The sequence below is a fragment of the Drosophila mauritiana genome, chromosome 2L (assembly GCF_004382145.1).
Source record: "Drosophila mauritiana strain mau12 chromosome 2L, ASM438214v1, whole genome shotgun sequence".
Lineage (NCBI taxonomy): Eukaryota > Metazoa > Arthropoda > Insecta > Diptera > Drosophilidae > Drosophila > Drosophila mauritiana.
This window is the reverse complement of record NC_046667.1, coordinates 24,151,316-24,223,404: the sequence shown is the minus strand read 5'-3', so window position 1 is coordinate 24,223,404 and position 72,089 is coordinate 24,151,316. Positions and strand designations below refer to the sequence as shown.

The 72,089-nt window shown below is 41.4% G+C and overlaps 3 protein-coding genes across 3 annotated transcripts; all 3 read left to right on the top strand.

Moving 5' to 3' along the window:
• Positions 1 to 45,992: 45,992 nt before the first annotated feature.
• LOC117150445 lies at positions 45,993 to 48,767 on the top strand. The gene is made up of 2 exons (XM_033317331.1): positions 45,993 to 48,619; positions 48,671 to 48,767. The coding sequence occupies exon 1, from the start codon at positions 46,043 to 46,045 to the stop codon at positions 48,482 to 48,484; it is 2,442 nt and encodes an 813-aa protein (XP_033173222.1). The 5' UTR covers positions 45,993 to 46,042; the 3' UTR covers positions 48,485 to 48,619; positions 48,671 to 48,767.
• Positions 48,768 to 57,135: 8,368 nt separating this feature from the next.
• Positions 57,136 to 59,173, top strand: LOC117150379. The gene is made up of 2 exons (XM_033317241.1): positions 57,136 to 57,295; positions 57,347 to 59,173. The coding sequence occupies exon 2, from the start codon at positions 57,848 to 57,850 to the stop codon at positions 59,162 to 59,164; it is 1,317 nt and encodes a 438-aa protein (XP_033173132.1). The 5' UTR covers positions 57,136 to 57,295; positions 57,347 to 57,847; the 3' UTR covers positions 59,165 to 59,173.
• On the top strand, positions 59,161 to 63,799 carry LOC117150378. The gene is made up of 2 exons (XM_033317239.1): positions 59,161 to 63,654; positions 63,706 to 63,799. The coding sequence occupies exon 1, from the start codon at positions 59,533 to 59,535 to the stop codon at positions 63,517 to 63,519; it is 3,987 nt and encodes a 1,328-aa protein (XP_033173130.1). The 5' UTR covers positions 59,161 to 59,532; the 3' UTR covers positions 63,520 to 63,654; positions 63,706 to 63,799.
• Positions 63,800 to 72,089: the final 8,290 nt, after the last annotated feature.

Below are 72,089 nucleotides of genomic sequence, written 5' to 3'. Positions count from 1 at the left end.
CGAACACATCACTATTATGGAATGGTGCTATTTGCAGGGGTGCTATTTTGTATGTTTAATAAAAGAAGAGCTTAGCTTCTGCTCTGTTCGAGGTTCTTTATTTGAATAATCAAAGTGTGCTGAAGTTGGGTTCAGCTAACCCGCACATACATTGCTTATATCTATGTATTCTTACTTATGTTTATACATATACATATGTATGCAGAAGGCATTGACCACTTGAGCTGCAAAGTGCATGCTCAGCATTCCCACGCTCCGCGATCGGCTTATGTATAAGCGTTAGATCGTATTACTGGGGCGCTGGAGTGCTTACGTAGTTTTTGGTGGTCTTTTTGTATATCTGTATATTTATATTTATTATGACAAAGTGTCACAATGTATTGACGCTAAGTTATACCCAATCATTTATTGTATTTTTAGGGTAGATTAGTCCAATATGCTACACCTCCCTTTTTAAAGAAATGACGTAATATATGTAGTCATTTAGTTATCAATATTAATATTGTGTTTAGAAAGGAAAAAATTTTTTTTTTTTAAATGATATTGATTTTTCTTATTAATTATTAGCAATGTTTTGTCTCAAAGCATTTTTGTATAATGACAGAATAATACAAAAAATGTATGTTGAATTATGATATTTTTGGATTTATGTTTAACTTTCTTAGAAGGAAAAATAATTAATTTTTTTTTTTTATTTTTTTTTTTATTTATTAATTTTTTTTTGTTTTAAGGTTGATCAGACCTTTTCTTAAGTGAAATGAAACGTTTCATTGATTATATATTTTTAGTCTATCCTTATGTACTTTTTGCTTCTTTTGTTTTGTATCTCTAATTACTATGTTATCTCTGTCTTCTATGGTTTCTACAGTATAAGGGCCTAGATATACTGGATCTAACTTATGACCCGATTCGTTCCTTAGTATAACTTTATCTCCTATTTTTAATTGAAAATCTGAAGTTTTCTTATCTTAAAGTTGTTTTCTATAAGACAGCTTTTTCTAACAAAAGTCTAGCTCTTTTATATGCTATTTCTAATCTAAATTTTATTTCCTTTGAGTAATCTTCTATATTATACAGTGGTTCTATTCTATCTGTTTTATTAAAATTTGCGAACTGCCTTGGTAATCTTCCAAAGACTAGTTCATATGGACAGTAATTATGCATGACTGATGGTGTTGTGTTGAAACAATATGTAAAGTATTGTATCCAAACGTCCCAATCAGTTTTATCTGCAGAGATGTATGAACGAATGTATTCATTGAATGTTCTATGACTTCGTTCGATTGTCCCTAAAGTCTGGTGGTGATATGCAGTGGATGTAAGATTTTCAATCTTCATATATTTACACATATCTTGAATTACATTGTTTTTATACTCGGTACCCATGTCCGAAATGAACGTCTTCATTGGACCGTACTTTAGTATAAAATTTTCGAATATAGCTTTTGCGACAGTATTTGCGCTCTTATTCGCAACAGGTATGGTTACTAGATACTTCGTCAAATCACATATTAGTGTGACGATGTATTCGTTGCCATATTCTGATTTCGGTAGTGGACCAACTGTGTCCACTATCACTATATCAAAAGCATTTGTTGGGGTTTCTGTGTGAGTCATTGGGGTCTTTGTATGTGTCGTTGTTTTTGACATTTGGCATTTATGACATCTACGTATGTACTCTTTTATATGACGTGTCATATTTTTCCAATAATAGTGTCTTTTTATTTTCGCTAGCGTTCTTGTAATGCCTGTATGACCTCCTTGAATTGGATCGTCATGATATGTAGACAGTATCGATTGTATCTCTTTTTCAGTTTTTATAATGGTCACCGGCTGGAGTAGCGCTACTCTTAATGATTTCAATTTTATATTGCCCATATTTTTGAAATTATCTATTGAAATGGTTTCAAAGATTTTTTCACTCGGTGCCAATTTGTGTTGGCTGATTTTTAGTATACCGGCTTGCATTTCAAGCCTTTGGAAGAACTGACCTAAATCAAAAATTCCATTGGTATATAAATCGTCAACATCAATTCTTGCAATAACTTTATTTCCTCGTTTTAGTAAACAAATAGATTCAGTTATTCGCAAGGTCACTACTTTTCGTACTTCATCATTTGTTATGACTTCGTGTACGTTGGGCTTAGATACATTTTGGATACTTTGCCTAGGCAATAGTTCCTTATTTGTTACTGTACAGTTTTCTTGTCTACTTTGTTGCCTGGTAGTGACTTTCAGGACTTTATGTTGCATGTCTTTGAGTTCCTTTATATTTATACGTGAGAGTGCGTCTGCTACAAAATTATCTTTCACCCTTAGGTATTCTACTGTGAAGTCGAATTCTTCAAGCTCTAGCCGCATGCGAGTTAATTTTGAACTGGGATTAGTCATAGAAAATAGGTACGTTAATGGTCTGTGGTCCGTTTTAATGGTGAAATGTTTGCCATAAATGTATGGTCTAAAATGGGTAATTGCCCAATGAATTGCCGCTAGCTCTTGTTCCGTTGTACTCTTATTGCTTTCTCCTTTTGTAAATGAACGTGATGCATAAGCTATTGGGAGCTGAAACCCGTTACGGTTCTGAGTTAGAACCGCTCCGCAAGCTTGTTTACTAGCATCCGTTATAATGCAAAATTCTTTGCGAAAATCAGGATATTGTAATAGTGTGGGGTGCATAAGATTTTCTTTAAGGTATTCGAATGCGTTCTGGCATTCGCTTGACCATTCAAAAGGGACATTCTTTTTACATAATCTAGTTATGTGCCGTGAATAGTCGGCGAAGTTCCTTATAAATCGACGATAATAGTTGCAGAATGCTACAAATCGTCTTGCACTGTCCGCATCATGAGGGACAGGATAATTTTTGATGACGTCATATTTCTTGTCATCTGGCAATACTCCTTTGTCTGTGCATTTGTGACCTAGGAATGTCACTTCGTGCATGAAAAATGAACATTTTTCTGGATGCAACTTTAGGTTATATTTCCTACATACATTAAAAACGTCAGTTAAGTTTTTAATCATGTGTTTTTCGGAACATCCTATCACCATTAAGTCATCCATGTAAAGGAATGCCTGAGAGGGTTCTAATCCCGAGAATGATATAGTCATCATCCTCTGAAATGAATTTGGTGCTATTTTAAGACCAAATGGTAATCGCGTGAAGCGATATGAGCCATTGCTCGTTGAAAAGGATGTTATATTCCTGCAGTTTTCCTCAAGTTCTATTTGGTGGAAACCTGACATCAAGTCAAGGCATGAAAAGTATTTAGCTCGACCTAGTTGATCTAAAATGTCATCAATTCTAGGGAGTGGAAATTTGTCAGAAAGAAGTTTTTTGTTTATTTGACGATAGTCAATTACTAATCGCCATTTTTCCTCTTGTGAATTTGGTAATGATTTTTTTGGAACTAGCAAGATTGGGCTGTTATACTCAGATACAGAGGGTTCAACGATTTTGTCGCTTATTAATTTCCCTACTTGTTTTTGAATGTCCTCAATATGGCTATGCGGGCTTCTATAGTTTTTTATATAAATGGGTTCATCATCTTTAAGTCTTAATGTTTGTTTATAAAAATTATTTGTTGATATTGGTTCGGTTTCCACTCCGAACACAACACTATACTGTGTGCATATTTCTGTTAATTGATTTTTAAATTGGTCTGGAAAATTTTTCTTTAGTTTTGAAAGTATTTGTTCGCTTCTAATTCCAGTGTCGGTATTATGAATGTCATAATCTTTTAGATTTTCATATTGTATTTTATTTACTTTGACCACTTGGTCGAAATTAGTTGTATTTAGAAGTCGAACGTATACATGTTTGGATGCTGCTATTGTATTTGCAACATAAATCCCATTGTGTATTTCTTGATTAGGAACAAATATGAAATCATTTACAACATTAATGTCTATTTTCCGAATAACTTGTGATCTGGCTGGCAGAAGAACTGTATTGTTGCCAGCGCTATGTTATCGGAACATATATTGGATAATTTAAATTTTGGGATCTGATTATAAACCAGTCTTCACTTGGTTTGAAATCTAGTTGACAATTGAATTTCTTTATAAAATCAATGCCTATTATTCCATCACATGGTATTGCAAAATTTGGGTTTACCTAATGAAATTCATGTGGAATAATATATTTTGTTGATTGGAGTTCTATTAAGGTTGTTCCTTGAGACTTTATCACACCTTGGCCTATGCCTTCGATGTTTATTATTTTTTCATTTTGAATTATCAAGTTATCAGAATTTACTTTCAAAAGTGAGATATCTGCACCAGTATCTATGAGAAATGTTAGTTTATTTTCAGTTGAATGATTATAGAAGGTTACGAATATATTAAGACTATAATTGATGGAATGAACTTTTACATTTATTGGTTGTTTCCTAAAGGGTTCTGTTAGTTTTCCGACGTATTTGCGCGATTCTCACACTGCTATTATTATTATTACCATGGTTGTAGTTTCCGCGGCCTCTCCCTTGGTTTTGGCCTCGCCTACCTCCACGGTTATTATAGTTATTATTATTGTTGTTATTGCTGCCTCGGTTGTAATTGTTGTGGTAGTTATTTCTTCCACGATTATAACCCCGGGCGCCTCTATTATAATTATTTGCACCTCGTCGATAATAGAGTACAGTGTTACTTTGACCTGTTATCTCTGTGCAACTGTTTACAAATTTGGAGATGGCATCATTCATGTTTGTGAATGTGCCTGCTTGCATGATAAGTTTTACCTTATCAATGGAGCAATTCTGTGTCATTGCTTTTACAGCTGTTGTAGTGCTGTATTTATTCGCTAAGGATTGGCTGAGACCTTCACTGATATAGGCACCTTCAAGGGCCTTTGTCAGTTTCTCCACCTCTTGGGTGTATTGGTTAGCCGTTTTATTTCTCTGTTGTAGATTCAGAAGCTTGGCAGATATCACTTCTACCGATTCTCCTTTTACTGCACTTGACAGTTGGGTAATGATTGCAGCAATCGTCTGCTCATTACTTATAAGGTTTCTTACATGGCCTTTAAGTTTAGTTTTTATTAGGCTTATTGCTGTCGTTTCATGTGTGCTCTTTAAGCTATCTAGTAGACCTAGAGCATCCAAAAAACTTTGTAGATTTTCTGGTTTACCATCAAACTCGGTATCAGAGATGTGGCTAACCTGATAAATTCTATCACTGTCTGTGCCATTTCAGAAATTGTTTTTGGTTCAAATTTAAATTCAATTCGGTCGCTTCCTTCTAGCGTTTCAATGTCACTATCGGACTCAGCGCTGCTTGATTGAACAGATTCGTCTAGTTCTTTGAACTGGTCTGTGTTGAATTCAACCAATTGACTTAGACTTTCTGGTACATCTAGCAGAATATGCCTTCTTTTTCTGATGTTATTTAATCTTATTTAATCATCAATCGTATGGTCGCTGACGTGTGAAGACGTGTTTTCATCGAGCTCCGCATAAAATCGGTTGTTTTTTAGTGAAGTGAATATATAAACATAATACAAACAAATAAATCGAAAGCGAAAGAGACGCTCTGTGCGATGCACCATCGCTCGAATACATATTCTGTGTTTGAAATAGTATAAGCAAGTAGTTTTACACTATGAGCCAAAACGACACTCGAGTTCAGCGACAACGCGAGCAAGACGACCGCCGGCTCTCATTGCAACGAAACAACGCGTACTTCTCTTACGTCTCCGCGACTTCTGCAAACAGCGAGCGGTCAATCACCCCTAACCCGACAAAGTTTACCATTGCCAACAACTCAAGAAAGAGCGCGTTCTTGCTCTCCCTCACTACTGTCACAAAACCCCCAATCTCCAAACACTTGCGAAATTTCTTTACGCTTACCTACGGTGACTAGTACTGTGACAACAACAACCACTGCAACTGCAATCACAACAACAACTGGAACGGTATCGTCAGCTCGCTCAATTTCGTCGACGCAAGCATTTGCTCCTACTGAACCAGCGATCAAAACAAAAACACAACTTAAGGGTTCTGCTGCGCTACCAGCAAGCCAAAACGTAAACAAGAATGCCGGGTCCACCATACAGACTGGAATGGATCGCTACATAACAATAAAAAGAAAACTCAGCCCTCAAAATTACAAAAGCCAACAAACAGAAAACAAACCAAAAATTTCACGCGACAATGCTAACATGCTCACTAACAAAACGCCAGAAAACACCAACAGATTTGAGCTGCTGGCAAATTCTACTGATGAAAGTATACAACCGGCAAAGTCACCTAAGAAGGTCAAGCCTCCTCCAATATACATTCGCGAAAAAAGCTCAAGTGCACTAGTGAACAAAATTGCCACACTTATAGGAGAAAACTCATTTTATGTAATACCCTTAAGAAAAGGGAACATAAATGAAACAAAGGTTGAAACTGAAACCGAGGATAGCCATCGTCTACTAACCAAATTCTTGGATGAAGCAGGAAAAAACTTTTATACGTACCAACTAAAAAGCGCAAAGGGCCTACAGGTTGTTCTCAAAGGGATTGAGGCAACTGTTTCGACCACTGAAATCGTAGAAGCGCTCAAGGAAAAGAACTTTAGTGCGAAAATGGTCATGAACATATTAAACAAAAATAAGGAACCACAACCAATGTTCAAAATCGAGTTGGAGCCAGAACGCCAGACACTGAAAAAAAATGAAGTTCATCCAATCTATGATCTCACTCCAGCAAACCCTAAAAGAGTTTATGACATTCATGCAAACCACAATGCAAGAGCTTATGCGAAACCAAAATATGCTGATACAGCATCTTCTGTCATTCAAATCAATATAATGTCTCCACTTCAAATATCTATGTGGAACGCGAATGGCGTTTCACGGCATAAAAACGAACTTGCCCAGTTCTTATTCGATAAAAATATTGACGTCATGCTCCTCTCCGAGACACATCTAACAGACAAGCACAACTTCCATATCCCAGGATACTTATTCTACGCCACAAACCATCCGGACGGCAAAGCCCATGGGGGCACTGGTATACTTATCAGAGGTAGCATCAAACACCACCTTTATAACAGAACTGAAATGGACTACCTGCAATCCACTTCCATAAGCATGCAATCCAGCAGCGGCCCCGTCACTCTGGCCGCAGTCTACTGCCCACCTCGTTTTGTAGTTTCTGAGGACCAATTCACGGAATTTTTCAACTCACTCGGTGAGCGATTCATAGCGGCCGGTGACTACAATGCCAAGCATACGCACTGGGGATCACGTCTTCTGACCCCAAAGGGCAAACAACTTTATAACGCGCTCATTAAGCCGCGAAACAAGCTCGATCATGTGACTCCGGGTAGGCCTACATACTGGCCAGCAGATCCAAATAAGCTACCGGATCTCATTGACTTCGCAATAACAAGAAAGATTCCAAGAAATAATATTACGGCCGAGTCACTTGCAGAACTATCATCTGATCACTCTCCAGTTCTACTTACTCTCTGGCACCGACCACATATAACTGAGCGGCCCTACAGGCTGACAGGCAACAGGACCAACTGGGCAAGGTACGCGAAATATGTTTGTACTCACATGGAACCGACTCAAACAGTATTCACCGACGAGGATGTTGATCGCCTGGTCAAATCGATAGAGGAAACACTTGTTGCTGCAGCCAAGGCCTCTACACCTCCAGACACACACAAAATGACAAACCATAGCAAGACAAATCGTGAAATCGAACAGCTAGTACTTGAAAAACGAAGACTAAGAAGAGAATGGCAGAATCATAGATCCCCAACGGCTAAGGAACATCTAAAAATAGCAACACGTAAACTAACCAGGGCACTTAAGCTTGAGGAAGCCAACGCTCAGCATCTATATATCAAACAACTATCGCCCACCAGTAAAAGGAACCCTTTGTGGAAAGCACACAAAAGCATACAGCCACCGGCAGAAACAGTCGTTCCACTGCGAGGTCCCTCTGGAAGCTGGATACGCAGCGACGAAGATAGAGCTAATGCGTTCGCCGATCACCTTCAGAAAGTATTCCAACCAAATCCTGCTAGCAACTCATTTGTACTCCCTGTAGTAACTAAAAGCTTGCCCCCTGTAAATCCAGTTACATTCAGCCAAAGTGAGATAGCATCTATCATAAAAGGTCTTAATCCCAAAAAATCACCTGGACATGACTTGGTGGCACCAAAAATGATCATAGAACTCCCACCGTGTGCGGTTCTGACCTTATGCCATCTCTTCAACGCTATTACGAAACTTGGATACTATCCCCAAAGGTGGAAAAAGGCGGTTATAGTAATGATTCCCAAGCCAGGCAAAGACAAAACGCAACCCTCATCCTACAGACCAATCAGTCTCCTAACGTGTCTCTCGAAACTGTTTGAAAAGGCATTTTTAAATCAACTAACTCCCTACTTAAGAAGGCGAAATACAATACCATCGCATCAGTTTGGCTTTCGCAAAAATCACGGAACGATCGAACAGGTCAATCGCATCACAAACGAAATTCGTACCGCTTTTGAGCACCGGGAATACTGTTCAGCTATATTCTTAGATGTTGCACAAGCATTTGACCGAGTCTGGCTGGAAGGACTAATGTACAAGATAACAAAACTGCTTCCCCAGAACACGCACAAAGTGTTCGAATCGTATCTCTTCAAAAGAGTGTTCTCAACCAGGTGTAACAGTTCAACTTCACACGACCGCGTTATCAATGCTGGAGTCCCCCAAGGTAGTGTACTGGGCCCCGTTCTTTACACCCTATTCACAGCAGACATGCCTACAAACTATCAGCTCACAACCTCTACGTTTGCTGACGATACCGCAATACTTAGCCGATCTAGATGCCCAGCAAAGGCAACAGAGCAACTTGCCTGCCATCTTAAAATAGTGGAAAGATGGTTTGCGGACTGGCGCATTAAGATAAACGAGACCAAAAGCAGACATGTAACCTTCAGACTGAACAGACAAACCTGCCCACCCTGTACCCTGAACAATACACTTATCCCACAAGCAGACGTTGTAACATATCTCGGCGTTCACCTAGATAGACGCCTCACCTGGCGGCGACATATAGAATCTAAGAGGACTCATATGAAGCTTAAAGCAGCCAATCTTCACTGGCTTATTAACTACAACTCTCCCCTTAGTCTGGAATACAAAGTACTCCTCTACAATACCGTGCTGAAACCCATCTGGACATACGGCTGTGAACTATGGGGAAACGCTTCAAAAACCAACATTGAAATCATACAGCGAGCTCAGTCCACGATTCTGCGAACTATCACTGGGGCACCATGGTACCTACGCAGCGAAAGCATCCATAGAGACCTCCATATAAACCTTGTCAATGAGGAAATTCAGTTGAAAAAAAGTAAACATCAAGCAAAGCTCGCCGCACACGAAAATCCTCTCGCGAAGTCGCTTACGCGAGTCTACAGTCAGAGCCGACTGAAGCGCAAAGATTCTCCAGCCCAGCAAAGAAATCCTAGGGCCGTCTCTAACTAATACAATTACTTCATACTGTATTTAATATAAGTTATATAATAAGATTTGAATAATTATTGTTAGTCTCACAAAAAGAGAAGATCCAATAAATAACGCAATAAGTTAAAAAAAAAAAAAAAAAAAAATTTAATCTTGTGTTTAGGGATTTTATAACCCTTAAACATTTGTTATTATGTTCAGATGTGAGCCTATTTGCATATTTATTTACTAATGTAACTATATTATTATATTCTCCTACTAATATCTCTATATGATTTTTCAAAGTTTCGGATTTTATTACTGCGTCTCTATTGATACATTTATAAGACTTATCGAACCTGAAGCGAAATTCATCTATTCGTATCGCTATTTCGCTCCATTCCATTCTTATCGGTAAAAAAAAAAGTTTTTATTAAGCTTTCTTCTAATCCATATTATTTTTTTAAATCTGGTCTAAACGATTTGCCCTATTCATATAACGTCTTTTGATGATCTTGTTATGCTTAACATAAATTGTAAGCAGAAATTGTAGAAGTAGTACTATTGTAATGATCAGCAATAAGATCCACAACGCATTTATATCGTCTGTGTGATCTATAATTTTTACGTTATTAACTACGTTGGCAGTATTGTCCTTTGCCTCACTAGAATCGCTAAACCATCCCATTTTTTTTTTTGGTTATTTTCAGTGAAACGTTTTTTTTCTATTTATGAGTTTTTTCTCATTATTATGATATTAATTTATTCCTCTAGAAAATCAAAAATAAAAATGTTTACGTTTAATGAAGATAAGAATTGTTATATTCTGTCATTAAAAAAAATTTTTTTTTTGCTGAATATATATATATACTCAGTAGCGGAGACGTGGAAATATTAGTTGTTAATAAATGTGGTTGGCTCACATATTTGTTTACAATATAAAAAAAAAATACTCCAACCGCATTGTTAGTAAAAAGCCTAACAGATATTAGTGTTTTCAAGCAGCGGTTTCCCGCATCGGCTTGGGTTTAGAAATTAAAATTAAGGCAAATTGGGGCATTGGCATTTATTTATGCAGCCCGTTTGCGTTGTTTCGCACCTTGCGAAATCTTGCTTTCAATGTCCTCAAGACGCTCTTTGTAGCGTTGTCGGGATGCCTCGTCCTTAGCCAGTTGGGTCATCTCCTTGACCAGTCGGCGTTGCTTAAGTAGTTTTATCCTTTTTCCGGAGCGTTTGTGCTCCCTTGGTTTTTTCCTTTCCTGCCTTGCCCGGTACTCAGCTATTGTGAGTGGGCGTGGTCCATCTGCAGGATTTTGCTGCAGAGCTTCTTCCAACGTTGGCAAGTCCCTTCGTGTCGTGGGCTGCGCGTTTGAGAATTGTGGCTCTTCCGCCATCATTTATTATGTTTTATGTTGTCATGTTTATTTATCAATTTATTTAGTTTATAGTCGAATCAGTCGACTGTAATTATTAACACTTTAAACACTGTGTCCTTCAATTGTCCTGCAATCGTCCTGTCACGGTCGCCATATGGAATGGTGCTATTTGCAGGGGTGCTATTTTGTATGTTTAATAAAAGAAGAGCTTAGCTTCTGCTCTGTTCGAGGTTCTTTATTTGAATAATCAAAGTGTGCTGAAGTTGGGTTCAGCTAACCCGCACATACATTGCTTATATCTATGTATTCTTACTTATGTTTATACATATACATATGTATGCAGAAGGCATTGACCACTTGAGCTGCAAAGTGCATGCTCAGCATTCCCACGCTCCGCGATCGGCTTATGTATAAGCGTTAGATCGTATTACTGGGGCGCTGGAGTGCTTACGTAGTTTTTGGTGGTCTTTTTGTATATCTGTATATTTATATTTATTATGACAAAGTGTCACAATGTATTGACGCTAAGTTATACCCAATCATTTATTGTATTTTTAGGGTAGATTAGTCCAATATGCTACACTACACTGTGTGCATAATTCTGTTAATTGATTTTTAAATTGGTCTGGAAAATTTTTCTTTAGTTTTGAAAGTATTTGTTCGCTTCTATTTCCAGTGTCGGTATTATGAATGTCATAATCTTTTAGATTTTCATATTGTATTTTATTTACTTTGACCACTTGGTCGAAATTAGTTGTATTTAGAAATCGAACGTATACATGTTTGGATGCTGCTATTGTATTTGCAACATAAATCCCATTGTGTATTTCTTGATTAGGAACAAATATGAAATCATTTACAACATTAATGTCTATTTTCCGAATAACTTGTGATCTGGCTGGCAGAAGAACTGTATTGTTGCCAGCGCTATATGTTATCGGAACATATATTGGATAATTATATTTTGGGGTCTAATTATAAACCAGTCTTCACTTGGTTTGAAATCTAGTTGACAATTGAATTTCTTTATAAAATCAATGCCTATTATTCCATCACATGGTATTGCAAAATTTGGGTTTACCAAATGAAATTCATGTGGAATAATATATTTTGTTGATTGGAGTTCTATTAAGGTTGTTCCTTGAGACTTTATCACACCTTGGCCTATGCCTTCGATGTTTATTATTTTTTCATTTTGAATTATGAAGTTATCAGAATTTACTTTCAAAAGTGAGATATCTGCACCAGTATCTATGAGAAATGTTAGTTTATTTTCAGTTGAATGATTATAGAAGGTTACGAATATATTAAGACTATAATTGATGGAATGAACTTTTACATTTATTGGTTGTTTCCTAAAGGGTTCTGTTAGTTTTCCGACGTATTTTGCGCGATTCTCACACTGCTATTATTATTATTACCATGGTTGTAGTTTCCGCGGCCTCTCCCTTGGTTTTGGCCTCGCCTACCTCCACGGTTATTATAGTTATTATTATTGTTGTTATTGCTGCCTCGGTTGTAATTGTCGTGGTAGTTATTTCTTCCACGATTATAACCCCGGGCGCCTCTATTATAATTATTTGCACCTCGTCGATAATAGAGTACAGTGTTACTTTGACCTGTTATCTCTGTGCAACTGTTTACAAATTTGGAGATGGCATCATTCATGTTTGTGAATGTGCCTGCTTGCATGATAAGTTTTACCTTATCAATGGAGCAATTCTGTGTCATTGCTTTTACAGCTGTTGTAGTGCTGTATTTATTCGCTAAGGATTGGCTGAGACCTTCACTGATATAGGCACCTTCAAGGGCCTTTGTCAGTTTCTCCACCTCTTGGGTGTATTGGTTAGCCGTTTTATTTCTCTGTTGTAGATTCAGAAGCTTGGCAGATATCACTTCTACCGATTCTCCTTTTACTGCACTTGACAGTTGGGTAATGATTGCAGCAATCGTCTGCTCATTACTTATAAGATTTCTTACATGGCCTTTAAGTTTAGTTTTTATTAGGCTTATTGCTGTCGTTTCATGTGTGCTCTTTAAGCTATCTAGTAGACCTAGAGCATCCAAAAAACTTTGTAGATTTTCTGGTTTACCATCAAACTCTGGTATCAGAGATGTGGCTAGCCTGATAAATTCTATCACTGTCTGTGCCATTTCAGAAATTGTTTTTGGTTCAAATTTAAATTCAATTCGGTCGCTTCCTTCTAGCGTTTCAATGTCACTATCGGACTCAGCGCCACTTGATTGAACAGATTCGTCTAGTTCTTTGAACTGGTCTGTGTTGAATTCAACCAATTGACTTAGACTTTCTGGTACATCTAGCAGAATATGCCTTCTTTTTCTGATGTTATTTAATCTTGTGTTTAGGGATTTTATAACCCTTAAACATTTGTTATTATGTTCAGATGTGAGCCTATTTGCATATTTATTTACTAATGTAACTATATTATTATATTCTCCTACTAATATCTCTATATGATTTTTCAAAGTTTCGGAAATTCATCTATTCGTATCGCTATTTCGCTCCATTCCATTCTTGTCGGTAAAAAAAAAGTTTTTATTAAGCTTTCTTCTAATCCATATTATTTTTTTAAATCTGGTCTAAACGATTTGCCCTATTTATATAACGTCTTTTGATGATCTTGTTATGCTTAACATAAATTGTAAGCAGAAATTGTATAAGTAGTACTATTGTAATGATCAGCAATAAGATCCACAACGCATTTATATCGTCTGTGTGATCTATAATTTTTACGTTATTAACTACGTTGGCAGTATTGTCCCTTGCCTCACTAGAATCGCTAAACCATCCCATTTTTTTTTTTTTGGTTATTTTCAGTGAAACGTTTTTTTTCTATTTATGAGTTTTTTCTCATTATTATGATATTAATTTATTCTTCTAGAAAATCAAAAATAAAAAATGTTTACGTTTAATGAAGATAAGATGTAGTATGTGCCTATGCAATATTAAGAACAATTAAATAAAATAGCATATTAACTTATGGCAGCACTTTGTTGCTATGTTTATGTTTATGTTTATGCACGCAGTTAGGCCAGGGCGGATGTAACATGATCACCCACTCGAAGGCCACAAAGTATAAGTGCATTGCCCACTCGAAGGCAAAAAGTATAAGTGCATGGTCAGCATTCACACGCCGACCAAATACATATTACATACGTACATACATATCTCGCTCTCCCGATAAGCCCAGATATATAAGATATACATAAGAACGCCGCTCCGCCGCTGGCGTACCCGGCAGCGCAGCTACGCGAATTAGCCTAAGTCCAAATATATTGAATACTGTAAGATCAGACACTCTTTAGACATTGAGCTGGCAGAACCATTTCTGCCTATTCTAAAATATAAGAAGAAAATCGAATAAATAAAAAGTCAGCCTGACGGCTGCACTCAACTACAAAACAAACTCGTGTTCTCAATTGGTGCACATCTTTACATGGCGACCGTGACAGTCGTCCAACGCTGGACGAATTGACCCAAGTTAGTGTCAAGACACACAAGGAATAATTAAATGGAACCAAAACTAACCTAAAAACTAAGGAAGAATTGACCAAGCTGGAATACTGGACTGGAAGAAGACACACACAAGGAATAATTAAATGGAATTCCCAAAACTAAGGAAGAATCTGAGTGAGTAGAGTTCTATTGAGTATGGGAAAACACCGTGGCGGTTTGAAAACTAAGCTGAATAAACGTATAGCCCACGTAAGGTGGCTAATATACGGTCAGCAAACGCCACCGGTTTGGTCGACAGCTCTAAAGCTACAAGCAGAGCTAGACCACTTGCTGCAATATCAGCAAGAATTAGGGACCCATAAACTCGAGAAAACTCACTCAGATAACATTAAAAATATACCCGAAATTAATGAAATTCCAAAACACCAGGCATGTCCAGCACCAGCACCAGCATTAACAAAGCCAAAAAAGTCCTGCCCCCCTGGCTGCGAAGGAATCTGGAGTCCCCACTGCCTGGGGACTTGTGAGCGACCATCGACGTCTTCAGCGGCGAAGAAATAGACAGCAGCGAGGGAGTGTCAGCGTGCCACCCCCGGCGACGCCCAGCTGACACCCAACAAATAGACAGCAGCGAGGGAGTGTCAGCGTGCCACCCCCGGCGACGCCCAGCTGACACCTGATGAGCATCATCAACAGCAGAATATAATAATAAATATATATAAATATATAGTAAATATAAAATATATAGATAAGAAAAATTGTAAGAAATATTGTAAAACGGAGCATATACTATTATGCCCTGTTAACCCAATATGGCCCGTGAAGCCATAGCTAGAATCAGGCAGGCAACAATGTAAAATACAATTTTTTTTTTACTCTTGCGAACATTGAAAGATTTTATAAATAGATAATTCCAAACATAAATGTCTATAGAGACAAATGAAATAAGTAAAACTGAAAATAAAAGTATATACAAAGAAAATTTTCTATTCTATTCTCCAAAATATAAAATTAGTATACCCAAAATGGGTCTAATAGACACTAAAACTGTGGACTCTACAGCCAATGTAATAAATAAAGTAGAAGTCCAAAATGCAGACTTGTTCTGGATAACCATAATACTAATTGTAATTGCATTAATTATGGTATCCAATGCATTAATAAAAATATACAAACTGCATAACAAGTGTCTTAAGAAACGATACCGTAGCACTGCTAACGGTATAGATAATATTTAAGGAAGATCTTTAATAAAGTCAATTATGAATGAAAATACGAGAAAAATTATATGAAGAAAAAAAAATAATAAATAAAAAAAAATTATAAAACGTAATATTGAATTTATCTAGATTAAAACTAAAAAAAAAAAATATACAAATGCATAAATTTGAAGTTATGAGTATACCACAGCATGGACTGGGAAAAGCTTGTTGATCAGATAAAAGATCCAAATGAAAATTTCAGAAAATCCTATAAGTGCTTAACGCAAAACAGATCAATACAAGCTGTAACAATTAATAGGAATGCCCAAGTCTTGGTAAATAGTTATAATGAAATCAGAGAGTTGATCCAACAAAATAGAAAGAATTTGGAACGCAAACAGTGTGCTAAGGCTTTGGAACTACTGGTGACATTAAGAGAAAAATTAATACTTATAAAAAATAAATTCAGTCAAGGAAGACATTAAAGAGGAAGATCTTCACGATCTAACTATACCAGCAAAATTAATGCTGAAGAACGACGATAAAACAAATAACGCAGCCGACTCCGAAAATAACTTAACCATGGCAGAAGAAGCAGCTGCCATTAGGTCTTACATTAGGGAAGTCGCTTGCACAGTGCCAGAATTTGATGGGCAAAAGATCCATTTACAAAGATTCATTAAGGCAATCAAATTGGTAGACCTAGCTAAGGGACCATTTGAAGACATTGCAGTTAAGGTCATTAAGTCAAAAATAGTTGGCACAATTTTGAACTCAGTTGACAATGAAACGACAATTCCAGCAATTATGAACAAATTGCAGAAAGTAGTTGTCGGTGAGACATCCAGTAATGTCAAAGCAAAGCTAGCAACAGTTCAGCAGAGAGGTAAAACTGCAACGCAATTTACCGCTGAAGTTGATAGCCTGAGAAAACTTTTAGAAGCTTCCTATATCGATGAGGGTATACCTCTAGAACATGCCACTGGTCTAAGCACCAAAGAGGCAATTGAAACCATGATACATCGTGCTGAGCACGAAAGTATCAAAACAGTACTGGAAGCAGGGACTTGCACCACTATGGATGCAGCGATAAGCGCATACATAAGAACGAGTACAAGAGTTACCGGTGACATCAATAAAGTGATGTACTTTAGAGGTAACAGACCCAATAGAGGATACGGAAATGCCAATAGTGGTAGTAACCGCGGTAGAGGCTTTAATAACAATAGTATTAGAGGCAACTACCATAACGGTTACCAAAATAACGGTTACCAAAATAACGGTTACCAGAATAACGGTTATCAAAACCGCTATAATGGAAATAATAACCGTTATAATGGCTATAACAGAGGCCGTTATAATGGAAACAGAGGCCGTAACAACAGTCAGAATAACTACAACAGAAACAATGCCAATGTACGAGTAATCCAAGAACAGGGAAACTCGCAACAGCCTTTGGGTACTCAGTAGAAGAAGATCGTAGAGTATACACCATCAATTATAATCTCAACATATTTTCTACATTCATTCATGCCAAAACAGGCGTAAAACTAGTTTTTCTACTTGATACAGGTGCAGATATCTCTATTCTCAAAGAGAACTCTGACAAATTTTCTAATATTCAAATAACCAATAAAATAAACATTCAAGGCATAAGCCAACAGAAAATTCAGTCTCGAGGACAGACTTTTATTGAGATACAGACAGGTAAATACGTTATCCCACACGATTTTCATTTAGTAGATAAAAACTTTCCAATACCGTGTGATGGAATAATCGGAATAGATTTCATAAAAAAATATAATTGCCAAATCGATTTAAACCAAGAAGAAGATTGGTTTATAATTAGACCAAACAATTTGAAATTTCCAATATATATTCCCATAGCATACAGCTCTGGTATTAACACAACGTTATTACCAGCAAGATCCCAAGTTGTCCGAAGATTAATAGTATCATCAAAAGATGATAACATTTTAATTCCAAACCAGGAAATTCAAACTGGTATTTATGTTGCAAATACAATCGCAACATCAAGTAATACATTTGTCCGAATTTTAAATACAACCGATTCCGACCAATTAGTCAATATGGACACTCTAAAATATGAGCCACTTTCGAACTACAATGTAGTTCAGGCAAATAGTGAACACAGAAATAAAACTGTCTTATCTCAATTAAAGAAAAATTTCCCCGAATTGTTTAAATCACAATTAGAAAATATATGCAGCGAATATATAGATATATTTGCATTAGAATCAGAACCTATAACAGTTAATAATTTTTATAAACAACAGTTGAGATTAAAAGATGATGAGCCAGTATACACGAAAAATTATAGAAGTCCTCATAGTCAAGTGGAAGAAATACAAGCCCAAGTTCAGAAATTAATAAAAGATAAAATAGTTGAACCATCAGTTTCACAGTACAATAGCCCTTTGCTATTAGTGGCGCAGTTTTAACTCAAAACCATAATGGCCACCAACTCCCAGTTGCTTATGCATCCAGAGCTTTTACGAAAGGTGAAAGCAATAAGAGTACAACAGAACAAGAGTTAGCAGCAATTCATTGGGCAATAATACATTTCAGACCATACACTTACGGAAAACATTTCACTGTGAAAACAGACCATAGACCATTGACATATTTATTCTCGATGGTGAACCCCAGCTCTAAATTAACTAGAATAAGGCTTGAACTAGAGGAATATAATTTTACAGTAGAGTATCTAAAGGGCAAGGACAATCATGTAGCAGATGCGTTATCAAGAATAACCATCAAAGAGCTAAAAGATATAACTGGAAATATATTAAAAGTCACTACAAGATATCAAAGTAGACAAAAATCCTGCGCAGGAAAAGAACAATTGGATTTGCAAAAGCAAACCAAAGAAATAGCTTCAGAGCCCAACGTATACGAAGTCATAACAAATGACGAGGTACGAAAAGTAGTGACATTGCAATTGAATGACACGATATGTTTATTTAAACATGGAAAGAAAATCATTGCAAGATATGATGTTGGTGATCTTTATACTAATGGAATTCTTGATTTAGATCAATTTCTCCAAAGGCTTGAATTGCAGGCCGGTATATATGATATCAGCCAAATCAAAATGGCACCGTGGAAAAAAATCTTTGAACACGTTTCAATAGATAAATTTAAAAATATGGGCAATAAAATATTAAAGAATTTAAAAGTAGCGCTACTTATCCCGGTGACCCAAATAAATAATGAAAAAGAAAAAGAAGCTATATTGTCTACATTACATGATGATCCAATACAAGGAGGGCATACAGGCATTACAAAAACCTTGGCCAAGGTCAAAAGACATTATTACTGGAAAAATATGAGTAAATACATAAAAGAGTACGTAAGAAAAAGTCAAAAATGCCAAAAAGCAAAAACAACAAAGCACACAAAGACTCCAATGACTATAACTGAAACACCAGAACATGCTTTCGATAGAGTTGTTGTGGACACAATTGGTCCACTACCCAAGTCAGAAAATGGTAACGAGTACGCAGTCACTCTCATATGTGATTTAACCAAGTACTTAGTTGCCATACCAATAGCAAATAAAAGCGCAAAAACAGTCGCAAAAGCTATATTTGAATCTTTTATTCTAAAGTACGGTCCAATGAAGACGTTCATAACGGACATGGGAACAGAGTATAAGAATTCAATAATTACTGACCTGTGTAAATATTTGAAAATAAAAAATATAACATCAACAGCTCATCACCACCAGACAGTTGGAGTAGTAGAAAGAAGTCATAGGACTTTAAACGGGTATATACGATCCTACATATCGACGGACAAAACCGATTGGGACGTATGGCTTCAATATTTCGTATACTGCTTCAACACGACCCCATCTATGGTACATAATTATTGTCCATATGAATTAGTTTTCGGTAGAACAAGTAATTTACCAAAACATTTTAATAAACTACATAGCATAGAACCAATATATAACATAGATGATTACGCTAAGGAGAGTAAATATAGGTTAGAGGTAGCATATGCTCGAGCAAGAAAACTTCTTGAAGCACACAAAGAAAAAAATAAAGAAAATTATGACTTAAAAGTAAAAGACATAGAATTAGAAGTAGGAGATAAAGTTTTACTAAGAAATGAGGTAGGTCATAAATTAGACTTTAAATATACGGGGCCCTATAAGATAGAAAGCATAGGAGATAATAACAATATTACGCTACTTACTAATAAAAACAAAAAACAAATAGTTCATAAAGATAGATTAAAGAAATTTCATTCATGATTGAATTTAAACTTATATTTTCCTTAATCATTTATACAAATTTTCCATACACTACGTATATTTTTATCTTTGCATTACAAAATCAACTATTGTTGTTCAAACAAAAACACAAACAAAATAAAAACAAAAATAAAATAATTTGCATTTAATAATCAAATAACTTCACTAGGTTACGTTATTTTTCAAAAGGAGGGAGATGTAGTATGTGCCTATGCAATATTAAGAACAATTAAATAAAATAGCATATTAACTTATGGCAGCACTTTGTTGCTATGTTTATGTTTATGTTTATGCACGCAGTTAGGCCAGGGCGGATGTAACATGATCACCCACTCGAAGGCCACAAAGTATAAGTGCATTGCCCACTCGAAGGCAAAAAGTATAAGTGCATGGTCAGCATTCACACGCCGACCAAATACATATTACATACGTACATACATATCTCGCTCTCCCGATAAGCCCAGATATATAAGATATACATAAGAACGCCGCTCCGCCGCTGGCGTACCCGGCAGCGCAGCTACGCGAATTAGCCTAAGTCCAAATATATTGAATACTGTAAGATCAGACACTCTTTAGACATTGAGCTGGCAGAACCATTTCTGCCTATATATAAGAAATATATAAGAATAAGAAAAAAATATAAGAAGAAAATCGAATAAATAAAAAGTCAGCCTGACGGCTGCACTCAACTACAAAACAAACTCGTGTTCTCAATTGGTGCACATCTTTACAAAGAATTGTTATATTCTGTCATTAAAAAAATTTTTTGCAGCTGAATATATATATACTCAGTAGCGGAGACGTGGAAATATTAGTTGTTAATAAATGTGATTGGCTCACATATTTGTTTACAATATAAAAAAAAATTCTCCAACCGCATTGTTAGTAAAAAGCCTAACAGATATTAGTGTTTTCAAGCAGCGGTTTCCCGCATCGGCTTGGGTTTAGAAATTAAAATTAAGGCAAATTGGGGCATTGGCATTTATTTATGCAGCCCGTTTGCGTTGTTTCGCACCTTGCGAAATCTTGCTTTCGATGTCCTCAAGACACTCTTTGTAGCGTTGTCGGGATGCCTCGTCCTTAGCCAGTTGGATCATCTCCTTGACCAGTCGGCGTTGTTTATCCTTTTTCGGGGGCGTTTGTGCTCCCTTGGTTTTTTCCTTTCCTACCTTGCCCGGTACTCAGCTATTGTGAGTGGGCGTGGTCCATCTGCAGGATTTTGATGCAGAGCTTCTTCCAACGTTGGCAAGTCCCTTTGAGTCGTGGGCTGCGCGTTTGAGAATTGTGGCTCTTCCGCCATCAATTATTATGTTTTATGTTGTCATGTTTATTTATCAATTTATTTAGTTTATAGTCGAATCAGTCGACTGTAATTATTAACACTTTAAACACTGTGTCCTTCAATTGTCCTGCAATCGTCCAGCAGTCTTTTTGTATATCTGTATATTTATATTTATTATGACAAAGTGTCACAATGTATTGACGCTAAGTTATACCCAATCATTTATTGTATTTTTAGGGTAGATTAGTCCAATATGCTACAAAAGACCAACTCTCATTCATCAAAACCACAAATAATACAAAAATTAAATCTGCAACACCACCACCCAGAGCCAGCATACCAGTTTACAAGGAACAATGCCCGTTGGATTGCGAGGGACCATGGAGCGCCTATTGCAACTACACTTGCAAAAATTGTAAAGACATCAACCAGCAGAAGGAAGCCTGTGCGACAACCAGCACTGGCACCGCTTAACGCGTCAAGTTAAGCCAACAAGGATACCAACAGCGCTTCCGAGAGCGCAATTGAGGACATCAACCTGCAGAACGAAGCCTGTTTGACAACCAGCACCGGCACCGCTTAACGCGTCAAGTTAAGCCAGCAAGGGAACCGACAGCGCTTCCGAGAGCGCAATTTTTTTGTCAATAGCACTGCGTTGCAAAATTTGTTTTGAATGCACTGCGATGCATATTTTTTTTTTCTAACTATAAAAAAACTAAAATTGTAAAATTGAGCTGAAATATTTCTGCCCGATGAGCTGTAAAGCTATACAAAAACAACAGGCAGGAACATTTGTAAAAATTAAAAAAAAAAACAAATTAATAAGCATAAAATCCAAAAATAAAAATACTAATAGTAATACAATTTTTAACGTAAATGTCAAATGACAAACAGAATTTATAAGGAAGAAATTTATGAAAAAATTTAAGAAATCTTAAAACCCAAAATAAGCTTAGTTGATACAAAAACAGTGGATTCCACTGCAAATGTAATAAAATACAATTTAGGCTATATAACAATACTATTGTTAGCAATTTTTCTATTAATAATGATACATTCACTCATAAAAGTGTACAAACTCCACAATAAATGTTTAAAGAAACGCTATAATAGCAGGGCCTAGAAACAATTTAATTTTTAACTAATGAGGTCATTAATGAAAAAAAATATTAATAAAATCAAAAAAAAAATCTTTCTTCAAATAAATTATTGATTGGCAAAATTTAACAGTGAAATAAAAGAAAAATTTGATAATTCATATAAATGTTTGTCTCAGAATAGAACAATCCAAAAATAAACTGCTATTAAGCATATAATGGTAGAATCATTTAATCAGGCTAGATCCCGTATACGTGACCAAAAAGGGAAACTAGACAAAAAACAGTGGACAACAGTGTCCAAATTTTTGATTAGACTAAGAAGTAATCTATTAAATATCAAAGAAAGGTTCGATCTAAACATATCGATACCAACAATTCTTAACTCCCCTTTGATTCTAAGTGAAGTAGAAACAGAATTACTCAATGATTCTGATTCGGAACTAGAAATCAAAGAAGAAGATCTGAACGATCTAACAATACCAGCAATGTTACTATTGCCAGAAGATTCAGAAAATAAAGAAGATCAGGAAATAAAATTAAGCAACATGACAGACAATTCAGCCGCCATCAGGGCCTACATAAGGGAAGTGCCGAGCGCAGTACCGGAGTTTAATGGACAAAAGATCCATCTTCAGAGGTTTATTATGGCCATCAAATTAGTAGACCCTGCAAAAGGACCATTTGAGGACATTGCAGTCCAAGAAATAAAATCAAAATTGATTGGTACTACTCTGAACCTGGTACTGAGAGAATCTACAATTGAAGCAATAATTAATAAACTGCAAACTTCAATTGTTGGGGAGACATCCCAAAACATCAAGACAATATTATTCTCTGTACAACAAAGAGGCAAAACATCTACACAGTTCACAACTGAAGTTGATAATTTGCATAAGCTCTTAGAAGCCTCGTATATCGATGAAGGTTTATAAAGTGAGCAACCCAATAGATTGAGTACTAGGGATGCAATCGATGTATGATCAAAAAGACCGAACACGAAAGTGTGAAAACTGTGCTAGAAGCAGGTACGTGCACAACTATGGATGCTGCCATAAATGCGTACATAAGAACTAGCACCAGAGTAACCGGAAATGTGAATTATGTAATGTATGATATTCAAAGAGAGGTTACTCTAACTCTAAGGCCAAGGTTATAGAGGTAACCGATACAATAACAATTACGGCAATAACGATAACCAAAATAATGGTAACAATTATAGAGGCCGTGGCTACTTAAATAGAGGAAGCCGAAACAATCAGAATAGATATAATAACAATAACAATGCTAGTGTGAGAGTAACCCAAAACGGGAAACTCAAAACAACCCTCAGATACAAGGCGATAAATAAAGCTCATGTACATTCAATCAATCTAAGTATAAGTATATTCTTTGCGCTTGACCATGTGGTAACAGGAAAAAGATTAACTTTCTTATTTGACACAGGTGCAGATATTTCAATACTTAAAGAAGAAGCCGACTACTTCAATAGTATCCAAGATGACAGTATAATAAAAATTAAAGGCATAAGTCAAGAGATTATTAAATCTAAGGGCTTAACCTCAATAGAGCTACAAACAGATACAAATACATAATCCCTCACAATTTTCATATTGTTAATCAACAATTTCCCATACCAGCGATGGAATAATTGGCATTGATTTTATTAAAAAAATTTAACTGCCAATTAGACTTCAAACCAAAAGAAAATTGGTTTATCATTAGACCCAATAATTTAAAATTTCCGATAGAATATTATTACCAGCTAGATCACAAGTTGTCCGAAAAATCAATATAACTTCAATTGAAGATACATATATATTAATCCCAAACCAAGAAATAGAAACAGGAATTTATGTAGCGAATACCATTTCAATATCAAACGATGTTTATATCCGAATATTAAATACGCATCATACTGATAAACTAGTAGATGCAAACAACTTAAAATACGAGCCATTTTCAAACTATGATGTGGTTCAAACAAATAAAGAAACCAGAGAACAAACTGTCATGTCTCAATTGTCAAAAAATTTCCCACCACAATTCAAAACCCAGCTGAAAATGCTTTGTAGTAATAAACTGATATATTTGGTCTGACAACAGAACCAATATCGGCTAATAATTTATACAAACAAAGAAAAGATAATAATCCAGTATATATTAAAAATTAAAGAAATTCTCATAGTCAAAAAGACGAAATTCAAGAACAAGTACAAAAATTGATCAATGATAAAATAGTCGAACCATCAGTATCGGAATAAAATAGTCCATTATTATTAGTACCGAAAAAATCTCATCCAGGCTCAGATGAAAAGAAATTGCGATTAGTAATTGACTATCGTCAAATCAATAAAAAACTGTTGTCTGATAAATTTCCACTCCCTAGAATTGAGGACATTTTGTCCAAGTAGGTCGAGCCAAATATTTTTCATGCCTTGACTTGAAGTCAGGTTTCGACCTAATTGAACTTGAGAAGAGTTCAAGAGATATAACTTAATTTTCAACAACAAACAAAACTGATCATAGACCACCCACCTTTTTATTTTCAATGACTAATCCTGGCTCAAAATTGACTCGTATGAGACTTGAATTGAAGGAATATAATTTTACAGTAGAGTATCTGCGGGTATCTGAGGGGTAAAGACAACTATGTAGCTGATGCGTTATCAAGAATAACCATCAAAGAATTGAAGGATATAACCGGAAATATTAAGAAAGTCCCTACAAGATTACAAAGTAAACAGAAATCCTGGGCATGAGAAACAAACAAATCTGAATTGCATACGCAAAAAAGCTTCAATGCCCAACGTATAACAAGTCATCAATAATGACGAGGTACGTAAAGTAGTGACCTTGCAAGTAACAAATATGATATGTTTCTTTAAACATGGAAAAAAGATTATTGCAAAATATGATGATTTATATACTTGATTTAGATAAATTTTTCCAAAGACTTGAAATGCTGGTCGATATATATAATATCAGTCATCTCAAAATGGCACCGTGGGAAAATATCTTTGAATACGTTTCAATAGACAGTTTTCAGCAAAAGGGCAATAAAATATTAATAAAATTAAGAGTAGCGCTACTCAACCCGGTGACCTTAATAAACAATGAAAAAGAAAAAGAAGCAATTTTGTCTACACTGTTGATCCATTACAAGGAGGTCATACCAGCATTGCAAAAACCTTGCCAAAAGCCGAAAATAACAACGCATACGAAGACCCTAATGACTTTAACTGAAACCGCTGATAATGCTGATCATGACAGAGTGATAGTGGACACTATAGGTCCTCTACCAAAGTCGGAAAATGGCAACGACTATGCAATCACTCTCATTTGTGACTTAACTAAATATTTAGTTGCAATACCCATACCGAACAAAAGCGCAATGCAATGCTAAGGAAAGTAAATATAGATTAGGAGTAGCATATAAAAGAGCTAGAACTATGCTTGAAGAGCCTAAAAGAAAAAATAAGGAAAATTATGATTTACAAACAAAAAATATAGAAATAACAGTAGGAGATAAAGTTCTATTAAGAAATGAAGCAGGTCATAAATTAGATTTTAAATATACGGGACCCTATAAGGTAGAAAAGATAGAAGACAGAGACAACATAATAATATCAAACAATAAAAATAAAAAACAAATAGTACATAAAGATCGATTAAAAGTTTTTTATTTATAAATGACGTCATGATTTAATCCAAAAAGAATTTTAATAATGGAAAAATACAAATTAAGATGTCAAAAAAAAAAAAAAAAAAAAATAATAATAATAATAATACTAACAATAATAATAGAATAAAATAACTACACTATGTTACGTTAGTTTTAAAAGGAGGGACATGTGGTATGCGTACATATATATTTAGAGTACATATTTACATAGAGTACAATGTAATCAGAATACTTGCATAAATCAATAACATAATTACATACGCATTGACAGTGCTTATAATGCTCAAGTAAAAGCGTTATATGATCGCCCGCTTCTGAAGCACACTGCACAAATGCATGGTCAGCATTCCCACGCTAACCAAATGCCGCTATATACATTCTGAGCGCACATAGCATTACATACATTAGCGCTTCTCTGCCGACTTCAGCAGGCAGCGAAGTCACAATTCATAGCCTAAGAACAATATTGTATTAGCTTTAAGAATCAGTCGAGTTTTACCACTGACACGAGTCTAACTATAAAATAAACGGAGCTATGCTCTATAAAGAAACATTCAAAGGATTTTTAATATTACACGACTCTTGAAAGCGGAAGCGGACAAGAATCTAAACAAAACTAAATACTTGGTCAAACAGGGCTGGATCGCTACATCCAAATAAAGCGAAAGCTAAGCCCACAACACAAGCAGGCTGGTAATCATTAAAGGAATAGAGTCATCAGTGACAGCATCCGAAATTATGGCGGCACTAAAGGAGAAGAACTTAAACGCCAAAACGGTGATCAACATTCTCAACAGGAACAAAGTGCCGCATCCACACTTTAAAGTCGAACTGGAGCCATCGAGTCAGAAAAACAACAAAAATGAAGTACATCCTATATATAAGCTACAGTATTTACTGCACCGAAGAATAACCGTAGAAGAGCCACACAAGCGCAGGCAACCTGTGCAGTGCACCAACTGCCAAGAATATGGCCAAACCAAAGCGTACTGCACCCTAAAATCCATCTGCGTCGTTTGCAGCGAAAAACACACAGCCAACTGGCGAGGATGCATTGTTTACAAGGAACTCAAGAGTCGCCTAAACAAACGAGTGGACTCAGCTCGAGATCGTATCACACCAACAACTAATGGAACCGACTACAACTAACATCCCTTCGTCTGCCAGCCACCGAACAATGCCAAATTCTTCATTTGCAAGTGTACTAAAATCAGGGATCCAAGTACCGACAACAGTAACCTCCAGCGTCACCAAATAAATAAACAAATAAAAACACAGAACATGCAACAGCAGCCTATTGGCCTTGAAGCGATTATGCTCTCGATGCAGCAAAGCATAAAAGACTTCATGACCTTCATGCAAGAATCTATGCAAGAGCTTATGAGGAACCAAAACATCCTTATTCAAATGCTCGTTTCTTCTAAAATAGGATAATGACTCCCTTAATAATAGCTACCTGGAATGGCGTTTCGCGACACAAGCTAGAACTTGCTCAGTTCTTAGCCGACAGAAACATTGACGTTATGCTACTTTCAGAGACTCATCTTATCGAAAAGTAAAACTTCCAAATAACAGGATATAAATTTTACTTTACGAATCACCCGGATGGCAAGGCCCATGGAGGCACAGGGATACTAATACGATTGCGAATTAAGCACCACTTTCTTGGTAATTGGCAAGAAGATTGCTATCAATGTACCTCTATAAACCTCCAATGCCATAACGGCGCTCTCACTCTGGTGCTGTCTATTGCCCAGCTCGCTTCACAATCTCTGAGGAAAAATTCACAAAACTTTTTGACTCGTTCGGTGAAAGGTTTGCTTGCGATTGGAATGTCAAGCACATGTACTGGGGATCTCGGATAGCGAACCCTAAAGGAAAACAGCTGTACAACGCAATCATCAAACCGCAACACAAACTTAAATGTTTTTCCCCGGGAGCGCCTACATACTGGCCAGCAGATCACAAGAAGCTTCCAGATTTGATTGACTTTGCCATCACAAAAAGGATATCCCAATCAATGATTACAGCTGAGGCACTTTCAGAACTCTCATCTGGGCGAGGTACAAAAAATATGTTTGTTCCCATACCGGCTTTTCTAGCCCCCTGGAAACCGAGCAAGACATTGATCAGTTTGCTGGTGATATAGAATCAATACTTGTCGCACCAGCAAAAGCGTCAACTCCACAAGACAACCACGTATGTAGTATAAAGTTTAACAAGACAAGTAGAGATATTGAACTGTTATGAAGCTCCAATAATAACGTAATCATCTGTATTATATATTGGTTCTATGCTATGTAGCTTATTAAAATGTTTTGATAAATTACTTGTTCCACCGAAAAAAATTCATATGGACAGTAATTAGACCCCATAGATGGGGTCGTGTTCTATGACTTCTTTCTTCCACTTCAACTGTCTGGTGGTGATGAGCTGTTGATGTTATCTTTTTGATTTTCATATATTTACATAGGTCAGTAATTATTGAATTCTTATAGTCTGTTCCCATGTCCTTTATGAACGACTTCATTGGACCGTACTTTAGAATAAAAGATTCAAATATAGCTTTTGAGACTGTCTTTGCGCTTTTATTTGCTATTGGAATGGCAACTAAGTACTAAGTAAATCACATATGAGAGTGACTGCGTACTCGTTACCATTTTCTGACTTAGGTAGTGGACCAATTGTGTCCACGACAACTCTATCGAAAGCATGTTCTGGTGTTTCAGTTATAGTCATTGGAGTCTTTGTATGCTTTGTTGTTTTGGCATTTTTGACATTTTCTCACGTACTCCTTTATGTATTTACTCATATTTTTCCAGTAATAATGTCTTTTGACCTTGGCCAAGATTTTTATAATGCCTGTGTGAGCTCCTTGTATTGGATCATCATGTAGTGTAGACAATATAGCTTCTTTTTCTTTTTCATTATTTACTTGGGTCACCGGGATAAGTAGCGCTACTTTTAAATTCTTGAATATTTTATTGCCCATATTTTTAAATTCATCTATTGAAACGTGTTCAAAGATTTTCTTCCACGGTGCCATTTTGATTAGGCTGATATCATATATACCGGCTTGCAATTAAAGCCTTTGAAAAAATTGATTTAAATCAGGAATTCCATTAGTATAAAGATCACCAACATCATATCTTGCAATGATTTTCTTTCCATGTTTAAATAAACATATCGTTGCATTCAATTGCAATGTCACTACTTTTCGTACCTCGTCATTTGTTATGACTTCGTATACGTTGGGCTCTGAAGCTTTTTCTTTGGTTTGCTCGTTCAAATCCAATTGTTCTTTTCCTGCGCAGGATTTTTGTCTACTTTGAAATCTTGTAGTGACTTTTAATATATTTCCAGTATTTACTTTTAGCTGTTTGATGGATATTCTTGATAACGCATCAGCTACATGATTGTCTTTGCCCTTTAGATACTCTACCGTAAAATTATATTCCTCTAATTCAAGCCTAATTCTTGTTAATTTAGAACTGGGGTTGACCATCGAGTTTTTTTGATAAAACGTCTGTAGTAATTGCAAAATGCTACAAAACGTCTAGCGCTGTCCGCATCATGTGGAACTCGGTAGTTCTGAATAACATCATATTTTTTGTCATCCGGCAAAATTCCATTTTCTGTGCATTTATGTGACTTCATGCATGAAAATGTTGTTAAAAAATATTTTTAACTTACATTATTGCCTGCCTGATTCTAGCTATGGCTTCACGGGCCATATTGGGTTAACAGGGCATAGTAGTATATGCTCCGTTTTACAATGTTTCTTACAATTTTCTTATATATATATTTTTATATTTATTGTTACTTATTTAATGTTCTACTGCTGCTGATGTTCATCTGGTGTCAGCTGGGCGTCGCCGGGGGTGGCACGCTGACACTCCCTCGCTGCTGTCTATTTCTTGGGTTTCAGCTGGGCGTCGCCGTGGGTGGCACGCTGACACTCCGTCGCTGCTGTCTATTTCTTGGGTGTCGATGATATTGATGGCTGCTCACAAGTCCCCAGGCAGTGAGGACTCCAGATTCCTTCGCAGTCCGGGGGGCAGGATTTCTTCGGCTTTGTTAGTGCTGGTGCTGGACATGCCTTGGATTTTGGAACTTCAATAGTTTTGGTTATATTTTTAATATTTTCTGAGTCAGTTTTCTCGAGTTTTTGGGTCTTTAATTCTTGCTGATATTGCAGCAAGTGGTCTAGCTATGCATGTAGCTTTGGAGCTTTCGAACAAACCGGTGGTGTTTGCTGACCGTATATTAGCCACCTTACGAGGGCTATACGTTTGTTCAGCTTAGTTCAGCTTTAAACCGCCACGGTGTTTTCCCATAACTCAATACAACTCTACTCACTCAGATTTTTCCTTAGTTTTGGCAATTCCATGTAATTATTCCTTGGTAATGGGTCGTCTTCCAGTCCAGTTTTTCCTTTTTGTTTTTAACAGATTTAGTCAATTCGTCCATCGTTGGACGACTGTCACGGTCGCCATGTCTTTTTTGTAGTTTGTTGCAGCCGTCAGGCTGACCTAGGTTTATTGAATTCTTTCTTATATTTTTGGTTGGCAGAAATGGTTCTGCCAGCTCAACGTCTTCCCAGTGTCTGACTTGTCAGTTTTGAATATATTTGGTCTTAGGCTAATCCGCGTAGCTGCGCTGCCGGGTACGCCGGCGGCGGAGCGGCTTTCTTATGTATATCTTATATATCTAGGCTTATCGGGAGAGCGAGCTATGTATGTACGTAGCTATTATGCACTTGGTCGGCGTGGGAATGCTGACCATGCACTTATACTTTGTGGCCATCAAGTGTGCGATCATCCGCCTTGGGCCTTATTGCTTGCATAAACATAAACACAAACATAACAACAAAGTGCTGCTATATGTTAGTATGCTATTATACTTAAATGTTCTTAATATTACATAGGCACATACTACAGAACTCTTGTGCTTGAAAAACGACGACATCGAAGGTAGTGGCAGGAGCACAGATCACCAAACGCAAAGAGTATATTAAAAGCAGCATCTCGCAAACTTACCAAAACGCTTAAAAAAGAAGGAGCGGACGCACAACTAAGGTATATCGAGAATCTCACTCCCACAGGCACAAAGAACTCGTTGTGGAAAGATTACTGGAACCTACAGGCACCAACAGAAACGGTTGTACCTCTCCGTAACTCTACTGGAAACTGGTCTCGCAGTGACACCGACAGAGCAATAGTCTTCGCTGATCATCTTAAAAAAGTATTTCAACCAAACCCAGCCACTAACTCATTTACTCTCCCGCCTTTAACTGCATCTCATTTAGCACCACAAGATCCTGTAGAATTTGGGACAAGCGAGATAACGAAAGTCATTAAAGAGCAACTGAAGACTGGAAAATCGCCTGGCTACGACTTATTAACCCTGAAAATGATCATCGAGCTCCCAATGTGTGCAGTTCTACGAACGCAATGCTCTGCATGCTCTTCAACGCAATTACTAAAATTGGATACTTCCCTCAAAAGTGGAAGAAATCAATTATAATTATGATCCCTTAGCCTGGGGAAGACAAAACACAGCCATCATCATACAGGCCAATAAGCTTACCAATAAGCTTAGACAAGTAGTCTCTCCAAGTTTTTTGAAAAAGTGCTGCTGCTACGCATCAGCCCCCACTTCAAAACACACAACACACTCCCATAGCACCAATTTGGTTTTCGGGCAAAACATGGAGTCATTCAAGATGTTAACCGCATCACAACAGAAATTCGCACTGCCTTTGAACACCGTGAATACTGCACAGATCTCTTCTTAGACGTTGCACATGCATTCGATAGAGTATGGCTGGATGGACTTATGTTTAAAATAATCAAACTGCTGCCTCAAAACATACATTAGCTTTTAAAGTCTTACCTATATAAAAGAGGGTTCGCGGCTAGATGCAGTTCAAGCACTTCAAGCGATTGTACTATAGAAGCCGGAGTGCCTCAAGGGCCCAACTCTATACACCCTATACACGGCGGACATCCCAACAAACTACCAGCTAACGATATCCACATTCGCTGATGACACTGCAATACTGAGTCGATCCAGATGCCCAGTAAGAGCTACGATGCAACTAGCACGCCATCTAACTTGTGTAGAACAATGGCTTGCAAATTGGCGCATACGAGTAAACGAAGAAAAGTGCAAACAGGTAACATTAACCCAAAACAAACAAACCTGCCCGCCCTTGGCAACCTAATATACTTAGGTATTCATCTGGACAAGCGGCTCACCTGGCGGAAACACATAGAGGCCAAGACGACGCACCTCATACTAAAAGCAAGGGATCTACACTGGCTTATAAACGTACGGTCTCCCCTTAGCGTGGAGTATAAAGTCCTCTTATATAACTCCGTTTTAAAACCCATATGGACCTATGGCTCATTTCATAAAATGATATTTTGTTAGTTTATATTAGTTAGAGGTAGCTTCATTGAAATATTTTGTTGTGGTTGTCCAAAATGCTGTGGTCGGTATTGTTGGGATCTAGGGGGAAGTGAAGGTTGTTGTCTATGTGTGAGCTGCATATTTCTGGGAGCTGGTGTAGGTTTTATGTACTGATTTCGGAAGCTTATATTCTGTGTCTTGGTTGCTACATGATTTGAACGAAAATGTTGATTTTCTAGTTTAAGGCAAAGATGTAATGCTGAGGGCAAGTCGGCCGGTTCTTTCATTCCCAGCAAGCGGCACAAATCGCCCTGCACTCCGAGTTTGAAGGCATCCAATGCTTTATCGCGTTAAATTTTGGTTATTATTTGTTCCGCTTCATCCCCCATTTCTATAGAGCCGATTTTATTTAGAATGAGAGAAAGAAGGAGAAAGTTTACAAAATGATTTATAGAAATCATCGACTGATTGGTTTGCGCCTTGCACTATTCAGGTCAGCTGATACTCGAGAGTATTCACATCGCGATTGTCAGCGTAATGAAGTGTCAAACACTTTGAAATGGCTAACCAGTTCAGAGGCGTTTTATGCGCTTCTAGTGCTCTGTCGGCATCATCTGTTATCTTGTAACGAATGGTCTGCAAGATACCGAAATATTTTTGTGTGCCTTGGTAAGAGCTATAAGCTTCTAAGATACGGTCTACGCAAAGACACTAGAATAACAAGATGCGTAACGCCATACGATTTTTTGGCACGCGATTTTTTGGCCGTGGAACTAGAGGTGGCTCCAGGCTCTCTTGAGTTTATGTTCGAGAGAGAAAGAGCGGAGAGCGCTACAGCAAACAGCTCTTTTCTACGCATACAGTGATAGCAGACAACTTGAGTTTATGTGTGCACTCGTATGTTTATGCATTGTAAATTTGACAAAATATTCCCTTCACCTTAGAAGTTCGTTGACTTTAAATCTATATTATTTTTTATCAATTGGCACCATGTGAATAATTCTTGTTTTGCATTGCCTTAAAGTTATTATTATTTGAATAAAGCTTAGAAATAGTAATAGCCGAATCTATGTACATCACAAAATAAATTTCAAAAATGACTTTATATTAAATACTTGTCATTAGGGTATTCAGCTTGCAACGTGAGAAAAATTAATAAGGCAGTGATTGTTGAGGGCTTTTGTCCGCACTTCGTGCCTCCAGATATGACTTTAGCAATTAACAGTTTTCATATTTTTATTTATTTTATTAATTTTTATTTTCTACTACATATTTTTTTATGAAATATTTATTTCTCATTGTAATCTCTTCTTTTTGGAAAATTTATGTTTCAATATAGTAGTTACAATAATTTTCTTTGTATTTGCTTTAATTATTTAGTATACTGATTTATGTAAATGAACCATTTTTATTATTTAAAATGCGCATTATATTCAGCTTTCAGTTAAATTTATTTTTTTTTATCTATATTAATTATTATTTTATATCATCATATTGCTACGAAATTGGCCACAACTCCAAATATGTAAATTCGTTTCTTCGATCAGAATTGATTTCGGCCCGAAAATCGTCTTCTCTTGTTTTTACTCACACAATCAAGCAAATTCTATTTGCAAATTTATGAGCAAATTTGGCCTTCACCAAAAAAGTGGCTGCATAGTGCCAAACCAATGTATGGCCGTTACGCATATTGTTATTCCAGTGTCTTCGGCCTACGCCTCTTTTCCAGGAGTTAAATTGGGATGGATCAGCTGAGAATTCACGGATAGTCTTTACAATGTCCGGTACCCTATATAAATCATTTAAATTTCCAGCATGTTCGTGGGCAATAGCTGCGTCTGCTATATTGTCGACATCGTCAGGTGCATTAAGTTGCCTAAGTAGGACTGGTAGTTGTTGTGCCAAGATTTGACTAACGGTGGCTACAAGCAGTTCTCGGTTTATTCCCTCCATAATGTCTACTTCCTTTCAATTCTGTCGAAATTCTCGTTGTCTTTGTCTATGTCTCTGATGTGCTCTTTGGTCTAAATCGTCAACTAGTACAGGGGGTCTGATAAGGTTATGGGCATTTGCCATTAACCTTTTATTTTAATTTTAAAATTTGTTAAGGTTAATTTCGCGGAAATTTATCGGAGAAGGAAAAATAATCAATTTATATAAAAATTCAATGCCAATGCTAGTTCGGTCGATAAGTCAAGAAAATAATTTTGTCACCTATTTTTGCCGATCAAGAATAAATTTTAAAATTTAGATTTAGATATTTAATTCTCCATGAAAGAGTGACACTACAATGACAAACATATTTTTACAGATTTTTCTTTGTGTCAATGCTGCGCAATATGATTTGGTTTAGTTATATTTGTGTGTGTGTACTTATGATGGGCTACAATTGTTTATTTTTTACTAAGTATATTTATAGAAGTTTAATAAAATTTTGTTAATGAAATATTTTAAAGATTTGAATTCGTTTAAATTGTTTTAAGCATTTTTTCTCTTAATTCATATAAAAAAATGTTGAATTTGTTTTTAATGTGATTCTTCTAAAATTAAAAAAATATATTTTTTTTCAATTTAATTATCTAATTATTTTTATTCTTTGTTTCAAGAATTTCAATATATTTTAAAGTTTTAAATTTGCTTTTGTTTTTAATTTCTGTTAAATCCTGTTTTTTTTGTTGCATACAGCACTAAGAGGTGTGTGGTCGCCATCCCTGATGGTTCAGAATTTCTCCTTTTGGTGATCTCTCTTGGACCCCTACTCGGGTTCTGCTCTCCATACAATAAAGATGTGCTCTACGAACTGGCACAACATTGCGTGCTCCCACATAGCGCAAGTCTAGGTTGCGTTTTTTTTTTTTTTGTCCTTTGAGGATCGGAGTTTTCACACTAACAATTTTTTCACACACTTAAGACAGTTTTTTTTTCCTTGTCGTGGCGTTTTAAATTTCTAATCGAGTTATGAACGCACTTGGAGGTCGTTTTGCTCTATCGCACCGTTTAATTCTCTTAGAAATTCGTTTTGTTCTTTCGTAAGTTTTTAATTTTGGGCCACTTAGAATCAGTTTTGTTCTATCGTGGTCAAAATAACCGATACACGTACGTTGAATTGTTTTAATCTTTTGTTACGCGATCGGTCCCTATTCGGGAGCCACTTAACAAACCGAATGTTTGTTAAGGAAAGAAATTAAAAATAAGAACACAAAATATTTGTAGTTTTTAAATTCTTATAAATTTTATTTGCAGAAAGGTCTGCTTCCGATTAGAAATTGGTTGAAACTGATTTTACGAATTTAAGTTTGTCCCTAAGAAAGCTGTGTGAGGTAGCAGACAATGGGGCAGTGCAGTCGCAGCGGAGATGCCTCCGGTCAAAGACACTAGAATAACAAGATGCATAACGGCCATAAATTGGTTTTGCACTATGCAGCCACTTTTTTGGTGAAGGCCAAATTTGCTCTCTTTCCGCTCGCTTACGTTGAGAGCGTAAGAAATCTAAAAATATAATTTGCTTGCTTGTGTGAGTAAAAACAAGAGACGAGAACGCGTATATGTGTGCGTGTTGAAGACGATTTTCGGGCCGAAATCAATTCTGATTGAAGAAACGAATTTACATATTTGGAGTTGTGGCCAATTTCGTAGCAATATGATGATATAAAATAATAATTAAAAATTCACGCCCTTACTATTTATATATTTATTATTATATTTTTAAAGTTTTTTAAATTCGTTTGTTAAAATCGCCGCTCGAATTAGCTACCGTTTACATATTTATATTTATGTTAATAATTAATTATATGCAATAATCCTTACCCAGGGAATACCACGGGAAGGCCATTACAATTGTAATGGAGTCCTATATCTATTAGGCCTTCGAGTCGACTTGAAATATTTTAATGTTTAACATTAAAACATTTCCATGTTTCCCACTTAAGTAATTTTTCTAACTATTCTTTTTTTTATACTTTGCGTCCATTTTTCAGTCGCCAATTATTTAAATATCGCTCATTTTTTATTTATGAGATATAATGCTGAGCTAAGCTTGCTTTTTTTGTCTATTAGCTATCATCATATTCCACTTTCATTTGTGCACTTAATGCATTGCTCAACAATAAATATTTTATACACATTTGTTTTTTATTAATTTTAAAAATATTTTCGAAAACTTTAATGTGTATTTTGCAAATATTCAAAAAATAAATCAGATGGTGCCTTTAATTTCCCGAAGTCCGATGCACGAAGTGCGGACACAAACACTCAACAATCACTGCCTTATTAATTTTTCTCACGTCGCAAGCTGAATACCCTAATGACAAGTATTCTAATATAAAGTCATTTTTGAAATTTATTTTGTGATGTACATAGACTCGGCTATTAGTATTTCTAAGCTTTATTTAAATAATAATAACGTTAAGGCAATGCAAAACAAGAATTTTTCGCATGGTGCCATTTGATAAAAAAACAATTTAGTTTTAAAGTCAACGAAATTCTAAGGTGAAGGGCATATTTTGTCAAATTTACAATGCATGCACACATACAGTTGTCTAATATCACTGTATGCGTTGAAAATAGCTGTTTGCTGTAGCGCTCTCCGCTCTTTCTCTCTCGAACAAAAACTCGAGAGAGCCTGGAGCCACCTCTAGAGCCACGGCCAATAATTCGCGTGCCAAAAAATCGTATGGCGTTACGCATCTTGTTATTCTAGTGTCTTTGCTCCGGTGGTATATCAGCAATACGAGCTGAAGCAAAGCAGCACACCCTAGAGACATGGCAGCATAGGTGGAACAACGAGCCAAAGGGTCGCTGGACGCAGCAGCTGATACCCAACCTCAAGCCGTGGCTAGAGCGGAAGCATGGCGATATAACATTCCACCTAACGCAGCTGATCAGCGGGCACGGTTGCTTTCGCAACCTAAAGCGCTTTGGACACGAGGATGCGGATGACTGTCCATGGTGCTGAGGTGGTCGGAGCGAAACAGCTGAGCACGTTTTCTTCTCGTGCGTTAAATACGCTAGGGAACGGAGCTCTCTGGAAACCGTACTTGGCGGCAGACTGAATGCGGACAACCTAGTCCCATTCATGCTGCGGGGGGAGGCGGAATGGCAAGCGGTCAACAGCTTCGCCTCAGCGATAACCACCGAGCTCAGAAGAGCCGAGAGAGCCAGGAGGGTCCACGAGTGAGCAAATCCTGATCGTCCTCGCGAAGCAATGCTTCACGGCCATACCGCGGGGAGTCCTGGATTTGCCCTCCTAAATGTTATAATGTTTTATTGTATATAGTTTATCATACATTTAAGGGCTCAACCAAAAAAAAAACAATAAAAATTTGACCCATTTGTAAAGTGCAGAAAGTTGAACAGTTGTGGAATTACGTCAAAAAGGCCAAATATAAAGTTGTAAATAAAAAGTTGTGGAATTTCGCAAGTTGGTTGGCGTCGGTCGGAAATTTCTAGAAGCGTGCGAATACGAAATCATGAGTGAAGAGGAGAGAAAGCGAGGAGACGAAAATGAAAATGCAGAAGAGCATCGTCTATCAGAACTGTGTGCAGACCAAATAAAAGATCTACAATAAAAGTCTACAAAAAATAATTCAGCTGCTTACTCTTTACATTCAAGCTGATAAAAATACCCAGAAAGAGACGAAAGTACCTGCAGACAATTTTGAAAAAATTGTACCCGACTTCGATGGCAACTCAGTGGAGATTTGGCTTGACAATTTTGAGCAGAATGCAGATACATATGAGCTTACGGAAAAACAACGATGCGACCTGATTACTTATTAGTAATTTTCTATCATTATGTGAAATGGATCTGGCATAGTAAATTTCGCATCTGTTTGTTATAACGGGGTATTTTTATGTCCATTAAGTCTGCAATAAGTACAGGCTGTTGTTCGTGATCTAATATTTCTTTAATGTCTTCATTATTATTTTTGTGTTGAATAAATCAATTTTGGCCAGTGTGATATTATCAATAATGTTTTGTAAGTCAAATGTTAATAAAAGTAAACGAGGTTTTCGTAATGGCAATTCTTGATCAATAAAAATGTTTTTAAAATGATCGGAAAGTAATTTTATCTCTTTAAACAATTTGGAATTAATAATAAATTATTGGTTATTGTTTTCAATTAAATCATTTATTTTATTCTGTATTTTATTGAAATCATCGTGATCCGGAGTTCCAGCTAACCATTTCCAAACAGTGCCTAACTCATTTATTCCCCTTTTTGATCTAGTTGGTATCAGTTGTGACAAAATTAATTCTAGTATCTGTATTTCGTAAGTAATTTCCCATTGTGTCCGTATATTTTTATCTTTTCTTACATATCCTGATTCTATATTGATTATTTCTTTATAAAAACTTAAGTTAGTTACGTGGAATAAGTCGGCATATGATTCATAGGTAAGGACATCCTTTTTGTCCTTGAACAGGAAGAATTCGTGATTGGAGTAATCAATTATTTCTGAAGTGGTTATCATTACGAATGGTATTAGAAGTTATAAGAAATGCATTTTCTGTAATTTAATAAAAAAAATATGGTATTTGTAAAAACTTAATGTTGTCATTGTGGATAGTTCTGTTTCTCTTATTGATTTTAACTTTGTTAGGTAAGTTTTCCTTAACAATCTGTTTTTTGTATCTAGTTTTTAGCTTTTTTCTTTCTCCGTGTTTCTTCTCATAAACAACTTGACCTACATGATATTCTTTTTCTTTACGACCTTCATTGTGTGTTACTAACATTTTTTCTTGTGTGTTCTTTAGAATTCTTGAAATGTTTTCGTGAACAATTTTATTATAAAGAATATCAAAAGGTTTTTGGTTTGTTGTAGAATGAATGCTTTGATTGAATTCTTTTGCGGCTCTAATAATTATTTCAGATAATAATATATTCTGTCAGTGAGATTAAATTCTTCCTTTATGCAACGAGCTAATTCTGTTAATGTTGAATGTGCCCTTTCTAATTGTCCGTTCAAGTTACTGTGTCTGGGGTCGGCGAAATGTAGAGTTACACCACATCTTTGTGCAAAGAATTTAAATTGAACAGAGTTGAAGCTCGGTTTATTATCAGTCATAATTACTTTGGCGTGGGGAAATTGTTGGTGTAATTCCATTACTTTATTCTCGATGTTTAGTTTATTTTGAATTTCTTTTACAACCAGGAATTTTGAATACGCGTCAATACAGGATAAGAAAATAAGACTTTGCGCGTAATAAATGTCGATTTGTAAATTCTCTCCTTCTTTAGTTGGAGTTTCCACAATAGGAATTTTAATAGGATGCCGGTTGTATTTATTTTCGTTGCAAATTGTAAAATTTTTATGTATTCCTTTAATTTGATAAATAAATTTGGCCAATAAAATAATCTATTGATTTGTTTATAATTTTCGTCTAGACCTCTGTGAGCACGACTATGTGTTTCTTCTATTATGATAGCCTTATCTTCATTATTTTCCACGTCTTGTAGAAATATTTTAGTATAAAGAAATTTGTTGGTAAAGTTATTTTTTATTGGTAATTGAATATGTATAAAGATCTTCTAAAGTGCAATGAATTCCTACCGTTATGTTTGGTTTTAGATACTCCCTTAATATTTCTATAAAGTTTTCTTGCGTATCATATTCAATTATATGTCGTGTCTTATCAAAAACATTCAATGACTCATGTATTGTATACCTCCCATTTGTTAATAACAGTTGTTGTTGAAACTGATTTAACGGTTTTCGGGTCTCTTTTATTACATTTTTAAAACTACTTTCGGCAGAATGCTGTGTATTTTGATCTGAGTTTGATTTTTCTAAATCGATGTTAGTAATATTATTTATTTTTATTTGAGATAATGCGTCAGCTACGACATTAGTCGGTCTCTTTTATTACATTTTTAAAACTACTTTCGGCAGAATGCTGTGTATTTTGATCTGAGTTTGATTTTTCTAAATCGATGTTAGTAATATTATTTATTTTTATTTGAGATAATGCGTCAGCTACGACATTAGTTGTTCCGGGTTTATATATTATTTTCGGGGTGAGTACCATTTTTTCATTTCTACGTTCGGGGTTTTATCTGAGATTGTGAAAGTTAAAGATTGATGGTCTGTTTGTATTTGCATTCCAATTACTCCATATACTCCATAAAGTATTGGATATGAAAGAAATTGGTTTATTATCTCCGATAGCTACATCTGATGCGTCTGTCGTTAAAGTGAATTTTTTGTTATAATCTGGTTGAACTAATTCCACTTGTGCTATTAAATTATCTTTAAGTTCTTTACAAGCTTTAACAGCTGAGTCGTCTAACTGTATTGTAATTTTTGTAGACATTCTCCTAGAAATTTTTCCATTATCTTGGCGGTTTGGCAATTTTTGCATAATTTCGGACAAATTTACGGTAATAGCCGGTGAGGCCTAGAAATATCAAAACTATTTATCAAATCTTCCAGATTGTTTTAATTAAATTGATATCGTTATGTTTAATTTTTATGTAGTATTCTCTGTATCTTAATCTTATTTTTTTTTAAATTTTATTTAAAGACTTAGTGTTGTTTTTATCTGCTCACGATACTTTCGTGGTAGTTCTTTTAGTTTTCCATTTCGTAGGCTCTGGCGCATCATCGGGTTCATTCACACTACCATATACCACGTCCCATAAATCTGAAGCTATCAGAACACTACGCATGGACATTGACCAAATGTCATAATTGCTCTCATCGAGCTAATCAATGATGACCGTAATATTCATTTTGAATTTTCTTTTTTCGTAAAGACAAATTCACTTTTAAAAGTCACTTTCCGAATCTTCTTTTTCGTAAAGACAAATTCACTCGAGTTACCGCACCAAACTTGTGTCTCGGCCCATAACCTATTAAACGTGTTTACAGCGCAGAGTTTTATTGGTAACTGAATTTAAATTATGTATACTTGCTGCACACAGCCAGCTTCAAAATATGCGAACAAAGAGTGAACGCCGATTAGTAGCGAAAACACTCAAAAAGGAATTAACCGTTGCTCGCAGGCGACTTGAGTGTTTGAGTACACAAGTTTCTTACATACATACATCGTTGTTCATTATACATATATGTTCATTATATATTCAACACGTTGCTACAACTGCGGCTCTAATGAACACATGAGAAAAGACTGCAAGGCAGAAACAAAATGTTTTAAATGTGCAAGCAGCGGTCATATATCTTCAAATTGTCCACAACCTGTAAAAAGTGTTCAAATCGTAAAAGATACTAAGCGCTTGAAAGTAGTTTTTCTGAACGGTACAGAGGTCGCCTGCCTTGTGGACACAGGATCCGATGTGTCAATCGTATGTCAGTCTTTGTACAATAAACTTCATAGTACTGTTATGCAGAAGTGTTATTCTTTTCTACGAGGCCTTGGAAACGCTAAGACGCAGCCGCTAGGTTCATTTATGGGCAGAGTACACGTTGACGGGATCGAAGCCATACAAAAGTTTTTAGTGATACCAAATACACTTATTCTAGTGTCATCTCTTCGAGATGAACAAAAACCCGATGTGGATTCGATACTATCGAGTGCAAAATTTTTTCTTGGAGAGCAAGGATTCAATAACATATATAAGCTTATAATATGTGTAACATTAGCGCAGCATCATCTACTACGTATTATTATTTTTTATGAATTATTATTATGGAATATTATTATTTTTATTATTTATTAATAAAATTATTTTTTTTTTATGAAATTAAAAAATAATTATTATTTTTATGAAATATTTATTTCTCAAAATAATGTCTTCTTTTTGGAAAATTTATTTTTATTTAGTATTCTTATTAAGTCATTTGACTTAATATGATGTATGTCGCGGATCGAATATTGTTATCGATAGGCTAGTTAGTATTTTGAGAAGTCCGAATGTGGAAAGATTTGTAAGCCCATATGTGTCTGGGCACATTGTTATTAGCCATTGTAAATTGCCGGGAAAATATAGCTTTTCATTGTCGTGTAAAAGTTGGAGGACACACTGCGGTGAGCTATAAGTTAAGTTAGTTACAATTATGAAACATTGAATTCTTCCAGAATAAAACGTGTTCTACTACCACGGATTAGTCTGCCCTTTCTTTCGGGAATCAATGCGTGGAGTAGCCGTTTAAGGCAACTCCATTTGACGCACGACGACAATCTTTTATTCGCAGTCCTAGGGCGACTGCAGGGGCAACTTGCGCTGGAATGACGGTTTAGACGGCCAGCTATAGAGTTGCCGGAGCTGGAGTGACGGTTTAGACGGCCAGCCAGGATTTGTGTGAACGCAGCCAGCGCTACGTACCGGCAGAGGAGTCGCAGCCAGCGACAGTGGCGTCGCAGTCACCGACATAGAGTGACGCAGCCAGCGTCGAACGCCGGTACGAACGAGTCGCAGCCAGCGACAAGGAGACGCAAGAAGCGTCATTTGTGGAGACCGCAGCCAGCGGTCAGAAGGCGCAAGGAGCGCCAAGCATCCGTGGCCGCAGCTAGCTGCACGAAGCGTCAGAGACGCCATTTTGGACGCGCAGAGGCGCCGCCATTTAGGAGCTGGGGAAGATGCAGCATTCCCCCAGGAAGAGTGCCCGGCTGAACGGAGGGGAAGCCACCCCTATAACAACAGCGAGTCAGCAGCCAGCCAGTAGTGGAGCAGGAACTCGGACGCGGGTGAACACCACGGCGGCGTCGATTCCTTGCCCGGCCACTACGGTGACTACAGTAGCTTCCCAACCTAGAAGTACTGCTGTCACAGCTGCGAGTTCAGTACCGGAGGTGAACCAGCCCCTCGTATTGGAACTCATGGTGAGGATCGCAGCGTTGGAGAGGGAGCTGGAGAAGGCTAGATCAAAGGAAAGTGTGAGCACCGCCAATTGCGCGCCAATCGCAGTTGGCCCAAGCGCAGTTGGCGCCAACAGTGGAGCGTCGGGGCGGCCGCCATCTTGGAGCGGCCAGCCAATACCCACATCTAACGTAGAGGCCTTACATAACGGGGTCGGGTCGGTGCCATACAACGGTGACGGTGCGAGCGGTGCGGCCTGCACGCTGCCGCCATCTTCGAGTGGACCGCCATTGCTAACGACTAGCAACTATTTTGTGGAGCCACTGTGTGCAACAGGCACTGCGCAGCCAGCGCATGGACTCGTGCTACCGGGCGTGAGCATCCACAATGCGGCAACAGCATCGCCACTTGTCGGATCCTACGCCGCGACGACGCCGAGTGGAATCCAGGGAGCATATGGGCCAAGGAAGCTTCCGGACTTGCCTATATTTGGAGGGCAGCCCGAGGAGTGGCCGATCTTCAGCTGTGCGTTCGTGGAGACGACCCGAGCGTACAACTGCACGGACCTGGAGAACAACCAGAGGTTGTTGAAGGCGCTGAAGGATGAAGCGCGCGAGGCAGTGAAGGCGCTACTGATTCATCCAGGGAATGTCAGCGCCGTGATGGAGCAGCTACGCTTTAGGTTCGGCCGACCGGAGCAGCTTATACGCAGCCAGCTCAACAACGTGCGAGAGGTGCAGCCCATCTCGGAGCACAATTTGGCGAAGATCATTCCCTTCGCAACCCGAGTGAGTAACCTCGCGGCCTTCTTGCAGTCAGCGAAGGCGGAGCAACACCTGGGGAATCCAACCCTCATGGAGGAGCTTGTGGCCAAGCTGCCAACGAGCAAGCGAGTGGACTGGGCCAGGCATGCTGCAACGATTGCGCCCTTTCCCACTGTAGTCCACTTCAGCGCGTGGCTACAGGAGTACGCAAACGTGGTGTGCACGGTTTTGGACGTCGAGGGAAAGGAGCCGAGGCGTCGACTTCTACATGCAAGCGTCGACCATAATGAATGCGATCAACAGGATGATCGGCATGGAGGTTGTCCCATCTGTGGAGGACAGCATGGAATATTGAGCTGCAGGAAATTTATTGGAGCTTCGCCACAGGAAAGGTGGAGCAATGTGAAGAGGCATCGGCTCTGCTTCAATTGCCTGCGAAGCGGGCACACGGTTAGATCCTGCTATACGCAAGGTGAGTGCCAGATTAATGGATGCCGAAGGGAGCATCACCGTCTGCTACATGGTGCGGACGAGGAGCGAAGGCCGCTGCAGCGAGGTGGCTTCAGACGCCACGAAGGGAACCAGCAGCCACCAGTTTCCAGACGCAGCCCGGCCAGGAGGCCTTCGCTACGAGATGGTCACAGGGACCAGGAGAGGAACCGGCAGCCAGCCGTTCCCAGCAACAGCCTGGAACCAGGAGCTCCTCGTGAAGCGGGAGCGCCCATGCAGAGGAATTTGAGCTGCGTTGACGCCGAAGGAGGCCATCTACTGTTCCGTATACTGCCGGTTACGCTGTACGGAGCGGGGCGAAAGGTGGATACGTATGCGCTCCTAGATGAGGGATCCTCCGTCACGATGATCGATGACGAACTTCGAAGGGATCTTGGAGTGCAAGGAGAGCGTCGGCAGATAAATATCCGATGGTTTGGAGGTAAGTCAACCAGAGAGCCTACCAACGTGGTGAGTCTGAAGATAAGTGGAGTTGGAAAGCCCACTCGCCATGTATTGAGAAACGTTTAAGCCGTTTCGAGTTTGAGTTTGCCGATGCAGACATTGAGCCGACGAGATGTCCAGGGCGTGCACAGGGATGCGCGTCTGCCGATGAAGCCTTACAGCAACGTGGTGCCGAAGCTGCTCATCGGTCTGGATCACGGACATCTGGGGTTGCCACTTAGGACGAGGCGGTTCGCTCGAGAGGGACCGTATGCGGCCGCAACCGAGCTGGGCTGGGTTGTGTTTGGGCCTGTAAGTGGGCAACCGACCACGCCGTCACCGAGGTCCTGCCTACTTGCCGTGTCAGTGGATGACGCGATGGAGAAGATGGTGGAGGACTACTTCGACATGGAGAACTTTGGAGTGAAGACCGCGCCGCCGGTCGCAGCCAGCGACGATGTCCGGGCCCAAAGGATACTCGAAGACACCACGGTGAAAGTGGGGCGTCGCTACCAGACGGGATTACTCTGGAAGGACGACCACGTTGTGCTGCCACCGAGCTATGAGATGGCGTACAGGAGGCTGGTCAACGTCGAGAAGAAGATGAAGCGCAACAAGCCGTTGGCGCAGGAATACGATCGGATCATAAAGGATTACGTGTCTAAAGGATACGCGAGGAGGCTGCAGCCGGAGGAGGTCGCGGTAAGGAGCGATCGCCTATGGTATTTGCCACATTTTGGTGTCGAAAACCCAAACAAGCCCGGCAAGGTACGGCTTGTGTTTGATGCTGCAGCCAAAGTTGGAGGAACCTCGCTAAACTCGGAGCTGGACAAAGGGCCTCAGCACTATAAGCCTTTGCCAGCTGTGCTCTTTCATTTCAGAGAAGGAGCCGTCGGAGTCTGCGGTGACATCAAGGAGATGTTCCACCAAGTGCTGATCCGACCCGAGGATAGATGTTCCCAACGATTCCTCTGGAGAGATGGCGACGACGAGAGAGATCCGGATGTCTATGAGATGAACGTAATGACGTTTGGAGCAGCCTGCTCGCCGAGCGCTGCGCATTACGTGAAGACTATGAATGCCCTGAAGTATCGGGATTCGGATCCGAGAGCGGTCAAGGCCATCACCGACTACCATTATGTCGATGACTATGTGGACAGTTTCGCTACAGAGAGCGAGGCTATCAGCGTATCTACCCGAGTGAAGGAGATACACAAGGATGCTGGATTCGAATTATGCCAGTTTTCATCCAGCTCACCCACCGTGGAGACGGCTTTAGGACCTGGTCAAGAGCGTCGGATGGGGTGAGGCTGAAGAGAAGATCCTCGGAATGCGTTGGCAAGTAGCAACAGATGACTTCAGATTCAACGTGGAGTATCATCGAGTGCCAAGCAGCGTCCTGAGTGGAGACCGAGTCCCTACGAAGAGGGAATACTTGAGCCTGGTGATGTCTACGTTTGATCCCCTGGGATTCCTGTGCTGCCTCATGGTTACAGCGAAGCTGCTGCTGCGAGAGATTTGGAGGCAGAAGATCCAGTGGGACGAACCACTACCGGAGGAATTAAGCAAAGCCTTTGCGATTTGGCGCAAAGAGATGGACGCCGTGGGACAGTTCCGATGTCCGCGCCATTATTTTGGGCGTGGAGCAGTCCGGGCCGTAGAGTTGCACGTCTTCGTGGATGCTAGTCAGGCAGCATTCGCGGCGGTGGCCTATTGGAGGGTCACGTATGAGGACGACGACGTACAGGTGAGCTTCGTGAGTGCGAAGACGAAGTGTGCCCCAATGAGAACGATGACGATCCCACGGCTGGAGCTACAGGCAGCAGTTCTTGGAACCAGGCTGATGAACACTGTCAAGGAGGAGCACAGTGTGGTCATCACGGACCTGGTGTTATGGACGGACTCTAAGACGGTGCTGAGATGGATCGGCAGCACCCACCGCCGGTATAAGCAGTTTGTTGGCAACCGAGTGGCGGAGATTTTGGAGTCGTCGAAGGTTTCCCAATGGAGATGGGTGCCTACAACCGATAATGCGGCTGATGATGCGACGCGGTCGCAGAAAGGAGTCGACCTTAGCCAGGAATCAAGGTGGCTAAGAGGACCTGCATTTTTGAGACAGCCAGCAGCCAGCTGGCCGGGGCCTGAGGAAGGAACTGAGCGTGCTCCAGATGCCCATGATGAAGAAGAGATGCCCAGTGAGTTTGCATTAGTTATGGCAGACGAATTTGTTATTCCGTTTCAGAGATTCTCGAGCTTCAGTCGCCTGGTGAGGACCACAGCCTGGGTCCTACGGTTTGCGCGCTGGTGCCGCAAACAGCGAAACGAGCTCGAGGAATACGGCCTTACTGCAGCAGAATGTAAGGCCGCGGAGAACCTGTTGGTCAGACAGGCACAATTGGAGTCTTTCCCCGACGAGATGAGGTCGGCGGAAACTGGACAGGACGTCGGTAGATCGAGCGACATTCGAGGGTTGGTGCCCTACCTAGACGAGGACGGGATTCTGCGAGCTTACGGCAGAATTGATGCCGCACTGTGCATGCCGTACAGTGCGAGGAGGCCCGTATTACTGTCACACAGGCACAGTCTGACAGAGCTGATTGTGAGAGACTTCCACGCCAGGATGAAGCATCAAAATGTGGATGCTACGATTGCGGAGATCCGGACAAAGTTCTGGGTCACAAAGATGAGGCGTGTGATGCGGAGAGTCATCTCATCGTGCAACGAGTGCAAGTTGCAGCGAGCGCGGCCGATGCCGCCGATAATGGGACCCCATCCGGAAGACAGACTGGATGCGGGTGGATGGCCATTCAAATACACAGGACTGGACTACTTTGGGCCACTGCTGGTGACTGTGTCCCGTCACAAGGAGAAGCGTTGGGTCGCCTTGTTTACGTGTTTGACGACAAGGGCGATTCACCTGGAGCTGGCGCATGACCTGTCGACGGATTCCTGCATAATTGCGATCAGGAACTTCGTCTGTCGTAGAGGGCCAGTATATAGACTGCGCAGCGATAACGGCAAGAACTTCGTGGGAGCTGACAGGGAAGCCAGGCGCTTTGGTGACGTATTCGAGATGGAGAAGATTCAGAGTGAGTTGTCAAGCAGAAGCATTGAATGGGTTTTTAATTGTCCAGCGAACCCGTCTGAGGGCGGAGTTTGGGAGCGCATGGTGCAGTGCGTCAAGAGAGTACTGCGTCATACCCTGAAGGAAGTTGCGCCGAGGGACCATGTATTGGAGAGTTTCCTGATTGAGGCGGAGAATATTGTAAACTCGCGTCCGCTCACCCACTTGCCTGTGGATGCGGACCAGGAGGCGCCGTTGACGCCAAACGATCTACTCAAGGGAGTAGCCAATCTGCCGGATACGCCTGGATTGGATGCGGAGCTGCCCAAGGAGGGTTCTACGAGGAAGCAGTGGAGGATTGCTCGCCTGCTACGAGACCGTTTCTGGAGGAGGTGGGTCATGGAGTACCTGCCTACGCTTGTGCGCCGCGAGAAGTGGTGCCGCCGAACGGAGCCCATCCACCAGGGTGATATGGTCTTCGTCTGTGATCCTGCCTTGGCCCGACGAGAGTGGCGCAAGGGCATCGTGGAGGAGATCTACAGCGGAGCTGATGGAGTCGTCAGACGCGCTAAGGTGCGCGTGAACGACAACGGCCTATCTAGGACAATGATGCGACCCGTCTCTAAACTTGCAGTTTTGGATTTGAGTGAAGCGGTTCTTCACGGGGTCGGGGATGTCGCGGATCGAATATTGTTATCGATAGGCTAGTTAGTATTTTGAGAAGTCCGAATGTGGAAAGATTTGTAAGCCCATATGTGTCTGGGCACATTGTTATTAGCCATTGTAAATTGCCGGGAAAATATAGCTTTTCATTGTCGTGTAAAAGTTGGAGGACACACTGCGGTGAGCTATAAGTTAAGTTAGTTACAATTATGAAACATTGAATTCTTCCAGAATAAAACGTGTTCTACTACCACGGATTAGTCTGCCCTTTCTTTCGGGAATCAATGCGTGGAGTAGCCGTTTAAGGCAACTCCATTTGACGCACGACGACAATGTATGTAAATGAACCATTTTTATTATTTAAAAAGCGCATTATATTCAGCTTTTTTTATCTATATTAATTATTATTTTAGTTTAGCATATTGCTACGAAATTGGCCACAACTCCAAATATATAAATTCGTTTCTTCGATCAGAATTGATTTCGGCCCGAAAATCGTCTTCGAGCACAACACGCACACATATACGCGTTCTCGTCTCTTGTTTTTACTTACACAAGCAAGCAAATTATATTTTTAGATTTCTTACGCTCTCAGCGTAAGCGAGCGGTAAGAGAGCAAATTTGGCCTTCACCAAAAAAGTGGCTGCATAGTGCCAAACCAATGTATGGCCGTTACGCATCTTGTTATTGTAGTGTCTTTGGTGATACCAAACAATCACATCGAGAACGACGTAATACTTGGCTTTGACTTTGCATCGCAGTTCTGCGTGACTTTGAATGACGGAGAATTCATCTTTACAAAGGCGTCAGCGCGGTCGGAATGCGCTGAATTAAAAGAGATAAGTAGATAGAGATCAGAAAACAAGTTGACGCCTGGTTGCAGGATGGCATTGTGCGCAAATCTTCATCGAACTTTGCCAGACGAGTCGTCGTGGTCAAGAAGAAGGATGGCACGTACAGAATCTGCATTGACTTTCGTAAATTAAATAGTAATGGTACTTAAGGACTGCTTTCCAGTGTAACGCATGGATGATGTGCTCGAACAGCTTCAGTCCGCAAATGTATTCGTAGTTATGAATCTGGAGAATAGCTTCCTCCACGTACCAAGGGTAGCGTCGTGAGTGCAGGCAGAAGAGGAAGAAGGAGTTATAAGAAAAAGGAGAAGTATAGAGTCAGTCGAAGAAGAAAAAAGCGAATTGAAAGTTGTGCAGTAAAAAGATCGGCAAGCCGAAAGTTGTCGTGTCCGGAGTAAGGCAAAGTTGTGTAGTCGTGGTATGTCCGGAGATCAAGAAGTGTTGTCACAAGTCATCTTTTTTATTAAATATAAAATATAATAAGCAAACTATTATAATATCAAAATATTACTAAGATAAACAATTGTGCTAAATAATAAATATCCTACATATATATATAATTAAATGTTTGCAATACTCATATGTGAAAAAAATATAATTTTATTTCACTGAATGATTACAATATTTTATTTGTTGAAACTAATTATCATGTAGACAAATGTTGTAATGCATATTATTTGAAAAAAGTTATAGTGTTTTACATGGGTTTTATCATTTCTTTTGTTTGTAAGTGATTTATTGGTTGTAAACGTGTAACATTGTTGGTGATATAAATTGTTTGTGTAAAATCTGCTAAATTATTAGAAATTAGGAACTTATCTATTTGCATGGTACAATTTTTAATTTTACTAATGTTGTTTCCTGAGATTAATATTTTGTGATTTGTACAATCTTGGTTGACAATTGTTTCAGGAATATTCCATGCTAAAATTATATATGGTTCTATATAATTTATTTGAAAATTTCTATGGGTTTTATTGTATTTGCACTGAGTTTGTTGCGTTTTCTTGCGTATCATATTCAATTATATGTCGTGTCTTATTAAAAACATTCAATGACTCATGTATTGTAAACCTCCCATTTGTTAATAACAGTTGTTGTTGAAACTGATTTAACGGTTTTCGGGTCTCTTTTATTACATTTTTAAAACTACTTTCGGCAGAATGCTTTGTATTTTGATCTGAGTTTGATTTTTCTAAATCGATGTTAGTAATATTATTTATTTTTATTTGAGATAATGCGTCAGCTAGGACATTAGTTGTTCCGGGTTTATATATTATTTTCGGGGTGAGTACCATCTTTTCATTTCTACGTTCGGGGTTTTATCTGAGATTGTGAAAGATAAAGATTGATGGTCTGTTTGTATTTGCATACCAATTACTCCATATACTCCATAAAGTATTGGATATGAAAGAAATTGGTTTATTATCTCCGATAGCTACATCTGATGCGTCTGTCGTTAAAGTGAATTTTTTGTTATAATCTGGTTGAACTAATTCCACTTGTGCTATTAAATTATCTTTAAGTTCTTTACAAGCTTTAACAGCTGAGTCGTCTAACTGTATTGTAATTTTTGTAGACATTCTCCTAGAAATTTTTCCATTATCTTGGCGGTTTGTCAATTTTTGCATAATTTCGGACAAATTTACGGTAATAGCCGGTGAGGCCTAGAAATATCAAAACTATTTATCAAATCTTCCAGATTGTTTTAATTAAATTGATATCGTTATGTTTAATTTTAATGTAGTATTCTCTGTATCTTAATCTTATTTTTTTTTTAATTTTATTTAAAGACTTAGTGTTGTTTTTATCTGCTCACGATACTTTCGTGGGAGTTCTTTTAGTGTTCCATTTCGTAGGCTCTGGCGCATCATCGGGTTCATTCACACTACCATATACCACGTCCCATAAATCTGAAGTTATCAGAACACTACGCATGGACATTGACCAAATGTCATAATTGCTCTCATCGAGCTAATCAATGATGACCGTAATATTCATTTTGAATTTTCTTTTTTCGTAAAGACAAATTCACTTTTAAAAGTCACTTTCCGAATCTTCTTTTTCGTAAAGACAAATTCACTCGAGTTACCGCACCAAACTTGTGTCTCGGCCCATAACCTATTAAACGTGTTTACAGCGCAGAGTTTTATTGGTAACTGAATTTAAATTATGTATACTTGCTGCACACAGCCAGCGTCAAAATATGCGAACAAAGAGTGAACGCCGATTAGTAGCGAAAACACTCAAAAAGGAATTAACCGTTGCTCGCAGGCGACTTGAGTGTTTGAGTACACAAGTTTCTTACATACATACATCGTTGTTCATTATACATATATGTTCATTATATATTCAACACGTTGCTACAACTGCGGCTCTAATGAACACATTAGAAAAGACTGCAAGGCAGAAACAAAATGTTTTAAATGTGCAGGCAGCGGTCATATATCTTCAAATTGTCCACAACCTGTAAAAAGTGTTCAAATCGTAAAAGATACTAAGCGCTTGAAAGTAGTTTTGCTGAACGGTACAGAGGTCGCCTGCCTTGTGGACACAGGATCCGATGTGTCAATCGTATGTCAGTCTTTGTACAATAAACTTCATAGAACTGTGATGCAGAAGTGTTATTCTTTTCTACGAGGCCTTGGAAACGCTAAGACGCAGCCGCTAGGTTCATTTATGGGCAGAGTACACGTTGACGGGATCGAAGCCATACAAAAGTTTTTAGTGATACCAAATACACTTATTCTAGTGTCATCTCTTCGAGATGAACAAAAACCCGATGTGGATTCGATACTATCGAGTGCAAAATTTTTTCTTGGAGAGCAAGGATTCAATAACATATATAAGCTTATAATATGTGTAACATTAGCGCAGCATCATCTACTACGTATTATTATTTTTTATGAATTATTATTATGGAATATTATTATTTTTATTATTTATTAATAAAATTATTTTTTTTTTATGAAATTAAAAAATAATTATTATTTTTATGAAATATTTATTTCTCAAAATAATGTCTTCTTTTTGGACAATTTATTTTTATTTAGTATTCTTATTAAGTCATTTGACTTAATATGATGTATGTTGAAATGTAGAGGGCGGAAATGTTTGTTGTTGTTGTTGCTGCGGCTGCTGCGGATTCCTCCAGAAATTAAAAAACGCGCGGGGTTGACTTCAACTTTTCGTTCTTTATTCACGCACTTGTAAATTAAGACTACCTTAACACTAACAGTGGAAATACCGCGGGACCGCGGAGAGGTGAATACCTTGCGGAAAGGGAGGAGAGCGAGAGGAGAGAAGGAGAGCGCGAGCAGCGGTGCTTGCGAGCCGTGGAGGAGCTTTGAGTGCAAGCATTGGCCGCTTACACTGCCGCTCAACTGTTTGCGCCCTTCCGGCGTGAACATTCTCCCCCCTTGCGTAGGCAAAGGTATCCCTGGCCGGCTAGACAGCAGGATCGGCCTCTTCATTTCATGCACGTTCCAGAAACGGTCCATCCGAACACCGTGTTCTGCGCGACGGGCAACCCATCATCAATTTTTAGGAACCCCGGTTGGATCAAATTGGCATATACATCTGATCCCAACACGAGGGAGATGGAGGCCGGCCGGTGGAAGCGCTCGTCCGCGAGACGAACACCGTCAAACTTGGCCCTGGCGGCGTCGCTCAGAGCTCGGATGGGTGTCCGGATCCTTAGGCTGGGTTCGATCTTCAGGACGACGTTGAGTCGGAAGGTGCTTGTTCGGGACCGGAGTGTCACCGAGCAGACCTCGTTGCCTCCCAGCCGAGTGATGGGCAGCCGGAACGCAGCCGCTAACGACCGGTCGATGCTGCTCACCAGCATGCATGGGTCGATCATGGCCCCGGTCTCGAATGTCTTCGAGCCCGTGTCCAGCACGACGATGGCTGTAGGCAGTATGGGGACAGCCTTCTGCTGCTGCTGACGCGGGCGATTGTTGGCGACTGGTGGCGGAGTGCGGGAAATCCGGACCGGACGAGGTGCAGCGGGATGGCGCTCTCTGCGCGTCGGAGCTGGTAGCGCTGCCGGGTTCGGAGCGGGGAGGACCTCGTGCATGTGGAGTAGGGTGTGGTGGTCTCCTCCACACTTCTTGCATCCCTCTTGGCTGCGACAGTCTCCTCCTGAGTGCTGATGGGCGAGGCAGTTCGAGCAGTACTTATTAATAAGTACTGCCCGAAGGCGCTTTTCAGCGCTCAGTTTGTGGAACCTCGTGCACTTTCGAAGAGGATGGATTCCAGAGCAGACTCGGCAGCGGTAGGATTTAATACCTCGAGTACGTCTGCTCTCCAACGACTGGGTGGCACGAGGACGAGGAGCCATTATTGGAGGAAGTGAGTAAGTCTGCCAATAAAGAAATGAAAAAGCTTAGTGTGAGCCGACTACTATTTGGGCCCCGGAATGGGGGAAGTGCCCTAATCCCTAGGAACGGAGGACTCTTTGTCCTCCATCGGTAGCAGAATTACCTTGTGGACAGGGCGTTTTATGGTGCCGCGAGACGTACGGATCTCAACGACTCGAATGCGATCGTCGGCTCCTGGAAAGGCAGAAACAATTCTGCCGAGCCGCCATTCGTTCGGTGGTAGATTGTCCTCCTTGACAACTACCATATCGTCGGCTTGTAGGTTCCTGGTCGGAAATTGCCATTTGCTTCGTTTATGGAGTTCTTTGAGATACTCCTCTTTCCACCGTGCACTAAACTGCTGATGTTGTGCCTTGAGGTGTTGCCATCGATTTATTATCGACTTGGCTTCGCCCTTTATCTCGGGCGAATCAGGGTCGCCTGTTTGGTGCACCTGGGTCGTGAAGGATGCGACCCGTTTCGGCTTACCCTTGGAAATCGGCCCCGTTAGCACCCACCCGAAAATAGTTTCTTGGCCCAGGAGCGAGCCGCAAATATTTTGTCGGGTGCCATCCATCATTATGGATGGTAGAATGTCAGCCCCGATCAGTACATCAATTTGAGAGCTCTCAAAAAAGGTAGGATCTGCCCAGCGGAGTGCGGGCAGGTCCTTCAAAGAATTCCGAGGGATCGGATAGGAGGGCAGTTTGCCTGAGAGCTCCGGAAGGACGTACGCTTCAGTGTCTAACTGTAGACCTGGCTTAGTAGGAACGCGAATCCCGAAGTGACACAGCTTCGAGGATTTCGCGGAGACCGAATGATTTAACCCGGAGACTTGGGTCTGGGTGTTGCGGAATGGCAACTTGATGAGGTTGAACAGGCGTTCTGAAATGAACGTCGCCTCGGATCCCGAGTCGATTAAGGCTCGGGCTCGGTAGTTCGTCCCCAAATGGCACACGTCAATCATCGCTGTGCTCAGTAGGACGGCTGAAGTGCCGGACGCGAAGAAAGTTTGCACCGCTGAGGTGCTTGCCGATGCATTTCTGCTAGAGGGTCTCGGAAGTTGCTGTGTAGGGGGCGAGGTTGAGGAACTCGCATTTTCGGAATTTGGGGGGCTGCGATGCAGCAGCGTATGGTGCCTGCCCTTACATGTAAAGCAGCTGTGTGTGCTTGTGCAGTCACGTAGCTGGTGACCTCTGGCAAAACAATTCAGACATAGCTGCTTCTTTTTTATATATCCGGAGCGCGAGTCAACAGACATTTGAAGAAACCGCGGGCACAATCGTACCGGATGGTTCTCCTTAGAACATAAGTCACACCCTTTCTGTTTGGTGCTGACCTTTGTCTCGAAGGATTGAAGCCTTTTTGGAACCGCCTGAGTCGGTTTCATATCTTCGATGGCTTCCAATGTCCGATACCTTTCGCTCAGGAAGGCATTCATTTCTTCCCAAGCTGGGATCTCGGATTTGGTAGTTAGCGACTGTTCCCATAAGGACAGGGTCTGCTTGGGCAGTTTGCTCGCGCAAAGGAAAACCAAGAGACAATCCCAGTTTTCTGTGGATACCTGGGAATGCGCTAGTGCTGTTAAACACCCCTGAATCATGGATTGTAGCTCTTTTAAAGCATGACCAGATTCTTGCGAAATTGAACTCAAGTTAAAAAGAAGCTTGAGCTGGCTGTTGACTAAAAGTCGCTTATTTTGGAACCGATCTCGCAGCGCCTCCCACGCCGAAGCAAAACCATCATTCGTGAGAGGAGATTTCGCCACGATGGCTTTTGCTTCGCCACTTGTTTTCGTGAGGAGATGGAATAGCTTCTCGACCGGACTCAGCCTGGGGTTGTTTACGTAAATTGCCGTGAATAGGTCCCGGAAAGTGGGCCATCGGAGGTAGTCGCCATCGAAGACTTCCGTGTCGCATGGAGGTAAGCGGCAGCCGGACGAAATTAGCGGCTGAGAGGGTGCTTGCGCGACTTGAGGCGTTGCTCTGTCGATTGTTTCGCCAATTTGTGCTGCACATGACTCGTATACTGAGTAGCAGTAGTCATACTTGGCCTGGAGAATAGGCACTGTGTCGAGCGATCCTTCTTGGGCCATGAGGTCAGAGCATGTTTCGTACTCTCTTTCCACTTTGTCCCATAAGGCTCGCACCTGTTGCAGACGGACTTGTAACGTGTGTAGGGACGGAGAGGCTTGATCTGGAGTGTTGATCTTCGCTTCGAAAAGGCTTACGCGATCGCTGACGGCGATGAATTTATGCAACGCTGCGTTTGCGGGCGTCGGCTGCTCAGAGGATGCCATTCTCTTTGTGGTAGAGCGTGTGACGCGGAGGAAATCAATCCCGACAGCGGAGGGACTCTCGGATTTTCTCGATAGAGAAGACTCACTAGACGCTCGCGTCACTGGTCGGGAAATGACCAACCTAGGAGTTGTCTTCGAACTGGTCGATGGCACAACCTTTGGTTTCGGAGTGGGAGTCGCGGTTTTGACCCTGGGACTAACGGACTTGGGTGCTGGCCTACCGCGAGTGGATAGCGGAGATTGCGGGTTGAACTTTTGTTCTTTTCCAGGTGCGGGTGTCTTTTTCTTGTCTCCCTCTAGGGGCATGCTCAGCTATGCCCTAGGAGAAGGAAGTCAAGAAGGCCTGCACGCCGAAAAAAAATGTGGAATTGAAAAGGAACCAGACCCAGAGGGCATCCAAATCTGGATGGACAAAGGATCCCGTCGGAATTCGGGAGAAAGTTGCAATTGGGATCTGGAGATTGGAGCACGAAGGAAAAAAAATCCCAATTTTTGTGAAATAAGGCCCCAATAGATCTTAAATCAACTGGAAAAAAGCTTAAATGAAGTACAATATAGCTAAAATTCAGTTTATTGCAATTTCTGAAAAAATAGCTAAAAAAATAGCTACCAGCTGAAGTCTGGATAATAGCCAAGGATTTATAAAAATCGCTACCGACCGGAAATTCCGAAAAAGAATAGCTAATATAGAAAATAGCTATAATATTGAATTTATAAAAAATAGCTACTGGATTTCATATAGCTAAAACTCAGTGTGAAAAAATAGCTAGGAGGATTCACAAAAAAGCAACAGCTAGAGTGAAGTCCACAAGCAGATATAGCTATATTGGAGTCTAGAAAAAACAGTAGCTCAAATTTATAAAAAAGACTATAAATTGCAATTTCTGGAAAAATAGCTAAAAAATAGCTACCAGCTGGAGTCTGGATAATAGCCAAGGATTTATAAAAATCGCTACCGACTGGAAATCCCGAAAAAGAATAGCTAATATAGAAAATAGCTATAAACTTGAATTTATAAAAAATAGCTACCGGATTTCATATAGCTAAAACTCAGTGTGAAAAAATAGCTAGGAGGATTCACAAAAAAGCAACAGCTAGAGTGAAGTCCACAAGCAGATATAGCTATATTGGAGTCTAGAAACAACAGTAGCTCAAATTTATAAAAAAGACTATTGTCGCGGATCGAATATTGTTATCGATAGGCTAGTTAGTATTTTGAGAAGTCCGAATGTGGAAGGATTTGTAAGCCCATATGTGTCTGGGCACATTGTTATTAGCCATTGTAAATTGCCGGGAAAATTTAGCTTTTCATTGTCGTGTAAAAGTTGGAGGACACACTGCGGTGAGCTATAAGTTAAGTTAGTTACAATTATGAAACATTGAATTCTTCCAGAATAAAACGTGTTCTACTACCACGGATTAGTCTGCCTTTTCTTTCGGGAACCAATGCGTGGAGTAGCCGTTTAAGGCAACTCCATTTGACGCACGACGACAATCTTTTATTCGCAGTCCTAGGGCGACTGCAGGGGCAACTTGCGCTGGAATGACGGTTTAGACGGCCAGCTATAGAGTTGCCGGAGCTGGAGTGACGGTTTAGACGGCCAGCCAGGATTTGTGTGAACGCAGCCAGCGCTACGTACCGGCAGAGGAGTCGCAGCCAGCGACAGTGGCGTCGCAGTCAGCGACATAGAGTGACGCAGCCAGCGTCGAACGCCGGTACGAACGAGTCGCAGCCAGCGACAAGGAGACGCAAGAAGCGTCATTTGTGGAGACCGCAGCCAGCGGTCAGAAGGCGCAAGGAGCGCCAAGCATCCGTGGCCGCAGCCAGCTGCACGAAGCGTCAGAGACGCCATTTTGGACGCGCAGAGGCGCCGCCATTTAGGAGCTGGGAAAGATGCAGCATTCCCCCAGGAGGAGTGCCCGGCTGAACGGAGGGGAAGCCACCCCTATAACAACAGTGAGTCAGCAGCCAGCCAGTAGTGGAGCAGGAACTCGGACGCGGGTGAACACCACGCCGGCGTCGATTCCTTGCCCGGCCACTACGGTGACTACAGTAGCTTCCCAACCTAGAAGTACTGCTGTCACAGCTGCGAGTTCAGTACCGGAGGTGAACCAGCCCCTCGTGTTGGAACTCATGGAGAGGATCGCAGCGTTGGAGAGGGAGCTGGAGAAGGCTAGATCAAAGGAAAGTGTGAGCACCGCCAATTGCGCGCCAATCGCAGTTGGCCCAAGCGCAGTTGGCGCCAACAGTGGAGCGTCGGGGCGGCCGCCATCTTGGAGCGGCCAGCCAATACCCACATCTAACGTAGAGGCCTTACATAACGGGGTCGGGTCGGTGCCATACAACGGTGACGGTGCGAGCGGTGCGGCCTGCACGCTGCCGCCATCTTCGAGTGGACCGCCATTGCTAACGACTAGCAACTATTTTGTGGAGCCACTGTGTGCAACAGGCACTGCGCAGCCAGCGCATGGACTCGTGCTACCGGGCGTGAGCATCCACAATGCGGCAACAGCATCGCCACTTGTCGGATCCTACGCCGCGACGACGCCGAGTGGAATCCAGGGAGCATATGGGCCAAGGAAGCTTCCGGACTTGCCTATATTTGGAGGGCAGCCCGAGGAGTGGCCGATCTTCAGCTGTGCGTTCGTGGAGACGACCCGAGCGTACAACTGCACGGACCTGGAGAACAACCAGAGGTTGTTGAAGGCGCTGAAGGATGAAGCGCGCGAGGCAGTGAAGGCGCTACTGATTCATCCAGGGAATGTCAGCGCCGTGATGGAGCAGCTACGCTTTAGGTTCGGCCGACCGGAGCAGCTTATACGCAGCCAGCTGAACAACGTGCGAGAGGTGCAGCCAATCTCGGAGCACAATTTGGCGAAGATCATTCCCTTCGCAACCCGAGTGAGTAACCTTGCGGCCTTCTTGCAGTCAGCGAAGGCGGAGCAAAACCTGGGGAACCCAACCCTCATGGAGGATCTTGTGGCCAAGCTGCCAACGAGCAAGCGAGTGGACTGGGCCAGGCATGCTGCAACGATTGCGCCCTTTCCCACTGTAGTCCACTTCAGCGCGTGGCTACAGGAGTACGCAAACGTGGTGTGCACGGTTTTGGACGTCGAGGGAAAGGAGCCGAGGCGTCGCATAATGAATGCGATCAACAGGATGATCGGCATGGAGGTTGTCCCATCTGTGGAGGACAGCATGGAATATTGAGCTGCACAAAATTTATTGGAGCTTCGCCACAGGAAAGGTGGAGCAATGTGAAGAGGCATCGGCTCTGCTTCAATTGCCTGCGAAGCGGGCACACGGTTAGATCCTGCTATACGCAAGGTGAGTGCCAGATTAATGGATGCCGAAGGGAGCATCACCGTCTGCTACATGGTGCGGACGAGGAGCGAAGGCCGCTGCAGCGAGGTGGCTTCAGACGCCACGAAGGGAACCAGCAGCCAGCAGTTTCCAGACGCAGCCCGGCCAGGAGGCCTTCGCTACGAGATGGTCACAGGGACCAGGAGAGGAACCGGCAGCCAGCCGTTCCCAGCAACAGCCTGGAACCAGGAGCTCCTCGTGAAGCGGGAGCGCCCATGCAGAGGAATTTGAGCTGCGTTGACGCCGAAGGAGGCCATCTACTGTTCCGTATACTGCCGGTTACGCTGTACGGAGCGGGGCGAAAGGTGGATACGTATGCGCTCCTAGATGAGGGATCCTCCGTCACGATGATCGATGACGAACTTCGAAGGGATCTTGGAGTGCAAGGAGAGCGTCGGCAGCTAAATATCCGATGGTTTGGAGGTAAGTCAACCAGAGAGCCTACCAACGTGGTGAGTCTGAAGATAAGTGGAGTTGGAAAGCCCACTCGCCATGTATTGAGAAACGTTTATGCCGTTTCGAGTTTGAGTTTGCCGATGCAGACACTGAGCCGACGAGATGTCCAGGGCGTGCACAGGGATGCGCGTCTGCCGATGAAGCCTTACAGCAACGTGGTGCCGAAGCTGCTCATCGGTCTGGATCACGGACATCTGGGGTTGCCACTTAGGACGAGGCGGTTCGCTCGAGAGGGACCGTATGCGGCCGCAACCGAGCTGGGCTGGGTTGTGTTTGGGCCTGTAAGTGGGCAACCGACCACGCCGTCACCGAGGTCCTGCCTACTTGCCGTGTCAGTGGATGACGCGATGGAGAAGATGGTGGAGGACTACTTCGACATGGAGAACTTTGGAGTGAAGACCGCGCCGCCGGTCGCAGCCAGCGACGATGTCCGGGCCCAAAGGATACTCGAAGACACCACGGTGAAAGTGGGGCGTCGCTACCAGACGGGATTACTCTGGAAGGACGACCACGTTGTGCTGCCACCGAGCTATGAGATGGCGTACAAGAGGCTGGTCAACGTCGAGAAGAAGATGAAGCGCAACAAGCCGTTGGCGCAGGAATACAATCGGATCATAAAGGATTACGTGTCTAAAGGATACGCGAGGAGGCTGCAGCCGGAGGAGGTCGCGGTAAGGAGCGATCGCCTATGGTATTTGCCACATTTTGGTGTCGAAAACCCAAACAAGCCCGGCAAGGTACGGCTTGTGTTTGATGCTGCAGCCAAAGTTGGAGGAACCTCGCTAAACTCGGAGCTGGACAAAGGGCCTCAGCACTATAAGCCTTTGCCAGCTGTGCTCTTTCATTTCAGAGAGGGAGCCGTCGGAGTCTGCGGTGACATCAAGGAGATGTTCCACCAAGTGCTGATCCGACCCGAGGATAGATGTTCCCAACGATTCCTCTGGAGAGATGGCGACGACGAGAGAGATCCGGATGTCTATGAGATGAACGTAATGACGTTTGGAGCAGCCTGCTCGCCGAGCGCTGCGCATTACGTGAAGACTATGAATGCCCTGAAGTATCGGGATTCGGATCCGAGAGCGGTCAAGGCCATCACCGACTACCATTATGTCGATGACTATGTGGACAGTTTCGCTACAGAGAGCGAGGCTATCAGCGTATCTACCCGAGTGAAGGAGATACATAAGGATGCTGGATTCGAACTATGCCAGTTTTCATCCAGCTCACCCACCGTGGAGACGGCTTTAGGACCTGGTCGAGTCAAGAGCGTCGGATGGGGTGAGGCTGAAGAGAAGATCCTCGGAATGCGTTGGCAAGTAGCAACAGATGACTTCAGATTCAACGTGGAGTATCATCGAGTGCCAAGCAGCGTCCTGAGTGGAGACCGAGTCCCTACGAAGAGGGAATATTTGAGCCTGGTGATGTCTACGTTTGATCCCCTGGGATTCCTGTGCTGTCTCATGGTTACAGCGAAGCTGCTGCTGCGAGAGATTTGGAGGCAGAAGATCCAGTGGGACGAACCACTACCGGAGGAATTAAGCAAAGCCTTTGCGATTTGGCGCAAAGAGATGGACGCCGTGGGACAGTTCCGATGTCCGCGCCATTATTTTGGGCGTGGAGCAGTCCGGGCCGTAGAGTTGCACGTCTTCGTGGATGCTAGTCAGGCAGCATTCGCGGCGGTGGCCTATTGGAGGGTCACGTATGAGGACGACGACGTGCAGGTGAGCTTCGTGAGTGCGAAGACGAAGTGTGCCCCAATGAGAACGATGACGATCCCACGGCTGGAGCTACAGGCAGCAGTTCTTGGAACCAGGCTGATGAACACTGTCAAGGAGGAGCACAGTGTGGTCATCACGGACCTGGTGTTATGGACGGACTCTAAGACGGTGCTGAGATGGATCGGCAGCACCCACCGCCGGTATAAGCAGTTTGTTGGCAACCGAGTGGCGGAGATTTTGGAGTCGTCGAAGGTTTCCAAATGGAGATGGGTGCCTACAACCGATAATGCGGCTGATGATGCGACGCGGTCGCAGAAAGGAGTCGACCTTAGCCAGGAATCAAGGTGGCTAAGAGGACCTGCATTTTTGAGGCAGCCAGCAGCCAGCTGGCCGGGGCCTGAGGAAGGAACTGAGCGTGTTCCAGATGCCCCTGATGAAGAAGAGATGCCCAGTGAGTTTGCATTAGTTGTGGCAGACCAATTTGTTATTCCGTTTCAGAGATTCTCGAGCTTCAGTCGCCTGGTGAGGACCACAGCCTGGGTCCTACGGTTTGCGCGCTGGTGCCGCAAACAGCGAAACGAGCTCGAGGAATACGGCCTTACTGCAGCAGAATGTAAGGCCGCGGAGAACCTGTTGGTCAGACAGGCACAATTGGAGTCTTTCCCCGACGAGATGAGGTCGGCGGAAACTGGACAGGACGTCGGTAGATCGAGCGACATTCGAGGGTTGGTGCCCTACCTAGACGAGGACGGGATTCTGCGAGCTTACGGCAGAATTGATGCCGCACTGTGCATGCCGTACAGTGCGAGGAGGCCCGTATTACTGTCACACAGGCACAGTCTGACAGAGCTGATTGTGAGAGACTTCCACGCCAGGATGAAGCATCAAAATGTGGATGCTACGATTGCGGAGATCCGGACAAAGTTCTGGGTCACAAAGATGAGGCGTGTGATGCGGAGAGTCATCTCATCGTGCAACGAGTGCAAGTTGCAGCGAGCGCGGCCGATGCCGCCGATAATGGGACCCCATCCGGAAGACAGACTGGATGCGGGTGGATGGCCATTCAAATACACAGGACTGGACTACTTTGGGCCACTGCTGGTGACTGTGTCCCGTCACAAGGAGAAGCGTTGGGTCGCCTTGTTTACGTGTTTGACGACAAGGGCGATTCACCTGGAGCTGGCGCATGACCTGTCGACGGATTCCTGCATAATTGCGATCAGGAACTTCGTCTGTCGTAGAGGGCCAGTATATAGACTGCGCAGCGATAACGGCAAGAACTTCGTGGGAGCTGACAGGGAAGCCAGGCGCTTTGGTGACGTATTCGAGATGGAGAAGCTTCAGAGTGAGTTGTCAAGCAGAAGCATTGAATGGGTTTTTAATTGTCCAGCGAACCCGTCTGAGGGCGGAGTTTGGGAGCGCATGGTGCAGTGCGTCAAGAGAGTACTGCGTCATACCCTGAAGGAAGTTGCGCCGAGGGACCATGTATTGGAGAGTTTCCTGATTGAGGCGGAGAATATTGTAAACTCGCGTCCGCTCACCCACTTGCCTGTGGATGCGGACCAGGAGGCGCCGTTGACGCCAAACGATCTACTCAAGGGAGTAGCCAATCTGCCGGATACACCTGGATTGGATGCGGAGCTGCCCAAGGAGTGGTCTACGAGGAAGCAGTGGAGGATTGCTCGCCTGCTACGAGACCGTTTCTGGAGGAGGTGGGTCATGGAGTACCTGCCTACGCTTGTGCGCCGCGAGAAGTGGTGCCGCCGAACGGAGCCCATCCACCAGGGTGATATGGTCTTCGTCTGTGATCCTGCCTTGGCCCGACGAGAGTGGCGCAAGGGCATCGTGGAGGAGATCTACAGCGGAGCTGATGGAGTCGTCAGACGCGCTAAGGTGCGCGTGAACGACAACGGCCTATCTAGGACAATGATGCGACCCGTCTCTAAACTTGCAGTTTTGGATTTGAGTGAAGCGGTTCTTCACGGGGTCGGGGATGTCGCGGATCGAATATTGTTATCGATAGGCTAGTTAGTATTTTGAGAAGTCCGAATGTGGAAGGATTTGTAAGCCCATATGTGTCTGGGCACATTGTTATTAGCCATTGTAAATTGCCGGGAAAATTTAGCTTTTCATTGTCGTGTAAAAGTTGGAGGACACACTGCGGTGAGCTATAAGTTAAGTTAGTTACAATTATGAAACATTGAATTCTTCCAGAATAAAACGTGTTCTACTACCACGGATTAGTCTGCCTTTTCTTTCGGGAACCAATGCGTGGAGTAGCCGTTTAAGGCAACTCCATTTGACGCACGACGACAACTATAAATTGCAATTTCTGGAAAAATAGCTAAAAAATAGCTACCAGCTGGAGTCTGGATAATAGCCAAGGATTTATAAAAATCGCTACCGACTGGAAATCCCGAAAAAGAATAGCTAATATAGAAAATAGCTATAAACTTGAATTTATAAAAAATAGCTACCTGATTTCATATAGCTAAAACTCAGTGTGAAAAAATAGCCAGGAGGATTCACAAAAAAGCAACAGATAGAGTGAAGTCCACAAGCAGATATAGCTATATTGGAGTCTAGAAAAAACAGTAGCTCAAATTTATAAAAAAGACTATAAATTGCAATTTCTGGAAAAATAGCTAACAAATAGCTACCAGCTGGAGTCTGGATAATAGCCAAGGATTTATAAAAATCGCTACCGACTGGAAATCCCGAAAAAGAATAGCTAATATAGAAAATAGCTATAAACTTGAATTTATAAAAAATAGCTACCGGATTTCATATAGCTAAAACTCAGTGTGAAAAAATAGCTAGGAGGATTCACAAAAAGCAACAGCTAGAGTGAAGTCCACAAGAAGATATAGCTATATTGGAGTCTAGAAAAAACAGTAGCTCAAATTTATAAAAAGACTATAAATTGCAATTTCTGGAAAAATAGCTAAAAAATAGCTACCAGCTGGAGTCTGGATAATAGCCAAGGATTTATAAAAAATCGCTATCGACTGGAAATCCCGAAAAACAATAGCTAATATATGGAAAATAGATAGAAAATTCAAGTTTAAATTTATAAAAATAGCTACCGGATTTAGGACCACAATTTTATTATTTTAATTTAGGAACCAGAAATGGGAGCCAGAAATAGCTTGTAAAAAAAATTATTATTTGGGTTAAATAATTATTAAATAATAATCAATAATAATAATAATTAAAACAATCGTTTCTTTCCTTTTTTTTTATTAAATTATTTATTTTTAAATTTTATCGTCGGACTTATTTATTTTATTTTATGTCTCGACAATAGGGTATTCTCTCGTCGCTATGCGCTGGTTTTTTTGTCAGGGCAATAACGAACAAAGAGGAGACGAAAGAACTTGCACTTGGCAAGTCTGTGTAAGTCGCGACTGTGTGTATGTGAATATCGTTGGAATCTATGTATGACAATGGATATGTCGTAATGTATGTATATGGCTATGTATATTTGTGTGTATGTGAAATTTTTGGTGATTATATGTATGTGTATATTTAATTTAATTTAATTAAATTTGTATATTGTATTGTATTGTTGTATTTGTATTGGGTTGTATATTTTATTGAGGCACAAAAAAAAAACAGCAGTTTAGCAGCGGACGATAACAGTGAATTTTGGACAGTGTATATATATGTATATATATGTACATGCGCTTGGATATCAGCGGAGCACCGTGAGACGAATTAGGGGGCCGGTATTGGCAAAGTGCTTGTTTATGCACTTAAAAAAAAAGTAATCTCGGTGGCTGGGCGCATGTACTTATATATTTTCACTTTTCACTTGATACGGATGGACGGAAAGAATAAACGCCGTTGGAAAAACGAAAATGGCGACCACGGACGGAATAGGATTTAAAGCCGTACTTATCTTGAATTTTCCGCAAGGAGCGCTGGCAGGATCAGAGCTCATCCGGCTCGAAGGTCCATGAAATGGAGTGGGCGGAAAATTGCCGTGGTTGTAGTTGCTGCGGCTGCTGCTGATTCTCCCTGAAATGAAACAATCGGGATCGACTTCACGAAAATTCCGTACTTTATTCGCGCACTTGTAACTTAAGACTACCTTAACACTAACAGTAGAAATATCGCGGGACCGCGGAGTGGTGAATACCTTGCGGGAAGGGAGGAGAGCGAGAGAAGAGAAGGAGAGCGCGAGCAGCGGTGCTTGCGAGCCGTGGAGGAGCTTCGAGTACAAGCATTGGCCGCTTACACTGCCGCTCAACTGTTTGCGCCCTTCTGGCGTGAACAGAGTTCTTTGAGATACTCCTCTTTCCACCGTGCACTAAACTGCTGATGTTGTGCCTTGAGGTGTTGCCATCGATTTATTATCGACTTGGCTTCGCCCTTTATCTCGGGTTCCGCCGTGGAAAGCAACGGCCCTCCAATAAGGAAATGGCCTGGTGTGAGGGCCAGCAAATCTGAGGGATCTTCGGACATAGGGGAGAGGGGTCTAGAGTTGAGGCAAGCCTCAATCTTAGCGAGAAGCGTCGCCAGCTCCTCAAATGTATATTTGCGGACTGACGTCGATTTAAGGAACAGGGTTTTGAAGCTTTTCACCCCTGCTTCCCACAAACCCCCCATATGTGGAGCCCCTGGTGGGATGAACCGCCATACGAGTCCCTGATGGCTATATGCATCAGTCACGGACTCTTTGATAGCTTGGAGAAAGTCCCTGGAAATCAAAGTTGCCGCCCCCACAAAGGTTTTACCATTATCCGAATGGACCCGCTGAGGACAACCGCGCCCCGCTACGAAACGAGCAAAGGCCGCTAGAAATTTCTCGGTTGTTAGATCGGAAGTGGGTTCCAAATGGATAGTCTTCGTGGAAAAGCACACAAACACACAAACATATCCCTTCGTTATGAGACACGCTTTCCCTGTATAATTTTTTATTTCGAAAGGGCCGGCATAGTCGATACCCGTGTAGGTGAACGCCCTTGACAAGGAGACTCTATCTGTCGGGAAGTCGCCCATCAGCCGTGTTTGGAGCCTCTTCTTGTAAATCGTGCAAATCTTACACGGATTGACCACAGCCTTCACCAGATTCTTGATTTTAGGAATCCAATACTTTGTTCGGATCAGGCGTACGATCAATTGACTACCGCCATGAAGAGTAATTTGGTGAGTAAATTGGACGATGAGGCGCGACAGTCTACAGTCATAGGGGAGAAGAATCGGATGACGTTCATCATATTGCAGGGTTTTGGATGCAGTGGGACGGCCGCACGCCCTTAAAAGGCCGTGTTGGTCAATGAACGGGAACAAATTCACCAAAGGACTTGACACTGGAAGAGGCCTTTTCTCGGTCAGATGCTGAAGCTCTTGGCCATATGCTCTGCGCTGCGCAATGGAGGTCAGAGTTCGTTCTGCCTCTCGGATCTCTTTACTTGTAGGTCGTGAACTGGGCAAGAACGAACCTTTGCGGCAGCGTTTAAGGAAGCGTTGAACATAGACCAGAACTCGCAGGGCCTTGTCCAATTTGGAGAAACGTTCGAGAAAGTCGATGGACGGGCCCTTGACAAAATGCACTTTGACCGCGCGCTGCTCTAGCTCTGTCACTGGAAGAGTGTCGCTTTGTGCTGGCCATAGCTCTCGTGGCCCTTGCAGCCACTCTGGTCCGTGCCACCAGAGATGGTTTTCTGCCAATTCATGTAGGGATACGCCTCGACTGGCTAGATCGGCGGAGTTTTGTTCTGAGCGAACGTGTGCCCAACAGTCGACTGGCGTCGCCTGCGTGATCTTGGCAACTCTGTTGGCCACAAATGTGGTCCAGTTGCACGCAGGCTTTCGTAGCCAGGCTAAGACGATTGTGGAATCTGTCCAGCAGCGGATATCTGAACTGGCGGAGGGCATGTGCGGAAGGATTGCTGTCACCATTTCGGTTAACAGCACGGCACCACAGAGCTCTAGCCGAGGAAGGGAGACGGTTTTTACCGGGGCCACTCGTGTTTTGGCTGTAAGCAGGCGAGTCAGGATCTTTTGCCCCATCTCGACGCGGATGTATATAGCCGCTCCATAGGCTCTCTGAGACGCGTCACAGAAACCGTGGTGCTCTATGATTACCTCAGGCTGGTACCAGATCCATCTCGGAACCCGGATCTGGTTGAGGTCGGAATACTCATCTAAAAACGATTGCCACCGCTGACTCATTTCAGTGGGAAGCTTATCGTCCCAGCCTAAGTTTTGAAACCAAATCTCCTGCATGAACATTTTTGAACGGATTATGAACGGCGCGAGCCACCCGGCAGGATCGAACAACCTAGCGATTTGGGACAAAACTTCTCGCTTTGTATGGGAGGGTTCCACAACTATGTCGGGGGGAACGAAATAGAATTCGTCGGACTTTGCCCTCCACCGAATACCGAGCGTCTTGGCCGTGCTTTCGGCATCGATGTCGAGGAACTCGCTATGAAGGAGGTGTTCGGCCGGGACGTCTTTAAGGACGCTTTTGTTGTTCGAGGTCCACTTTCTTAGCGGAAACCCGGAGGCACTTAGGGCTGCTTGCAACTCTCGAATTGAACTTTGGGCTTCGTTTACGGAATTCGCCCCTGCCAGAACGTCGTCGACGTACATGTGCTGCTGGATGATGCGGCTGGCATTTGGAAATGGCACTTGGATATCCTCTGCCAGCTGTTGCAAGACTCGAATAGCGAGGAAGGGGGCGCAGTTGACCCCGAAGGTCACTGTTTTTAGTTCAAAGTCTCGGATATCTCCTTCCTTGTTTCGGAACAGAATTCTTTGAAACGGGGTATGTTTTGGATCGACCCAGATCTGACGATACATTTTCGTAATGTCTGCACTGAAGACGTATTGAAAATAACGCCATTTCACCCGTTTCGGCTTACCCTTGGAAATCGGCCCCGTTAGCACCCACCCGAAAATAGTTTCTTGGCCCAGGAGCGAGCCGCAAATATTTTGTCGGGTGCCATCCATCATTATGGATGGTAGAATGTCAGCCCCGATCAGTACATCAATTTGAGAGCTCTCAAAAAAGGTAGGATCTGCCCAGCGGAGTGCGGGCAGGTCCTTCAAAGAATTCCGAGGGATCGGATAGGAGGGCAGTTTGCCTGAGAGCTCCGGAAGGACGTACGCTTCAGTGTCTAACTGTAGACCTGGCTTAGTAGGAGAGCGAATCCCGAAGTGACACAGCTTCGAGGATTTCGCGGAGACTGAATGATTTAACCCGGAGACTTGGGTCTGGGTGTTGCGGAATGGCAACTTGATGAGGTTGAACAGGCGTTCTGAAATGAACGTCGCCTCGGATCCCGAGTCGATTAGGGCTCGGGCTCGGTAGCTCGTCCCCAAATGGCACACGTCAATCATCGCTGTGCTCAGTAGGACGGCTGAAGTGCCGGACGCGAACAAAGTTTGCACCGTTGAGGTGCTTGCCGATGCATTTCTGCTAGAGGGTCTCGGAAGTTGCTGTGTAGGGGGCGAGGTTGAGGAACTCGCATTTTCGGAATTTGGGGGGCTGCGATGCAGCAGCGTATGGTGCCTGCCCTTACATGTAAAGCAGCTGTGTGTGCTTGTGCAGTCACGTAGCTGGTGACCTCTGGCAAAACAATTCAGACATAGCTGCTTCTTTTTTATATATCCGGAGCGCGAGTCAACAGACATTTGAAGAAACCGCGGGCACAATCGTACCGGATGGTTCTCCTTAGAACATAAGTCACACCCTTTCTGTTTGGTGCTGACCTTTGTCTCGAAGGATTGAAGCCTTTTTGGAACCGCCTGAGTCGGTTTCATATCTTCGATGGCTTCCAATGTCCGATACCTTTCGCTCAGGAAGGCATTCATTTCTTCCCAAGCTGGGATCTCGGATTTGGTAGTTAGCGACTGTTCCCATAAGGACAGGGTCTGCTTGGGCAGTTTGCTCGCGCAAAGGAAAACCAAGAGACAATCCCAGTTTTCTGTGGATACCTGGGAATGCGCTAGTGCTGTTAAACACCCCTGAATCGTGGATTGTAGCTCTTTTAAAGCATGACCAGATTCTTGCGAAATTGAACTCAAGTTAAAAAGAAGCTTGAGCTGGCTGTTGACTAAAAGTCGCTTATTTTGGAACCGATCTCGCAGTGCCTCCCACGCCGAAGCAAAACCATCATTCGTGAGAGGAGATTTCGCCACGATGGCTTTTGCTTCGCCACTTGTTTTCGTGAGGAGATGGAATAGCTTCTCGACCGGAGTCAGCCTGGGGTTGTTTACGTAAATTGCCGTGAATAGGTCCCGGAAAGTGGGCCATCGGAGGTAGTCGCCATCGAAGACTTCCGTGTCGCATGGAGGTAAGCGGCAGCCGGACGAAATTAGCGGCTGAGAGGGTGCTTGCGCGACTTGAGGCGTTGCTCTGTCGATTGTTTCCCCAATTTGTGCTGCACATGACTCGTATACTGAGTAGCAGTAGTCATATTTGGCCTGGAGAATAGGCACTGTGTCGAGCGATCCTTCTTGGGCCATTAGGTCAGAGCATGTTTCGTACTCTCTTTCCACTTTGTCCCATAAGGCTCGCACCTGTTGCAGACGGACTTGTAACGTGTGTAGGGACGGAGAGGCTTGATCTGGAGTGTTGATCTTCGCTTCGAAAAGGCTTACGCGATCGCTGACGGCGATGAATTTATGCAACGCTGCGTTTGCGGGCGTCGGCTGCTCAGAGGATGCCATTCTCTTTGTGGTAGAGCGTGTGACGCGGAGGAAATCAATCCCGACAGCGGAGGGACTCTCGGATTTTCTCGATAGAGAAGACTCACTAGACGCTCGCGTCACTGGTCGGGAAATGACCAACCTAGGAGTTGTCTTCGAACTGATCGATGGCACAACCTTTGGTTTCGGAGTGGGAGTCGCGGTTTTGACCCTGGGACTAACGGACTTGGGTGCTGGCCTACCGCGAGTGGATAGCGGAGATTGCGGGTTGAACTTTTGTTCTTTTCCAGGTGCGGGTGTCTTTTTCTTGTCTCCCTCTAGGGGCATGCTCAGCTATGCCCTAGGAGAAGGAAGTCAAGAAGGCCTGCACGCCGCAAAAAATGTGGAATTGAAAAGGAACCAGACCCAGAGGGCATCCAAATCTGGATGGACAAAGGATCCCGTCGGAATTCGGGAGAAAGTTGCAATTGGGATCTGGAGATTGGAGCACGAAGGAAAAAAAATCCCAATTTTTGTGAAATAAGGCCCCAATAGATCTTAAATCAACTGGAAAAAAGCTTAAATGAAGTACAATATAGCTAAAATTCAGTTTATTGCAATTTCTGAAAAAATAGCTAAAAAAATAGCTACCAGCTGGAGTCTGGATAATAGCCAAGGATTTCTAAAAATCGCTACCGACTGGAAATTCCGAAAAAGAATAGCTAATATAGAAAATAGCTATAAACTTGAATTTATAAAAAATAGCTACCGGATTTCGTATAGCTAAAACTCAGTGTGAAAAAATAGCTAGGAGGATTCACAAAAAAGCAACAGCTAGAGTGAAGTCCACAAGCAGATATAGCTATATTGGAGTCTAGAAAAAACAGTAGCTCAAATTTATAAAAAATACTATAAATTGCAATTTCTGGAAAAATAGCTAAAAAATAGCTACCAGCTGGAGTCTGGATAATAGCCAAGGATTTATAAAAATCGGTACCGACTGGAAATCCCGAAAAAGAATAGCTAATATAGAAAATAGCTATAAACTTGAATTTATAAAAAATAGCTACCGGATTTCGTATAGCTAAAACTCAGTGTGAAAAAATAGCTAGGAGGATTCACAAAAAGCAACAGCTAGAGTGAAGTCCACAAGAAGATATAGCTATATTGGAGTCTAGAAAAAACAGTAGCTCAAATTTATAAAAAAAGCTATAAATTGCAATTTCTGGAAAAATAGCTAAAAAATAGCTACCAGCTGGAGTCTGGATAATAGCCAAGGATTTATAAAAATCGCTACCGACTGGAAATCCCGAAAAAGAATAGCTAATATAGAAAATAGCTATAAACTTGAATTTATAAAAAATAGCTACCGGATTTCATATAGCTAAAACTCAGTGTGAAAAAATAGCTAGGAGGATTCACAAAAAGCAACAGCTAGAGTGAAGTCGACAAGAAGATATAGCTATATTGGAGTCTAGAAAAAACAGTAGCTCAAATTTATAAAAAAGACTATAAATTGCAATTTCTGGAAAAATAGCTAAAAAATAGCTACCAGCTGGAGTCTGGATAATAGCCAAGGATTTATAAAAAATCGCTACCGACTGGAAATCCCGAAAAAGAATAGCTAATATATAGAAAATAGCTATAAACTTGAATTTATAAAAATAGCTACCGGATTTAGGACCACAACGAAAAAATCGCGACAATTTTATTATTTTAATTTAGGAACCAGAAATAGGAGCCAGAAATAGCTTGTAAAAAAAAATTATTATTTGGCTTAAATAATTATTAAATAATCGGGTCAGTTTTTTTTTTTTTTTAAATTTTGTATTTTATATTTCGATTGTAGGGTATTCTCTCGTCGCTATGCGCCGGTTTTTGTCAGGGCAATAAAGAACAAAGAGGAGACGAAAGAACTTGCACTTGGAAAGTCTATGTAAGTCGCGACTGTGTGT

Bases quoted from the DNA above. Each gene is read 5' to 3' on its own strand.
- LOC117150445 (XM_033317331.1), top strand. From the start codon at position 46,043: ATGCGTTGGCAAGTAGCAACAGATGACTTCAGATTCAACGTGGAGTAT.
- LOC117150379 (XM_033317241.1), top strand. From the start codon at position 57,848: ATGCAGCATTCCCCCAGGAGGAGTGCCCGGCTGAACGGAGGGGAAGCC.
- LOC117150378 (XM_033317239.1), top strand. From the start codon at position 59,533: ATGCAGAGGAATTTGAGCTGCGTTGACGCCGAAGGAGGCCATCTACTG.